Below are 72089 nucleotides of genomic sequence, written 5' to 3' on the forward strand. Positions count from 1 at the left end.
GTAATACTGTCGACAAATAGGCCTCCTCGAGTCTGAGTGAGACAATAAAAGGAAGTTGTATTGCCCAATGAATCAACTATCTACACACGACATAAGACATAAGGACAAAGATGGATCTAGAAAGTACAGGACACCGTTCTGCTCCAACAAAGAGCAGAACTAATACATGAATATATGTTGACCGTATGTCTTTTTTGTGTCTTTGTAATCTTTAACCCATTGACTGTAATGGATAATTGCCATTACAGGTTCAGATTGTTAGACAAAAAAAGGGTGACAAGGATGAGATTTATCTGTTTAATGCAAGTTCACTCTTGTTGTCTATCTCCTTGGTATTTCTCTATATCTCATCTGGAAATCATATTTGTTGAGTATAATTTGCTTTGCTCTTGAGAACTTATATCTTCTCATTATAGATGCTATGACTGACTGTATTTTTTTTTTATTTGGGAAATAACATTTTTTGAGGCCAGTTTTTTATTTAAATAACACATACATAACCATGTTTTATTTTATTTCATAAATAAATATATCAGCAACAAGATTAATACAATGTAACAAAATATCTCACATAACAAAGGTCAATGATTAATTTTTAATACCTTATTTTAAAAATAACACAAAAAGTGTAAAAGCAAATGTTTATTACTGGTATACTTTTCCATCCAAGGAGATAAAAGAGTTTCGTCTTATTCAGCATTGTCTCCAAAACAATACTGACGTTTCTAAATTCATACTGCCAATTAGAAAAATTATTTCGTATGCCTTTAGAGCAAATTTATAAAAATAAATATCTCATTTTTAAAGGAAAGATGTAAACATTAAAATTTTAAAATCTTGATGTATGATGTTTATAATTTCTGCACCAAAAATTTTCTTTTACTTTAAACTATTAAACACCAAATGTAAAACAATATGGTAGTTAAAGCATAAGCATTAGTACTGTGGATTCATAATTATTCGCTGGATACCAATTTTAATGGATTTCAGGTGAACTACAAAATTAAATGTTCAACAAAAAACTATTTTTTATAGGCTTGTATGCAGAATTTAGGAAAAAAACAAAAATAAACATAAACATCCATAAACATTTAAGTTTTCCTTAATACACAAAAGAGAATACACAGTATGCAAAGTTGAGGCCTGCTTAAAGGCACATGTATAAACAATGGTAAAAAACTGGCCCCTTTTATACAATGAGCATGCCATTATCATCTGGGCTATTTATTCAGCATTTTTCGTATGTAATGAATACTGTTTAGAACACTTTCTGTCTTTCTCTGTAATCAAACGGAAAGCACAAGCATATGACAAGCTTTTCTTCTATGTAGTTTTGTTTTTCATGACTTTACAAATTGATAGCAGGTCAATATCAGTATCAATGTTGTTCAGAATCACAATTTCATGCCTTGTAGATTGTTCTGAAGATTTAACACTTCTTTCTCTTGTCTTTTCATCTCTGATTTAAACATTTCTTTATTCTGCTTCTTTTCCTGTCTTCTTTCCTGAAATATAATCATTTGTTGAATAATTTTTGCATTAAAAATAGCAAGATTTTCAATTTAAAAGACCTCCTTGTATCCTTATATATTGATTTATAAGAGTACCTTTTTCACTTCTATATATTTATAATTGTTAATGTCTTTCAAAACTCTTGATCAGTTAGTGTATTTTTCCCTCTACTACCAACAAATATTATGACTAGAAAGAGTCAAAGACACATATTTATTTACACTCTACAGACAGTTAACTAGTATTTGATGAAAGTTTTAGCCCATCAGAAAAGTTGTAGATTTTTTTCACCAGGTGCAGATGAGTGTTTAAAAAAAAAGTATAACAGGACATTGTACTTGTACCAATACACTAAAAGATAAGAAAACCTTAATAATCTTGTAATAACCATAGGCACATCAGTGCAAAGAATGTTAATCTAAGTACTGTTTATCAGAGGTTCCTTAGAATGTTAATCTAAGTACTGTTTATCAGAGGTTCCTTAGAATGTTAATCTAAGTACTGTTTATCAGAGGTTTCTTAGAATGTTAATCTAAGTACTGTTTATCAGAGGTTCCTTAGAATGTTAATCTAAGTACTGTTTATCAGAGGTTCCTTAGAATGTTAATCTAAGTACTGTTTATCAGAGGTTCCTTAGAATGTTAATCTAAGTACTGTTTATCAGAGGTTCCTTAGAATGTTAATCTAAGTACTGTTTATCAGAGGTTTCTTAGAATGTTAATCTAAGTACTGTTTATCAGAGGTTCCTTAGAATGTTAATCTAAGTACTGTTTATCAGAGGTTTCTTAGAATGTTAATCTAAGTACTGTTTATCAGAGGTTCCTTAGAATGTTAATCTAAGTACTGTTTATCAGAGGTTCCTTAGAATGTTAATCTAAGTACTGTTTATCAGAGGTTCCTTAGAATGTTAATCTAAGTACTGTTTATCAGAGGTTCCTTAGAATGTTAATCTAAGTACTGTTTATCAGAGGTTCCTTAGAATGTTAATCTAAGTACTGTTTATCAGAGGTTCCTTAGAATGTTAATCTAAGTACTGTTTATCAGAGGTTTCTTAGAATGTTAATCTAAGTACTGTTTATCAGAGGTTCCTTAGAATGTTAATCTAAGTACTGTTTATCAGAGGTTCCTTAGAATGTTAATCTAAGTACTGTTTATCAGAGGTTCCTTAGAATGTTAATCTAAGTACTGTTTATCAGAGGTTCCTTAGAATGTTAATCTAAGTACTGTTTATCAGAGGTTCCTTAGAATGTTAATCTAAGTACTGTTTATCAGAGGTTTCTTAGAATGTTAATCTAAGTACTGTTTATCAGAGGTTCCTTAGAATGTTAATCTAAGTACTGTTTATCAGAGGTTCCTTAGAATGTTAATCTAAGTACTGTTTATCAGAGGTTCCTTAGAATGTTAATCTAAGTACTGTTTATCAGAGGTTCCTTAGAATGTTCAGAAATCTTCATTAAACTAATCTGAGAACACAGGATTCATCATTTATACAATACATGCTTAGATTCTTATAAAATGTGCATAGTATTGATACCTTAGATCATATGTCCAAGTTTATTGCAGTGAAGTTCTCAATGATTTTGTATTGGAGCTTATTATAACAACATGAAAAATTTTAAAGCAAAAAGAACATGTCAAAACTTGTAAAATTTCAGAATATTTACTGTGTAAACATGTGAATTTTTGCAAGGGGTAATTTCACTTATCTTAGTATCACTAAAAATTAGCAAAACATCTTGTTCAAGATTAGTTTGCAGAAAGCAATAATGAAGTGAAGGCTTAACTTATAATTCAATGCATATATTTAATCTTACACAAAATGTTTATTTATTAAAATCATGAACCCAAGAAATATAAATGTTTTCAGCACATAGTATACAATTAATAAATAATTCCATAAATCTGTTTATTTACTGTCAGACTTAAAATTGACCGAGTGTTTATCTAATACATAGGCATGTGCATGTTTTGGTCTGCTATAGTGTATATCAGAGGTTCCTTAGAATGTTCATAAATCTTCACTGAACTAATCAGAGAACATAAGATTCATCATATATACACAATAGAATGAACATTGTTTGAGGTGACATGTGTTTTTGTATATAAATTAATTTGCCACCATCTGCGAGTATGGTCTTGAGGAAACTATGATAGTCCGTCAGAAGGGGACGATAAATGGCTGACCTGTGTTAAGAGAGAGTCATATCTCTTGCACGTTAAAGACACCCTTGTAGATTTCGAAAAAGAGTAGGCTAATGCCGCTACAAGGCAGGACTCGCACCCGCAAAGTGGAAAGGGATTAATATAAGTTGCAAAACTTGTTTCCCAATCCACTATAAATAAATATGTTTAAACTATTTACCCATTCACATTTAGATATAAACAGTAAAGAGATATCTTAACTGTCAAGTTTTTGAATCGTAGCTGATAAACTGATCATTAACCAGCAAAGGGATTGTACCTTGCTATTTTAGAATTTGAAGGAGAGGTACTAAAGACTTCAGAGGGTTTTCAACACCTAACCATATTTTTGTTGTAAAGCTACAACCTTTTACAGTAGAATCTTCATGTGAAAGTAAGTTAAACTTGTATAAATTAAATCTGCACTGAGAAATCAATACACAATATAAGAACTTGGTGAAATGATTGCTGTGAAATTACACTTGTTCACATCATACAATTACGTACGAAGTGTTTCATGATATTCAATCAGGAAAACTGCAAATATTGTCAAAATGCTTTCTGTATATCAGAGGTTCCTTAGAATGTTCAGAAATCTTCATTATACTAATCTGAGAACACAGGATTCATCATTTATACAATTTTTTGAAAGATCTAATTTAGGGTCAAATAGGAAATAAGACCAAATGTATTCTGAATGCAGGGCTTCCAAAAATTTTCTGAGCCAGCCGGACATTTTATATCCAATCCGAATTTTAATCCCTAAGACAAAGTCACAAAAGGCAATTATGGTAATCAGATGGCCATCCCAATGATTGACATTAAATTAAAATCGATATTAAACTTTACTTTGATATGAATTTGATGTTCTGACATAAACTGTTAAAATTGGCATTGCATCATTTACAGTGTGCACATTAGCGTGCTCATATCTGTATTAGACTAATTATTTGTGCAAAATGAAGTTGTCTAGAACTTTATTTTCGTTTTTAAAAGTCACATTTTTCAAAACCGGATGTTGACTTGACAATGGTAAAACATGGACCATAAACGGATACGTAAAATCCGTGAACGTTAACATAGAACTACTGAGCGAAGAAGCTCTTTCCACGTTATTTCTTCAACAAAATACTTGAAATGAACGTTAGATACAGGTATTAATGATAGTTTTAGCATTTTTGAAGAAATGTAGGATGCATAATTGAATTTCCCACCTGTGCACATGCGCACACGTGTTCTTGTTCATACCACGTAGTTCTGACGATTTTTCATTTAAAACCTTTTTAAATGATTTATCAAATCATGTTTATAAATGTATTTATTATATATTTTAAATCAATTAGATACATGTACAAGCTGCAGAAATGTATGAAAATAAATTAGAATGGACCGATTAATTAAAACGATGTCCGGTACTGAAAATAGTTTACCTGTCACCTGAACAGGTAGTTTTCAGCTGTCCAACAACTAATTAGCCTTGATTAAAATTAGAAAGAATTGAAGTAGGGGTTGTTTTGATAGTAATTAATCATCCTGTCACTTTTATGACCGGAAATTTATGGCTGTTAAAGGCAAAATGTTGGGTCAAAAAGATCGTGAATTTATATGTTAAAATGACCGAAAAAGCCTTTGAAACTAAAAAGTAGATGACCGTTTCATGCTTTGCCCAGCCGGTCTTTTACCGGACATTATACAAATGACCGGAATATATGACCGTTTTGGAAGCCTTGTCTGAATGTACTTTTTAAAAATTCTATTGGTTATACAGCCATACAATTTGAAGATACATAATTTGGATTTATTTTTAGTGTCTGTGACCTCCACTTTTAACATGTTAAGCTTATTTCTATAGGGGTATTACTTTCCTTATTTGTGATCATATATCAAAGTTTGATTACAATCCCACATAAATGGTCTCAACTTATCATCTTTAAAACAAAATTAAAGAGCAGATAAATGCATAAGCAAAACTCCCCCCCCCCCCCCACCCCACCCTAACAACATATGTTTGTCTAAAAATGCAACATTACAACATATGTTTGTCTAAAAATGCAACATTACAAAATAACATATGTTTGTCTAATAATGCAACATTGCAAAGTAAAATATATGGAGTTAAAAACACCAAAAATTAAATGCATAAAATTACAAAGAACTTAAGAACATTGAATTAGATAGAAAACTCTGCAACTCTTGTCTAAATGCTTTCTGTATATCAGAGGTTTCTTAGAATGTTCAGAAATCTTCATTTTACCTAATCTGAGAACACAGGATTCATCATTTATACAATTGTGGAAAGATTTAATTTAGGGTCAAATAGGCTTAAAAGTCAAATGTATTCCTCGTGCACTTTTAAAAAATTGTAATTGTTATGGCCATAAAAATAAAAGAAACATAATTCAGATTTATTTTTAGTGTCTGTGACCTTCACCTTTAAAGGGGCACTAGCTACGAGATATATAAAAAATCAAAAGTATGATTTTTTTGTTCAGTCATTAATGAAAGTGAAAAAGTGAAATAATAATTTGCTTTTATCAGCTAAAATGGTTCAATTTTGTCAAATTAAGCTATTAAACATTGATAATGAAATATTCACTTGCAAGTGAATAATTTCGACCTCATTAAATCTATATTCATTTGAACTCCGATTTAACCCCTTAGAAAGTGATAGAATAACGCATGCATTGTCCATGTACGTGTATTTAAAGGCACAGAATGTCAACATTGAAAGTGAAACAAAGGTAAATTATTTGATCAACTGATTCAATCCACACAAAATCATTCTTATAAAGGTAAAAACGACAATAAACATACATTTTTAATCTATTATACAAAATTTAACAGACCTATAAAAATCCAATTGCACGAGTTGCTTAATCTATTTATATCTGTGTTTATGTTTACATTGCTTATATAGTCATAGAAGGTCAACTCGATAGTCAATTAGATGGCTTCTTAGCTAAATTTCACACGAAACGAAGCAACATCTTATTGAGACCATGTCCTGTAAATTGTTTATTTGATATTTTTGACAGTTTGGAAAATTTTACATTGTTAGAAATAAAATATGAGAATTTGAGTCAAATTGGTGAACATGAATTTGGCAGCTATTGTCCCTTTAACATGGTAAGCATATTTTTTGGGGGGGTATTACTTTCCCTATTTTTGATCATATATCAAGGTTCGATTACAATCACAAATAATTTTCTCAATTCATTATCTTTGAACCAATATTTAAGAACATCGCAATGCATTAGTAAAACTTTTTTTACCCCACACAACAAAAACATGTAAAATACATTTATGTTTGTCTCATAAAACAACATTGCAAAAGTGAAAATAGATGTGGTAAAAACAACCAAAAATTTAGTGCACAAGATTACAAAGTACTTTGGAACATTGTATTATAAAGAAAAATCTACAAATCTTGTCTAAATGCTTTCTGTATATCAGAGGTTCCTTAGAATGTTCAGAAATCTTCATTATACTAATCTGAGAACACAGGATTCATCATTTATACAATTGTAATCACCTTCGAATAATAGGCTCTAAAATCAAATGTATTCCTAATGCAATAAAATAAGTTCTGAAGTTTTGGTTCAAATGTTCCCATATCATGGGTTATTCAGCCAAAAAATTAAAGAAATGTAACTTGGGTCTAATTTTAATGTCTGTAACCTTGAGCTTGAAAATGTTGACCTCGAGTCATATTAAAAGGAATGATTTCTTCTCATTTTTTGTGAAAGTATAACAATGTGTTATTACAACCCTAATAAATGTTGTATCATTTAAAACAAAGGAGTAGGTCCGATAAGGGCTGATTTTGGCCTCAAATTTCAGGTTCATCTAATGAAAGTTTTTGACACTTTTTAAACACTTAAATGTCTATTTCAATAGATTCAGTTAGTTTATGTGAAAGATTTTAAGTGATTTAGTCATTAAAAACGCTCTGATTCAAGCTTAAATATGAAAAATCTATCAAATATGCAAAAAAAACGTTACTTTTCAGATGTTTTTTGTCAAAAATGAAAGTGGCCGCATCCGTGTTCATCCTCAACCTTTATATATGTTTTGCATTATCATCAAATACATCTTACATTTCAATATTATGAATGAACACGAATGCGGCCACTTGCATTTTAAACGGAAACCGTCTAAAAATTAACCAAAATGCTAAAATTTTGATGATTTCAGTAATTTAGCACGACTTCATGATGCTAGAACGCGATATTTGTGCATTGTATTGTCAAAAACAGCTCATATTTATGTAGCAGAAGCATTTTACTTTCCAAAATGTAGCTTAAAGATTACATTTTCACAATTTTCTAAAACTGCTATATTTTGGGGCCAAAAAGGGGTCTTACTGAACCTACTCCTTTGGCAACAAAATTAGGTTTTAAATGTATTTAATATTGTAATAGGATGTTGTCAATTTCAGAACATATATTTAGCACAAATATGATTTCTTATTTCATAAATTTTTCATTAAATGCCTTAAAACTGGCCAAGTTTCAACTAATGAACAAGCATATGTGTGTTATGGTCTGCTATAATGTATATCAGAGGTTCCTTAGAATGTTCATAAATCTTCACTGTACTAATCAGAGAACATATAATTCATCATATATAAACTATAGTCTAGAATAAATTTTCATATGTCTGAGTCACATGTGTTTCTGTAAATGTATTCAGAGAAGTCTGAACCACTGTTTGTTTACATATTCCTACATTTCATAGCAGTCTTATTTACTGGTATCAGGAGTGCTATTATTAAGACTAAACAGCAGAGGAATTGTACCTTGTAATATTTTTATTATTGTAAGGAGAAAGGGCAAAAAGACTTCAGAGGGTTTTCAGCACTAGCCAATATATATGTAATCTGTTGTAATACACAGACCCTTTTCCCTAGAATGCTTATTTAAGTTTAACTGATATATGAATCAAGTACACACTGAGAAATAAGATAACTTTTCAGTGAAATATTTGGTATGGAATTGCATTTGCTAACTTCATACCAACAAAGAACTATTAAGGGGAGGTAAATAAAATAAACAAATAGAAATCCCCAAACAGAAGTGCATGCTATTATTTAACGATATTCAATCTAAAAAAGAAAACTCTGCAAATCTTGTCAAAATTCTTTCTGTATATCAGAGGTTCCTTAGAATGTTCAGAAATCTTCATTAAACTAATCTGAGAACACAGGATTCATCATTTATACAATTGTGAACAGATTTTATTTAGGGTCAAATAGGCTCTAAAATCAAATGCATTCCTCAAGTACTTTTTATAATTCTGAAGTTTTGGTTGAAAATATGTCCATTTCAAGGGATGTAAAGCCATAATATTAAGGTAACATTATTTCATTCTTATACCTTGACCTTAAACATGGTGTATATAGGGATCATCTTTACATTATTTGTGATCAAATATCTGTAACAGTATGGTTAATAATATTGTAACAAAAGGCTGTCAAAATGACATGAATTGTTCTTACATTTAAAAGTCCTATTAAAGCAATTAAGGTGGTAAACATTTTGAACCAATTATGCCTATGGGGGATGCACATATCAATTTTATCATATCTCTGTACATGTTATCTGGTCCTTATCAATTATATTATTAATGACTATTGTAAAGAAAAGGACACAAATTTTAAAATCACCCTTTTAAAAGTTAATTTCAAAAGATCATTTCAAGGCAAGTCAAAAGACCAATCATTTTTTATGTCAAGTCTTCCACTACAAATAGTTAATTGATATTAAAAAACAACTGTTTAGTGTAATTGAGTGTAAATCAGAGGTTCCTTAGATGTTCAAACTTCTTCAATGAAAATCAGAGAACAAAATTCATCAATTATACACTGTTTTGTAGTTAACACTTTTAAATTTTATTAGCATACAAATGTGTTGCCTCAAATATTAGATAAGCATACAACTGTGTTGCCTTAGATATTAGATTAGCATACAACTGTGTTGCCTTAGATATTAGGTAAGCCTACAATTATTGTCAATAGACAATACCTTTCTTTCTTGTTTGACTGCTTGTTTTCTGGATCGTTTTTCTTCAAGTGATTCATCTTTAGGTCTATATGTACTTGCACAATCAGCTTTCAAATTCTCATGAATTTCTTTTTCAAGCTGTTTTCTTGTCATTCCTGGCTTTTCAAACGAATCTTTGGGAATCTGTAATTTTGATGTTAATTGTATCTTCTTTTTCTGTAATAAAATCAGATACTTTCTTTTGTAAAATTTTCTTCAAAGCATATCATGTTTGCAGTAACTAAGGGAGAGAAAAAACTTACAAACTATTTTCCCCCCTGTAAAGGTGTGTGAAAGATTGCAAGAAAAATTAAAAAAATTAAAGTTTTGATAAGATTTACACCACCTTGAACCATTGTTCTAAACAATGTCAGTGAATGAAAAGTGAAAGAACAACAAATATTTTGTGTGCAGTTTTCTAACCTTGATAATACTTACTGTGTGTGGTTCTGTAATTATCTTTGGATGATTATATAAATTAGAATATGTACCTGAAAGTGTAAAACATTTGTTATAAAGCATAACAATACATTGATACCAGTTTAATATCAGGCCATTCAATAAGAAGAGACCCTTACAATCTATTTTATGCATTCTCTATATGAAAAGATAGTATTAAGGTAAGGATACACATATTATTAACCTATTTATTTGCTCAGTTTGCACAAAATTTTAAAGAGATTTGTTTTTTTGTCATCTCTTTATATGAAATGAATATCTTTGGTACAAAATACATTTGTATAAATATTTTAAATAACCCTCCAAACATTTAAATCTGTATCATGCGTATATTTCAATCGTACGCCAATCAGACTTAATTAATCTACAATGATACTATTGGATGCTAAAGTAACCTTTGCAGTTCTTTCACAGTTTCTGTTTCATTTATCAAAAAAGGGGGAAAAGAATGTAAATGTAAGACCATTCTATTCTGGGCACTCAAGAAAGAGTCAAGACACCAAAGTTTTTTTTAATAACACATCAATATTAAAGTTAAACCCCATTTCTTTTAATTCTTTGTTTTTTTTATAGGACAAATACAAGAGTGAGCAAGTACTAAATAATTCTGAAACATAGATATACCAATTCCTTTCTAAAACCTACTTAAAATTGATTCACAATCCCATTTTTCTTTAGGTGCTTGGATGATCATTTCTACGATATCACAGTCATCTCCTGATTCTACATCAACATCACTATTACAATTCTTAATCTCCGTGAATTTTCTGTAATAAAAAAATATAATAGATATACTAAACGTCATAGTTAACAATATCACTGTTAAAAAATGTGGTCAAATGTATTTTTGGTGTACCTGTGTACTGTGTAGAATGGTTGCAACTTCCATTCAAAACATTAGTGTTTCAATGAGGTTTTTAGTGAGACTTTTTAGTTTGTAAATTCCATCTACCAATGTAATTCACTAACATTTTTAATATATAAAGCTTTTTTTGATCACTTATCAAAAGGCAGAGGGTTACAATTTGTTCAGAAAAAAATTAATAATGTGTATTGTGAACATTAAGTCACATTACCACTGGTGGACTGAACATTCTTAAATTACATGACCACCTATATTCTCACTACACGGACTTAAACTGTGTAATTATAACTCTCTGAACTCCATAACAGCAAGTCAGAAATAAATTCTGACATACAAAAAAGGATGTCCAAAGAAAGAATATGTGACATTTTTAGAGATTATTTTTTGTAGGGATTTAAAAGTCATAAGTATTATGGGATGAATTACTTTTCCTCCTGCTCTTTTTCAAACTCTTCTAGGATGGAATCTAAAACTTTACTGTCTTTACAACCATCAATGTCTTCATGATCTAAAGCGCCGATCTCTGTATCTTCATACTGCTCATATAACTAAAATGATAAATAATTAATTAAAGTTCATAGTAACTATCTGAGATTTAATTTCCCCGATATAATCTGTAAAAGGTTCTTTGATCAACACAAACTATGGTTGTTTGAATCATAATAATATGTTATATTGGCATATTTAAATTAAATAAAGTTTAAAAAAAAGTATAAAGATAACTCTATTGTATTCCCTTATATCTATTTTCAAAGAGATCACAATATTACTTCTAGTAACTAAAATAATTAACATGAAGTACATGATTTTCAGGTATATACTTTTCTCTACAAGTGCATGTTTCAACAACCAAGAAACATAACAAACACAAACACTCACAATAATGGACATTAGAGAGATAGAAATTATTTGTGTTTTTTAACAACGTAAATGTTGACTGAATAACACTTAAAGAATCTTTCCACATCTGAAAAGTACACCCCTGACCAGCTGACTTAAAATTCTTGTTTTTTTGTTTTAAAAAAAAATTTGAGAGAGGTAAAATAATTCTTTAATGCTTTTCCTGGTAAATAGTCTTGAGAACCAGAAATTAATATCACAAATTTCCTTTTTTTGCTGAGAGATACTCATATTGTATAGGGAGTAATTGGAATACATGATTAATGATCTATGTTTGTTTAGAATTACTTATCATCAATTAAAACTGAAAAGTGTCATGCAATAGACATTTCTAAGTTGCATACATGTATTATCCCACCAAAACCTTAAAGACAGAATAGCATACAGACCTTTTAAAATCGATCATCCAGAAGGGTAAGGCCTTCATTTCTTCTCATAACAGAGGATTACTATACTGACCTTTTCAAATCGATCATCCAGAAGGGTAAGGCCTTCATTTCTTCTCATGACAGAGGATTACTATACTGACCTTTTCAAATCGATCATCCAGAAGGGTAAGGCCTTCATTTCTTCTCATGACAGAGGATTACTATACTGACCTTTTCAAATTGATCATCCAGAAGGGTAAGGCCTTCATTTCTTCTCATGACAGAGGATTACTATACTGACCTTTTCAAATCGATCATCCAGAAGGGTAAGGCCTTCATTTCTTCTCATGACAGAGGATTACTATACTGACCTTTTCAAATCGATCATTCAGAAGGGTAAGGCCTTCATTTCTTCTCATGACAGAGGATTACTATACTGACCTTTTCAAATCGATCATCCAGAAGGGTAAGGCCTTCATTTCTTCTCATGACAGAGGAGGATATCGAATAATTAGTAAACTGTGTCTTTGTTTCTTCATCCATAAACATGTGTCCATCTTCGTTATCTGAGAAATCATCTGAACCAAAATCAGATCCAAATTCTTCATCTTCTCCAGAGTCCTGGCTGTAAAATATAAATTAAAATTCATAATTTGACATTGCATGTTCACATATATATAGTAGGAATAACTCATTTACTTATTACTTATATTAGTTTATGTATTAGCATTCAACTGTCCGGAGGAAAAAATTATCATATATAACTATATGTGTACAAATTTTATATAGTGACTACCAACTCCTTTGAAAACTAAATTATTGAATCATGACACTTCAGTGGCATTAAATACTATCTATTGTCAATTGTTTGACATTGACAATACTGGAGAACACTGGGAAAACAATACTTCATATATCATCTTCAAAGATGTAGGAAAATCTTATTAAGTCTCTTCATTTTATTAGTGCTAGCAGTTGCATACTAGCAGGCAAAGTGCAGGTTAATGTTAAAATAAGATCTAAGAAAATTATTCTTACTCATTAAACTGTGTACCATCATCAGGAGCATTAGCTTTCAACATAAAGTCATCATCTAAAATATTGTCTGGATCCTTCATATCAAAATCATCATCCAATGCCTCAACAATATCTGGATCCCAATTAGGCTGTGGACCTTTAATACAAGAAATATACCAATATTAAAGTACATGTACAGGTTTTAATAAACTTTTATGAAAAATGCCCAGCAAATGTGATAATTTCATGTTGACCAATGAAGAACTTTTGTTACACAATTCAAACCACACATTGATTATAACAAGAGTGCACACACTGAAATGTCTCGCCTTCTTTACTAATCATTGATAGTATGTTGATAGTCCTAAATATAAAACTTTATTACAACTGTCACATAAACTTCACATTAACCAAGAAAGCCAAACATTGACTAATAAACCATGAAATTAAGGTCAAGGTCAGATGAACCATTTCAGAAAGACATGTACAGCTAACAATTCTTTCATACAACAAATATAGTTGACCTACTGCTTATAGTTTAAGAAAAACAGACCAAGACATTAAAACTTAACACTGAGCAATGAACCGTGAAAATGTGGTCAAGGTCAAATAAAACCTGCACAACTAATATATAGATCATAAAATATTTCCATACACCAAATATAGTTAACATATTGCATATAGTATTAGAAAAAAGACCAAAACTCAAAAATTTAACTTTGACCACTGAACCATGAAAATGAGGTCAGATGACACCTGCCAGCTAGACATGTACACCTTACAATCCTTCCATACACCAAATATAGAAGACCTATTGCATATAGTATAAGAAAAACAGACCAAAACACAAAAACTTAACAATAACCACTGAACCATGAAAATGAGGTCAAGGTCAAATGACACCTGCCAGCTAGACATGTACACCTTACAATCCTTCCATACACCAAACATAGAAGACCTATTGCATATAGTATAAGAAAAACAGACCAAAACACAAAAACTTAACAATAACCACTGAACCATGAAAATGAGGTCAAGGTCAGATGACACCTGCCGGTTGGACATGTACACCTTACAGTCCTTCCATACAGCGAATATACAAGACCTATAGCTTATAGTATCTGAGATACGGACTTGACCACCAAAACTTAACCTTGTTCACTGATCCATGAAATGAGGTCGAGGTCAAGTGAAAACTGTCTGACGGGCATGAGGACCTTGCAACGTACGCACATACCAAATATAGTTATCCTATTACTTATAATAAGAGAGAATTTAACATTACAAAAAATTTTAACTTTTTTTTCAAGTAGTCACTGAACCATGAAAATGAGGTCAAGGACATTGGACATGTGACTGACAGAAACTTCGTAACATGACGCATCTATATACAAAGTATGAAGCATCCAGGACTTCCACCTTCTAAAATATAACGTTTTTAAGAAGTTAGCTAACACTGCCGCCGCCGGATCACTATCCCTATGTCAAGTTTTCTGCAACAAAAGTTGCAGGCTCGACAATAAAAATCATCAACCTGTCATGATATAAATCATTTCATTTAAAATAAAAATTCACTTCTTTTTGTTAAAATAGTCTAACTAAATTAGGGTTAACTGCAGTTTATTTCTGAATTTCCTTTCATATTAAACTCACCTGTTATAGTTACTGCCTTGTTTAATAATCCTACTTCAGTTTCTACTTCTGTTGGGAATACAGAAGATGGCAGCTGTATTCTTGCTTTCTGCTGAAACCAAAACTTTTCACAATTAGTAAATTATTTATTTTACCTTGCCTTTCTAAGATGAAAAGATCAAATCATCTGCAATGAACACTAAATAAATTAATTTTTAGAAACAGAAGTTTGAAGTTTTTATTTAAAATATTCAGTTGTCATCGAAAAAAAAAAACCAATGTGTCTGGTGTCTTGCATTGGTGACTCAGTGACTGCTAATCTTATTTTCCATGACTTTGACAACATGCAAACTTATACACACATTATAGTTATAAATATTATTTGCCTTGATTTAAGCAACATTCAAACTTATAAACACATTATAGTTATAAATAGTGTTCGCCTTGATTTAAACAACATATATACTAGCTGACAACGCAATATGGGCTTTGCTCATTGTTGAAGGCCATACTGTGACCTGTAGTTGTTAATTTCTGTGTCATTTTGGTCTTTTGTGGAGAGTTGTCTCATTGGCAATCATACCACATCTTCTTTTTTTTATATTTATCAACACATTATAATTACAATCACTTCTGTCTGAACCTACCTCTGTAACTTTTGATGAGAGTCTGAATTTATCAACGACAGGTTCAAGTTCATATCCTTCGTTGGTATCCTTCAAATGTTGTAAGTAATTATACTCATCTTCAAAAAATATACCATACTTCACCTGGTCTTCTTTCTGTTTCTCTTTCTTAACCTGGATTTTGTAAAAAAAAAAAAAAAAGTATAGAGAATTTGATTTTATAGAAAATTTAAAAAAAACTAATATATTCCTTTGACTACATCAAAGTCGAGAGAGACACAAGTACCTTTCACAACTTATTGAAATCAAAGAGCTGAAAGCTAAGAGGAAAAATGACGCCACTGTCTCTAATATTGGGATATTTTTTATGCAAGTCTTGATTTTCACATACCGTAATATTATTTAGTTTAACATTGCAACATGTCTCGTAAGCATATAATTGATATTCATACATGTGTGTGTGTGAAGTGAAGATGACAACTAGCTGTTTTTTTTAGTACAAATGAATAGGTCAAGACTACCTGAATGATCTACAGTATCCATTGACTACTGGCTGTTTTTTAGTACAAAAAAAATAGTAGAAAGGCTTGTATAGTTTGCACTGGTACATTGTCCGAACCGTCTTCTCCCCACGAAATTTTAGGTAAAAAAACTTTTTGTTACTGTTAGAAAAGGTCTAACAGGTCAGGAATAACCACCAATTGGTGGATTATACCTCAATTGACATATAATCCACCAATTGAGGTATATTGGTAATAGACCAATTGACGTATAATGCAAGTTTTTTTGTAATAAAATGCTAGTATGAGATAGGAGCATCATTTTGCAACTTACAACCTGTTTTATGACCATTGTTGAGTCCTAAAGTTTCAGTTTTGTCAAAGCCTGCTGCATCTCTTGAGAATGCATGTGTAGAACAATTCTTTTAATGAAACACCGGTACTATTAACCATAATTGACTCTTAATAATGAAAGTCAGGTATTAACAGAGAGCTCCATTCACCTGTGGAGTTGGACTCAAAATCACATAAGTCGATGACTGCAGAATATGGTTTTGCGAAAACAATGCTCCATTTTGGTTGAATAATTTGATTTGAAAAACAAAGAATTATACATCAATTGGTCTTTACCATTATATGGGGACGAAGTTTCTTATTACAGTAGAAAAATCAATAAAAAATTATTTTTTTAAAATCGGGAAATTTTCATTGTACCAATGAACTCAAAATCGTTCAAATTTGTTTGTGTCGCTTTTTTTAATTCCCGCATTTGCGCAGAACGCAGAAATCTACTTCCTTCTTCCAGTCTCGTTGTCGTGAGTAGTCTAGTAAAATATAGGAACTCATTGAACACAATACAAATATTTCATTTTTAACAATTCTTTGTCTTTGATATGAATTACAGCTTTTACATTAATGCTAGCAAGACAAATCTTTGTTTGGCTTGCTTGCTTTGCTTGTATCAATGTTTGCTCAAGCATGACAATTAAGATAGGCGGGGCTTCAGCTGTATACATCATACTTAAATTTTATTGGCCGTTATGTTTGAGGTTAAGGACACTAAATTTTGTCACATTACAGGATGAAAAATATAAAGCGCAATTGTAGAAATGGAAGCCAAAAAATTGTTTTTTTCTCTCGAAGATATGCATTTTCATCATCCAACTTAAAAGACTGGCGTCAAGTACTTTTAGTAAAACAACATAGCTATCCGAACACACCTACTCTGATTTTGTGATTCATAACATAGGTATTTTATTTGGCCCATATATTTCATCTTTTAGTACTGTGATTTGTTTATGTTATAAAGTCAACCTGTAGCTTTGCTATATAAAAATGATAGAATCTGAAGCGAGATGATGTATCAAATATTGCTTTGTACGTTTTCAAGACAAAATATTCATCTCAAACACACCCCAACATAAGAAGGTGCACTCGATTTTTTAATAAAAGGGATAAATTAAGTAGGGGAGAAGAACGACTTAATTCATCCATTTTATTTATTATGTCTATTGTTATTGAATATTGAGCACTTTGGATTAATGTTTGCTTGTAAACCTTCAAACTGATTATTCTTTGTTTATAGAGAAGGCGATAAATGCTTTCTGTAATCAGTGTTTACTATAGTAACAAAATTTTTAAAAGTTAATAGAAACAAATAAAATAACAATTTTCTTCTTAGATATCAAGTCGACGACATGGTTATCTATCAAGTTGGATGAAGAAAATGCATAACCTCGATTTTTTTTTTAAATTACCACGGACGGAGAACATGTCAATCTATAAGTTCGGTTATTTCTGTGTCTGTCATTTGTCATCCTGTGATGTTTTAAAATTTAGTGTCCTTAACCTCAAACATAACGGCCAATAAAATTTAAGTATGATGTAAACAAGCTGAAACCCGCCTATCTTAATTGCCATGCTTGAGCAAACATTGATACAAGCAAAGCAAGCAAGCCAAACAAAGATTTGTCTTGCTAGCATTAATGTAAAAGCTGTAACGTTACCTGATGCATTGCGTTTCTTTGTTTACATTGAACATGACTTCATAACTTAAATAATGTCACAAGTAAAATCCCTCACAACAGAACCAAAATTGGAAACATTACAGTATTTCCGTTTCTTTTTTTAACAAATATGTAAGTAACAAAAAAAAATAATCATACAGACTTCATCCCCATTCACAGGTAATGCCTGCCTCATATTATGTCAATTGGTGGATTATTCCTGACCTGTCTAATGAAACTCCGGTAATTTCAAATCCTGTGCTATCATTTGCGGTATTTTCTTGGGGAACCCTGTTTTCCATCATCAAACAGAAGCTGAAACTGCTTGTAAATGATTCTAGAACACTTCATGATTGTTAAAATAAATTTAATTCACTTAAAAAACAATTTAGAAACTTGTGTATGTTTAAACAGGAAGTATAAAAAACATGTGTAAAAGAAGAAATTAACCGGTGAGAGTCGAAATCCGTACACGACAGATATCACTATAATACGACTTTGAAAGTAAAACAGTCTTTAATATACCTATCACATTAATGTTTGAAGGGTCTTAAGCTTATACAAACAATATTAGTCAGTATGAAACACCAAAACGGAATGAACAATAACCAATTACGTTTTGTAGTTCTAAGCTGGTTTACAGTGGTCTTTTTGACTATGTTTATATCGTTTCAATCAAGCAGATAGGCCTACCAGTTTATTTCAACCGATGCATTGAATAAACTGGAATCTGCTCAAACTATGAACAAAGTGTAGTAGTCAGCCGAGAACCAGCTTATGCATTGAAAAGAAACGAGAAATTTGTAATGAAAGGTTTATTTTTTATATTTATCAGTATTAATTTGATATTGAATAGAAATAACTTATCAATATGGATGAGTTAAAACTATTAGTTTGAAAAATGATGAGAGTGCCATCTACAATATCAATAACAAAGATGGCGGAATGTAAACAAACCACCTTGCCGCGAAAATTGAACTTGTTCTCTTATTTCTTGCTTATTGTACTCTATAGTCCGCACCCCCTCTGGAAGGTCCAATTTTGGAGAATAAAACTGCGGACTATACAAGTCTTTCTATGGACAGGTCAAGATCTTTTGTTTATTAATAAAATAAAGTATGTAAACTGGTTCCCATCCAACTACAACACTTTGTTCGAGTGTAGCGTATTACAAGCAGATTCCAGTTAGTATGTAAAATAGTAAATATGGAACCGAGTGCGGTAGGTGGAAATATAATCAACTTCCGGTTCTGGTCAATGGTATCGGAAACATGACGCGGATGCATCATTTTCAAAAAAGGAAGTAGATGTCTTACATATCTGAAAAGTACTAATATGTTACAACTCACAATTGTCCAGCTGCTTAACAAGTACATGTATAAAGTCATGCTATTTTGTAGTACTGGGAAGATGTACATGTATGAGCAATTTGCTGGTTGCTTGTTTTGGTAAAAAAATTAATAAAAAGTAATAAAAACTTACTTTATCATTGGTCGATAACAGGACTCCCAAAGAGGCATCTTCACTTGCTTGCAATGGATCTCTCTGACTTCTGTGGACAAGGTGAAAGGTAACAGCATTTTTCTTATCTATGAATTTCTTCTTTTTATTAGGCTGAAATGAACAGATGTAAGTTTTTTTGCTAGTACATTGTTTTCTTTTTTGCTATCTTGTTAAATATAGGAGAAAAAAGATGCAGAGAACAGACATAGTTAATCTATTTACAGAAGATGAAGCTATTTAAATGAGTGGAGAGAATAGCAAGCATGTATGTAAGCTGCTCTCTGAAAGAGTTGACTGTCTGTGTATAAACAACTGTAATTGGTAATAGATTCCATTGCATTATTGTGTATGGGAAAAATCAAATGAAAATCTCTGCGAGTCGTTAGATGTATAAACATGTCTGAAGGTGTGAAAATGATGTTTTCTTGTTCTAGAGTCTGATGGGATGAGAATTGTGCTAGCTGGAATAGAAACAAGATGATGTGTGCTCTTGTATATCACACGGCATGCACATAATCTGTGGTGTTAATTTTGGCCAGTTGAGTGTATTGAGCATGTTTGATAAAATTGAGAATGGAAATGGGGAATGTGTCAAAGAGACAACAACCCGACCAAATAAAAAACAACAGCAAAGGGTCACCAACAGGTCTCCAATGTAGCAAGAAATTCCCGCACCCGGAGGCGTCCTTCAGCTGGCCCCTAAACAAATATATACTAGTCCAGTGATAATGAACGCCATACTAATTTCCAAATTGTACACAAGAAACTAAAATTAAAATAATACAAGACTAACAAAGGCCAGAGGCTCCTGACTTGGGACAGGCTCAAAAATGCGGCGGGGTTAAACATGTTTGTGAGATCTCAACCCTCCCCCCATACCTCTAACCAATGTAGTAAAGTAAACGCATAACAATACGCACATTAAAATTCAGTTCAAGAGAAATCCGAGTCTGATGTCAGAAGATGTAACCAAAGAAAATAAACAAAATGACAATAATACATAAATAACAACAGACTACTAGCAGTTAACTGACATGCCAGCTCCAGACTTCAATTAAACTGACTGAAAGATTATGATTTCATCATATGAACATCAGGCACAATCCTTCCCGTTAGGGGTTTAGTATCATACCATCATAACATATATGAGAAGAACATAACCCGTGTCATGCCAACAACTGTTTTTAAAAAATAATGTGTTTAGTTCCGATGCAAAGACCTTATCAGTGACTCAATATTAACGCCAAAATATGCAATCTTTAATGACTTGACAACAGTATCGTAATTATATCCCTTCTTAATAAGTCTATTCAAAGGTTTTGTAAGTTTCTGAGGTGAATACTGACACTTTTGTGCTTTATAAAGAATATTACCATAAAAAATTGGATGTGAAATACCTGAACGTATTAGAAGTCTGCATGTTGAGCTATATTTACGAATGATGTCTTTATACCGATGATAAAATTTAGTAAATGTTTTGACTAGTTTGTGATATCGAAAACCCTGGTGTAATAATTTTTCAGTAATACATAAATTTCTCTCGTTAAAATCTAAAACATTGTTACATACATGAGCGAATCGTACAAGTTGAGATATATAAACACCGTAAGATGGTGACAAGGGAACGTCACCATCTAAAAACGGATAATTAACGATAGGAAATGAAAAATTACCCCTTTTATCATAAATTTTAGTATTCAGCTTTCCATTAGTGATATAGATATCAAGATCGAGAAAAGGCTAGTGTTTAGTCTAAATTATTATGACGTCTTAAAAGGCTATTATGTTTTTTCTTTGACGACTTACATCGATGTCATAAAGCCAAACTCATATTTGCAGTTGGACTTTGAGAGGGAATTAACTGCTTTATTAAATTGTTTAGCTGATTTCTCCTAATCCTAAGGTGTATATAATATATTTTTGAACCAAACCTGGTAAAATTTGACGGACCTGAATTTCAGGATAATATAAAACAAAGGTTCTGGAAATTTGGGTCTGTCAAATATTGGCCGAGTTTGGTGCAAAAAATTATTTATAATCTCCTTATAACGTTTGAAAAAAAGCAGAAGATGGAATTGTAACTTATTTTATTATTACTTTAGGGATTTATTGGAAGTATTTTGCACAAACACTTAAAAGGTAAGAATTTTTGTATATATATGCATATTTTTTTAGCCTTCAATGAAACTTTTATGGCTAAATTGGGTCTTAAAGTTGAGAACAAAATATGTTTTAAAAGTCAGACCGAAAATGATGGCTTCAGCATTATGATGTCGATGTAAGGTTGTCAAAGAAACAAATATAATAGCCTTTCACGATAATTATTTGGACTATGCTAGTGTTATGATAACTGTTGCAGGCATACTGTTATTATTACTGAGCACCTCTCCTATCGACGTCCTACAGCTGTTTTGCCAGACAAGCTGGGGTCGTGGGACGTCAGAGCCTGTCCGATATAAAAAAGTGGATATTTGCCCACCCAAAATAGATGCGCTGCTTCGTCGCTTCTGGTGCCGACTAACAGCCTTGGATTTAAATAAATCGGGCATCAATCTGTTCATTTTTCATTCATCTTTTCATTTATGTAAGTTTCACCTACCTGCCACCATTTATTTTCTCATATTTAGACAGTTTTCATAGTGACAACTTGATTCAGACATTGTGAATTTGAACAGATTGATGCCCAATTTATATAATTCCAAGGCTGTTAGACGGCACCAGAAGCGACGAAGCAGCGCATCTATTTTGGTTGGGCAAATATCCACTTTTTGATGTGGGACGTCAAAGAGCCCCATCTTGTCTGGCAAAACAGCCCTAGGACGTCAGATTACTTTCTGACTACTATCGACCATCTCCATCTTCGAGATAGATTCTGAAGTGTGGAGGTCCCAAACCTTTTGACCCAATTTTAATACATGTCTTTGTTTAACCTGTCTGCATTCAAGAGGAATTCTTAACAACTACAATGTACTGATTTAACGTCAGACAATGAGGTCTTCAATCTTCAATCTTTTTGACGTGATGACAGAGTAATCTCTCTTGTAAATTATCCTCTCTTGTAAAATTATTAATCACTAATGTAGTTACTCCTTTGTACTTTTATATTGTAGGTGGCGCTTTAAAAATATTAAAGAATCAATGTATGAAGTGAAAAAAATAAAAAAAATTGTTAATTAGGTAATTGAAATGACATGAAAAATTAAAAAATAATAAAAATTAAAAGAAATTTGTATCAAATTATCCACTAAAACGTTTTTTTCTTATATGTACTCCCCTAATAGTTGAGTGATATTTTTTGCATTTGGCAAAGTGATTGTTAATAAATTGTCTAAATCTGTTGGAATTTGTCCTGTTCAGAGATGGGTCTGATTACTTTCAATGTAATTGATTAAACAAGCGTTAGCCTTTCAAAAAGGCTATTCGACTCTTAGCTGATGAAAATGGAAAGTGCTCTCGCTTTGTAGATTAATTCATTTACTAGAATATAGTCATGTGCATCAATCAACAAATTTTACCACACACGTGAGGTCACACGCTATGAAGTAGTATCGTTTAACATATTTGTTTACTCCAGAAGATTCGACTATTTATAGATAAAGGTTACCTGTATAAAATCTAATTGCTAAAATAGAGAGGACAAATCCAATACTCTACAGGATTGAAGGACATTTACTTGGTTTGGATTGTCCTAACCAATCAATAAACTTTGATTATTCACGTCTCGTAATATCTTCCAATCAGGTAGAAAGAAAAATTCACGCACTAACTGTCCATCATTCAATTCTTAATCTCGACTCCTAGGAGTGTCGAGAATTACAATTACTTTGGCATTTGTATGATTAAATTAAATTAACGATTACATCATTTCTGAAAGTATCTGATTAAATTTACAATTACATTGGCAAAGTAATCATGATTACATCTGATTACAATGAACTTTTGAAAAAAACATTTTAACTGATGTGAATGAATGAATAAATGTTTAATATAACAAAATGAGTATTTTTGCAAAAGAATTTTATATGTTATAAAATAATAACATCAAACTTTATATGTTTAATAAACTACAAAAATTTACAGCATATTTACATGTCATTGGTTATGACCCATTACACTTAATCATCATTGATCTCTGAATTATTTTTACTTCAATTAAATAAAGGTTTATAAAGAGTTTGGTGTTTGTCATCAAACCTCTCCATGTATCATGTGTATTTCAAGGTTCAGTTTCAGGAATTTAAAATATGGATGACATAAAATTACCAATTAACAAGAATGTGTCCAAAGTACATGGATGCCCCGCTCCCACTATTTTTTTCCATGTTCAATGGACCATGAAATTGGATAAAAAATATAATTAGGCATTAATATTAGAAAGATAATATCATAGAGAACATGTGTACTAAGTTTCAAGTTGATTGGACTTCAACTTCATCAAAAACTACCTTGACCAAAAACTTTAACCTGAAACATGCACTGTCATTTTCTATGTTCAATGGACAATGAAATTGGGGTCAAAAGTTTAATTTGGCTTTAAAATTAGAAAGATCATATCATAAGGAACATGTGTACTAAGTTTCAAGTTGATTGGACTTCAACTTCATCAAAAACTACCTTGACCAAAAACTTTAACCTGAAGCGGGACAGAGGGACGAACAGACAGACAGACGGACGAACGGACGCACAGACCAGAAAACATAATGCCCCTCTACTATCGTAGGTGGGCCATAAAAACTATGTAAAATGTTACTAATATTGTTTTATCAAATTGTCAACAAAATATAAGTACCAAAAATCATAGCATTTTACATGTCCAGTCCAAATACATACAATTTTTTTTTTAATTTGAACTACATTTTTGTCCTCTATCAATTAGTCTGATTTATCATTTATCATATATATTATCATGATTACACTACAGCTATACACAATTGGTAATTGCAATAGAAACAAACCTTAATTGGTCACCTACCTGTCAATTCAAAGTGGACAAAGATCACAATATTAACAAAAAATTATAATTCAGGGGTTAAAGAAAAGTATTACTTAAAATTAATAGTTATTATCAAATATGTAATAATAATAATTTATTTTATTATCAAGTATATATACATCTTTAAATTGTGAATCTTTTACTTAGGCTAATGATGACTGTTCAATACTGTAACATTTTTTTTACTGAAGTGTACAATTAAATATGAATATAAACAAAAAGGTTAATTTATTGACCATAAACAGTTTTTGATTTTGTTCATTGTAATCAAAATGTAATCAAAAAGTAATCAGGATTACAGGGTATTTTGAAAAGTAATTGATTCAATTAAATTACATGTAATCAAATTTTTTGGCTGATTAATGATTACAATGATTACTTGAAAAATTGTAATCAATTACAGCTGATTAACGATTACAATTACAATTTACCCCATGTCTGGTCCTTAGATTTGATCAGATGAAATAATTTGTCTCTGGCATCTGAATACAGATCACATTCAAAAAGGTAGTGTTGTACATTTTCTTTTTGTTTGCAGTAATCACAGGTTTCCGAGTTGATGTGCTGGTTTATTATAAATTGGTATGCATTTTTATGAGGTCAAAACAACAATCCAACATCAATAAATTAAAGTGTTCACCCTTTTAGTTTTACGGTTTTTAAATTTTTTTTTATGATTTTACTTGTCATTTTTGAAACACAATGTAAATAATTATTGGGATGAATGATAGGAACAGGTCAAAAGTTTGTTACAAACCATTATTTTGGTTGGTTGAAAATGTTGTTGATGTGTTTTACATTTTCTAAACCTCGTGTTTGGAAATGTGCGGAAGTGCTACTCGAAACTTCTCTAGTGTTTATAAGTTTTGTTAAAATCCGAATGGAAACCTAAACCAATTAATAAATGCGGTACATTTGGCCAATCAAATGTCCAAATAGTCAACTCAGCTATCAGAGCCCTCTTTTGGCAAATATTTGTGTGACTGAATCAGACAAAAAATAGTCCGCTCGTCGGTCCTCATTTTCTTCTTCTACTTCTACTATTTTCTATAATTGACCAAACTCTTAATAAATATTAAACAATAAAGTCTCATTTTACTGAATAATTAATGCAAATGATATGTTGGTGTAGATTTAGAAGGGAAGTTCTACGTCATTGATATCGTATTATCGTAACCACGTGGTCTACAATCGCGCACTGCTCAGTCCAGTCGTTCGTCACTTTACGTCACGACACTGGAGAGAGACTTCCCAGATGCCAGTGCGCTATAGATATCCGTACAATTGCAATGTATGGAAGTCCGCCATACTGGACGGACAACATCAGTCGTTCAGCTGGCTGAAATCCTTTAAATTGGGGGCTTTTTGGCGTCCCAATGCAGTGCAGTCCGCACGAATTAAAGGAGAAGTTGCTGAAGGGCCTTGATGAGGAAAATAATGTAAGAAATTAACAGGGAAAATTGAAATATAAAATTGTCCCATGGTGAAGTTGTGCATGGCTCCCATGTTGTGTTCGATCAGCTATTTAAACAAACTATTTACCGATGATAGGCGAAACATACATGCGTGAATTTTCATAAGTAAAAATAAAAATTGTTTATGGTTTATATAACGGAATCCTCCATATGAAAATATTTTTATTTAAAAATTACATATCAAGCAAATTAATTAATTTGATCTGTGCATATATTGATTATAGTTCACTCGTATCTCATTCCTGTTGTGAAATAAGTTTACTGAAAGTAGATGTATACTGTACAAGGACTTATTTTTTTTCACATTTAAATGTTTTATAAGATTTTTTTTGCTGAAACTAGTGTGATCCATTCATTTATAAATGACATTTAATCAAACAAAGAACTTTTAGTATGTTACCTGTGCATGGCGTTCATAATTCATCAACCAAGTTAACCTTTTGTTTCTGATTGCTATTTTGGTAGATGAGATTTACATTACAAGTAAAACTTAAAATTCATTATACAAAGATATTTAAGATGTCTGATTGCTGATTAGATAACTCTCCTGATGACTTGATGTTCCCATCATCAATATTGATCACTGTCTTTGACATGAGCAAAACCCACACTTCATAGAAAGCTAAAAATGTTGTGAATCAACAAAAGATCTTTTTTTTTATATTAAAAACAGCAAACAACATCCAGTGAATTGCAGGATCTGGATTGGGTACACATGGGTGGAATTAATAATGATTGATGTCCCCCGACACTCCCCATACCCATAGTCTGAGGGGGTTCACTTGAAAACAAATAAGCACTGTTAAGGGAGCTACCATTTGATTTTTATGAGGGGGGGGGGACTCCTGTCCTGCCTATTTTTTTCAAATTTCATCCTAGCCCCCCCCCCCCCCATAAAAATCAAATGGTAGCTCCCTAAAGTCAACATTCTGTTTGAATTGTGACTGTTAAAGTTGAGTTCATGAGTCCAAATAACACCCCTTTGGAAACTCCTGGCTACAGGTCTGCTCCCCAACCTAGCCCAGTAGGGCAGTGGTGTACAAAATATAATTAAAAACAAACCCTAAATTAAACTGATTAAATTCATGGTCAATGGAAAGCAAAAACAATCAACAAAAAAGACAAAGTTTGCTATAGGTTTTGCAGCTTAGATACATGAATCTTAAAAAGAGATGATACACTGTACCAAGTGGGGCTATTCAAAAGAAGATTAAGAAAGAAAATGACAAGTCTTTACATTTATAACTTAAAGAAGAACGATAATAATAAACCTCTCTTAAAAAAAATATCTGTTGAATTTTTCTTTTGGTTTCTTCACACTAGCTCAATGAGCAGAGATATAAAATCATGAACAGATTGAATTTTATGTACATGTAAGAATGAAGTACAATTATTGAGAGCAACTAAAATAAATGAAATTAAAAAAAAAGTATCATCCACAGTCTGCACGTTTAGCTACTAGTCCGATGTCCTTGACTAGTAAAATTTCAATCGGACTAGTAAGTTTTTGCCAAACTTTGTGGGAATGTCAACTAGGGTGAAGATTAATACTTTTATATAGGAATACCCAGTTCTAGCTAAGATAGTGATACACATGATAGATATCGTCATTACTCAAGTACTTGTTGATATTAACCCCAATTATCATATTGAAAAGACACCAAATGAAATCTTCATTACCTGGAAAGAAATGATCTCATTTTTCATAACCCTGTAGAAAAATCCAGAACACAGAAAAGGAAAGAAAAACTTCGACAATCCAATATTTAAAAAAAACAAAAAATTGAAAATTAAAGCAATTCCCTTTTAATTTCTTAATAAAAGTTAACTCCTTTAAAGAGGGACGAAAGATATCAAAGGGACAGTCAAACTCATAAATCTAAAACAAACTGACAACGCCATGGTTAAAAATGAAAAAGACAAACAGAAAAACAATAGTACACATGACACAACATAGAAAACTAAAGAATAAACAACATGAACCCCACCAAAAACTAATATACATCAATCACTTTATTATTAATATTATTAACCCTTTCAACGCTACACAAAAAAATAGAAAAATGGCTGCTGCTGCTGCATTTTTTTTGTGTTCATTCATTAGAACAGTATATTCCTTTTCAGACTGCTGTATCTTTTTTATTGTAAGAGATACAGAAAAAGTTATTGCATGAAAAATGCTCAGGAGAGTATGAACTGTAATGTTAGGCAATTATTTCAGTAAAATCTTTATCAGGTTACCTGCATTTTCAGGTAATTAACAGGTAAAAGGTGTAATTTGTTACATTTGTGTTGAATTTTGAATAAAAACTACTTTTCGTCTTCATCTATTTTGGGTTTTTTTATCTGCCATATAATAAAGAAGACACCCATTGCTCGATTCCGTAGCGTATTGCACCATACACAACGTATTATGTAATCATGGCACAAATCAGTGGCTCCGTCCTCAAAATTTTCAGTCAACCTCCGTTTTCCCCCCTTTTTCTACGTCTCGTAATGATCGATCAAATCATATTTCCCACACGAATTGAATGTAATAAACACATTGAGATAACAAGAAACCTTTTAACTAATCCTCGTCATCAGTTTCGCCATAGAAATGCTGAAATATTTCCATATTTACAGCTTCGTTTCCGATTTCCGCCATTTGCATTTGTCAAAATATTTGTTTTTATTTTCCTTCAATTTTTCCTTCTACTGCATGATTTTACAATAAAAATTGCCGGGATTTCAAGCGCAAATGAGACCTTGCATATCCTCGATTCATACAAGGAAAAATTAGAGAGGACCCGAATGAAAACCGAATGGTTTAAGAGTCCTTATGAAAAATCCGTTGTCATCGCTGCATATGCCGCGAATAGCAGTGGCGGACGGCGTATGTCATCGCGGCATATGCCGTGTATAGCGTTGAAAGGGTTAAGACTTGGGTGATTTTTTAAAAAGAATATTACCATATTAAAGAACAAATTAAATCCATGCTTGTGATATTAGATCCATTAAGTACTGTATACGAAAAGTTCAATAGGCATCATAATTGAGTAGAGACAGAAAATGAAGATATTTGTTGTTTCTGCTTAGCAACACCTTCTCGGCTTCGGGCATTGCTGCAAACACGTCTTCGAGACGACTTGTGATTTCATAATCAAACCCTCCAAGTGTATTACAAGAAAATAGTAACAGAATCCTTCTAAATATAAAGAAGGCTGAATGCGTTCGATATTTGCTCATTTTTATGTATCATTTGTTCATAGTCCTCGAGCTCCTATTGTCTAGTTGTGGCTTGAATAAAACAGAATTCGGTTAAGGTCAAATCCCAACCAGGAGCAAGTACACCAGATATTTTGAATGTGGATGCATGTATTGATATAAAAATATGCTGTATACTTACTTTTGAGACAACTTTGCACAAAAGACAAAATGGCCTTTGATAATTAGCAAAACCCATACTGCAGTCTGCTACAAAAATCACCAAAATGACAAAAGAAAAATAATTCCAACAAGAAAGTTGACGGCCATCAATATTTTTATAGGCCTGTTTGGTGGACGTATAATGTAAATGGTATATCTTTGTCCGTCCGTCATCAACATGTCAGACATAAACTCCAAAATGCTTTAACTAATTTGCATAAAACTTTAGTGAATTGTTTATATATATCTAACGATGTGAGCTCCTAGTGTTTCCTGCAGCTTTTAAAAAGGGCAGGGTAATTGTTAGCTCAGAGGGCACATTAAGCGCGATGGACAACAATTTTAGGGCACTTACTTAATATAAACAGGCAATTTCTATAAAATGGATTCATTTAAAACATACTAGTTTAATGCTATAAAAAGGACATATACATCTGTAATCAAATTTTATCAATCATTAAAACAAATTGTTAAACAAGAAAAAGTGTTTAAAACATATATATGAAATATTTAAAACAATAAACACAATTAAAAACAAAATCAGTTCTTTAAAAATGTTTAAAAACAAGAAAGAACTATGTCATATATATAAAAATATTGCTTTGGTCATATTAATTGTCATTGACAAATCCTCCTTTTTTTCCCTAAAAACAGGTTGACACATTCCCTGATATCCAAATCATCTATTGATTTGGTATTTGCTAACACTAGAACAAGATTGTTTACAGTTGACATATTCTGTCTATTTCTGCGTTGTGTCACAAACATTCCGTGCCTCTTTGGTGCTGAAAATAAATAAATAACACATAAAACAAGAATATCTTAAATAATCTGGAAGTTTTTTCATAAATTGTTCCTTTCTTAGATTAATTCAAATTAAAAACTGAAGAAGTAAATTTAAAAAAAATAATTTGATGAAAAAATGAATTAATTGAAAGTAATTAATATGCAAGTGATTTGATGAGATCCTTGGCCTAACTCAACTTTAACCTTAAATTACCCCTTTGACAAAAGTTTATTTTTAACCCCCGAACCAACACCGTTGCAAGTGCGTAACCATTTTGTAATAAAAATCTACAAACCTTTGAAAAAATGATAAAAGCTTTCTCCATTTTGAAGCCTGTTTCTCATTTTCTTCCTCACGTTTTCGCTTCATCCGATTTGTTGATGGCATGATTAGTATCTGTATTCACTATTCAATCTATTGCAGTTTGCTAATCAGCTGATTACGAAATCTATTACAACATGGCGTCCTAGTGAACTTTTGTTTACGTTTGAAGGGAAATAACTCGAGCGGTATTCATAAAATATGTCTTTCAGTACAGGTTGTTAATTACGACGGTAAAGGCATGGCGTCAGGAATTTCGACAAAATTAGGGCAGGGCGCCAAATTTTTTTCCCAAAAAGGACAGGGCGCCATTACACGCCAAAACCACCTGTAGGAAACACTAGCTCCCTTTTGTTTTTTATAAATTTTTGATTTAATGTTTCCGAGTTATGGGGTTTTATCATTAAAAAAGAGGATTTTCCAGTTTTCCTACAATAACTCTAAAATGCTTTCAGCAGTTCTCATGAAACTTTGAATTATTAATATCAAAAGGGGCCAAAACAAGCATTTTCCTACTTTCAGGATAATAACTTGTGTATAAGTATTTCAATTGCTCTTAAATTATACCGCCAAAAAGTTGCCCAAAAAAAGCATTTTTGTTGTTTCTGGACAATAACTTGTGTGTATGTTTATGGATCTCTCTGATATTGTACCACATGGTTCTATATCACAAAATGAAGGCGGCTAGGATTGAGTTTGGGGGTAATTGCTCAATTCATGCAGTATTTAGGGGCCAAAATCAAGTTTTTTTCTAGTTTAGAGACGATAACTTGTATTTAAGAGTATTGATCTCTCTGACATTGTACCACAAGGTTCCATATAACGAAGGGAAGGCTTGGAATCAATTTTGGGTTAATATCTCTGAACATTAAGAAAAAAGGGCCAAAAAGAAGCATTTTTCTAGTTTACAGACAATAACTTGTGTTTAAGTGTATGGATCTCTCTGAAATTATACTACAAGGTTTCATACTAAATAGGAAAGGCTGGAATTTAGCTTTTGTGTTCTTGCTTCAGGGGGTCGGGGGGGGGGGGGGGTTTCAATAAGTGAGGGGCCTAAATAAGCATTTTTGTAGTTATCAGTCAATTACTTGTTTTTAAATCTCTCTGAAATAATACCACAAGTTTCCATACTACAAAGGGATGGTTATGGCTCAAATCATTAATTAATTAGGGGCAAAAAAGGGGGAAAACAAGGGTTTTTCTGGTTAATTCAGACAATTTAAAAGCAGTGAAGGGGAGGTAAACCAATTAAAATTTTAAGAAACACTGTTACATATACAAAATGTATGTTTGATTACTTGTTTAGCTCCCTTACACTGCTTGAAAATTATGTATTAAGAAATGATTGTATTGAGATGTGTATTAGTAAATTTATTGTTAGAAGTTACTGTTAATTAATATTAATTTTAACCATGACTGTATGTCATTTTTATGCCCCACCTACGATAGTAGAGGGGCATTATGTTTTCTGGTCTGTCCGTCCGTCCGTCTGTCCCGCTTCAGGTTAAAGTTTTTGGTCAAGGTAGTTTTTGATGAAGTTTAAGTCCAATCGACTTCAAACTTAGTACACATGTCCCCTATGATATGATCTTTCTAATTTTAATGCCAAATTAGAGTTTTTACCCCAATTTCACGGTCCATTGAACATGGAAAATGATAGTGCGAGTGGGGCATTCATGTACTGAGGACACATTCTTGTTTATTTTAATATTTTATGATGCATTTACATGAGAAGTTATTATTGCCAACTCAATTAGAAACTTGAATTGAGATATTTTTTGGAATATGAAAAAGGGGGAGGGGAAAAATAATTGGGTGGGGGTAAAATTTTTCTCATTTCAGATTAAAAAGAATTTTTCTTCTAATATTTTTTTGAGGGGATTTATATTCAACAGCAAGTGTATTTCTCAAAAGGAATAAAACATTTTTTTAAGTTCATTAGACCACATTCATTCTGTGTGAGAAACCTTTGCCGTGTCAACTATTTAATCACTATTCTAAATCAGAGCTGTATCAAGCTTGAATGTTTTGTCCATAATTGCCCCAACTGTTCAGGGTTTGAACTCTGCAGTCTTATAAAGCTGTGCCCTGCGGAGCATCTGGTTTCTTTTTGTTATTGTTTTATTTACGTCTTATTTTGTACTATACTCCTTGGAGGGCCCATTTAATTGAAAATAAGCTTCTTCTATGGATATGCGAAGGGCGTACATGAACTCATGGCGCAGCTGTTTATTGTGCATGTACAAATATTAAATGAAAAACATACTTGTAAAACAGCAACAAACAACAACTGAGTTACAGGTTTCTGACTTGGGACAGACACATACAAAAAGTGTCGGGGATAAACTATTTCAAAGGTGCCAACCCTCCCCGTAACCTAGGACAGACTCAATAAAGTTAAAATGTTATAGGCCATATGTTTTCAAAGTGGATTATATCTCTGTATAAAAAAGTTTCCTTTGTTTCCTCAGGTTGTTGACATGGCAGCAGTGGTGGCTGTTATCTCCTTATTGGAGAAATATCCTATGTCTAGAGAAGCATTGGAGGTAAGAGTCGTTTACAAACATTCACTTCCTCTCATTATATGAACACAAATCAAGATTGTCCGATTGATTGGCTGATGTCCATCTGCAGATATTAATTTTTGATTTTAAAGTGGCATAGTGCTACGCAGACACATCTTACCAATTTTATTTTGAGTTAATTTGCTTTTTTTTTCTTCAAGAAATGTGTTTAACATGTAGGGCACAGCATACTGACTGAGCTGACACTTATTTGCTTTTACACAAGATCACCATGACATACTATACACTAAAAATGTGTAAAGATGTTCAATCTTAGGGAGCTACCATTTGATTTTTATGGGGGGGCTAGGATGAAAAATTGTGTCCTGCCTCATAACTTGGCGTCCGGCGTCCGTAAACTTTTACAAAAATCTTCTCCTCTGAAACTACTGGGCCAAATTTAACCAAACTTGGCCACAAACTTCCTTGGGGTATCTAGTTTAAAAAATGTGTCCGATGACCTGGCCATCCAATCAAGATGGCTGTCATGGCTAAAAATAGAACACGGGTAAAATGTATATTTTGGCTTGTATCTTTGAAACCAAAGCATTTAGAGCAAATCTGACGGGGTAAAATTGTTGATCAGGTCAAAATCTATCTGCCCTGAAATTTTCAGACGAATCGGACAACCTGTTGTTGGGTTGCTGCCCCTGAATTTGTTATTATAAGGAAATTTTGCAGTTTTTGGTTATTATCTTGAATACTATTATAGATAGAGATAAACTGTTTACAGCAATAATGTTCAGTAAAGTAAGACCTACAAATAAGTCAACATGACTAAAATTGTCAGTCAACCCCTTTAAGAGTTATTGCCCTTTATAGTCAATTTTTAACAACTTTTCGTCATTTTTTGTAACTTGTACAAAAATCTTCTTCTCTGAAACTACTTGGCCAAATTTAACCAAACTTGGCCACAATTATCATTGTGGTATATAGTTTAAAAAATGTGTCCGATGACCCCGCCTACAAAACAAAATGGCCGACATGGCTAAAATTAGAACAGTGGTGAAATGCAGTTTTTGCTTTATATCTTTGAAACTAAGATATTTAGGGCAAATCTTTCAAGATTTAAATGCCCATCAGAATAAGATGTTTCTGCTCTCAAAATTTCAGATGAATCTGACAACCTGTTGTTGGGTTGCTGCCCTAAAATTGGTAATTTTAAGGAAATTTTGCAGTATTTGGTTATTATCTTGAATACTATTATACATAGAGATAAACTGTAAACAGCAATAATGTTCAGCAAAGTAAGATCTACAAATAAGTCAACATGATCAAAATTATTAGAGGACCCCTTAAGGAGTTATTGCCCTTTATAGTCAATATTGAACAAATTTTCGTCATTTTTGTAACTTGTACAAAAATCTTCTTTTCTATAACTATGGGGCAAATTTAACCAAACTTGGCCACAATCATTACTAATGTATCTATTTAAAAAAGTGTCTAATGACCCCACCTACCACCCAAGATGGCCAACATCAGTAAATACAGTAACAGGTGAGCGACACAGGCACTTGAGGGCCTCTAGTTTTTAGTTGTAATCTCTGTCCTGCCTTTTTATTTTTCAGTCTATTCGGTCCTGCCTTTTTTTTTTCCTTAGCTTATCCTGACTTTTTTACAACAATTGTCATGCTGCCTTTTTTTCAAATTTCATCCTATCCCCCCCCCCCCCCCCCCATAAAAATCAAATGGTAACCCCCTTAATGTATTTGGAAAAGGAAAAAAGTTGAACTTGTATAACCTGAATATGAATTGAAGACCTGAATTGTACAAATAGTACAATTAAAACTATTGAAAAACCAATTAATAACCATTGTTAGAACAAAAAATGTGAATACAAAATACATTATTTAAGTCAAAACCTCTATAAATACTAGTTTGAGAAAGGTTCATATCCCAGATGCCAAATCAAAATTATGATTGCTGAAGATTTTTGAACACAGGAACTAGGAACATTTAGATCTCTACAATGAAAGAAAAAAGAGATTGACCACTTCATTATTTATATTAAAGTAGTCATGAATTTCTTGAGTTTAAATGCAAGTAAAATTATTCCACATTAACTTAAGAATGGAGGTGATATTTTAATACATCTTTATTACTTTATTTTATTTTTTTCCATTTCAGCAAACACGAATTGGGAGATACGTAAATGAATTGAGGAAGAAAACAAAAAATGAACAATTAGCTAAAAGAGCTAAAAAGTTAGTGAAAAATTGGCAACATTTGATCAATTCTGACAATCCCATTGTAAATGGGGATAATGGTGAACGCCTTGTTCATCCAAATGTTGCCAGTTTACAAAGTCCTTCATTGGGATCATTATCACCAGCCTATGTAAAGTCTAGTCAGGTTAAAAGACTGCCAGGAAGCAAACCAAACACACCATCACTTCCTTCGTCAAAGCCAAATACACCAACGCTGCAACAAAAAGTCAAACCAAATACTCCAGCCATTAAGAGCAAACCAAACACTCCAAGTATGCCTCAATATTTTAAACAAACTCTCTCTCCAAGTTTGAGATCCACACCAACATCTTCACCAAGATTACATAGTACACCAAAGTTCGCAATTTCTCCAAAAATGACATTTTCAACTGATTCAAGATCACCAGCCGTGTCTCCTGTGTCTTCTTGCAGTAGGCCATCAACTCCAGTAGATACTCCTCTCCGCCCACCGAGTTCAACTCGAATTGAAAACTCATGTAGATTGACTAGAAATATGTCTCAAGAAAGTTTATCAAGTGCTTGTAGTGAAAAACTTCCACGTCGTTCTAAACATTCCCCAGAACTCAACGGAAAAGCAAAAAACAGAAATATTGATGAAAAATTGTCTAGAACAAATATTGCAAACAGGAAACGTGCACGAAAGGAATATGCAGATGAGTCACTGAACAAAACAGCAAAAATTGACAATTGTGTGGATTATTCAAAAATGAATGGTGCTGTAAAATCCAGTTCAAATAGCAATACGCAAAAAACAAATGGCTCATTATCACGAAGTCCATCGGAAGCTAGTTTAAATAAAAGTTTTCCTTCAAGGAAAAATGTAAGTCTGTCTGTAAATACTGACTTTTCAATGGACAAGTCTAACAAAACTCCAAAAGTGAAAACAACTGCACAAATAATTGCTGAACTTCAAGCCAGAAGTGGGAGTGCATCTGTTGGCAGTGATATAATAAAACAAATAGAAACTAATCAAATTGTGAAGGAAAGTGACGTCCCAGAATCAGCACTGCCACCTGGTGCAAGACCAAAACGTAATAAAAAGAGGCTTTTAGAACAGTCTTTACTTGATATGTCCACACCAAGTAGAACCCATGCAAATTTAAGTCAGGCAAAGTCCGACCTTGTCCAAAAATTTCTACAAACATCTGTAACACCAAGTTCAGCGGTGGACATGACTCCTTTTAGATGTGATGACCATAGTGAATCTCTGGAGAGTGGAAAAGGTGAATCTAGTGTTGATGTTATAGATAGTTCAGGTGGAGATATTGTGTATCGGTCAGATGAAGTCCGATCACGTGAACAAACTGATCAAGAATCTAAATGCATTAAACCTCCTTCATTAGAAGAAATTCAAAGTAATCTCCCACCGGTTGATTATGATAATGTGTTACACGAAGACAGTGATTATGATATTCCAGATCGAGGCATTGTTTCTGAGGACATAATTGATAAACTGCATAATGAACAATGGACTAGTGTGAATGGAAATCTTGATTCAAATGGCGAGTGGTATGACTGGACACAATTATTTACAAATTTATCATATTCAGATGAACCATTACATATTTTGCCATATGTTCTCTTAGATGATTGAAATCCCAGGATGGGCAAATCCCAAAAGAGGAATCATTTAGTTCAAAACAATTAGTCATTTTTCAGTGCTTTCATATGCAGTTGTTCTAGATTTAATTTTATGTATGTATTTTTGTGTAATTACGTACAAGAAAAAGTTTTGTCTGATTTATTAAATAAATCACTGTGGTTCTTACATATTATATAAAATATTTGTGATAACTAATTTATGTATATTGTGTATTTAATTGCCATTTTAATATGACTTGCTTCGCCAGGGCCTTAAAGCAAGACATGGATATGCTGTTTCCGGCTTCAGTAGTGTATTATTTTATGATTAGATCTAGTTTATGGTGAACCACTAGTGGTAGGTCAATGATGTTTGGTATGCAGTTATATAAGTATTGGCACTTCTCATTACCATGGAGATTGTTTGGCCCCTCCTCTTTAGTCATGGTCTATTGACTTAGAAACTTGGCTTTATATTTTACATGTACAAAATGTAATATTTTACATGTAATAGTTTAATTGGGAACCATGAGTGGTAAGTGCAAGATATTTGAAATGCAGTTGTATTAGCATTGGCATATATCTCATTTCCATTGAGATTATTTGGCCTTGCCCCCTTAATCGTGTTCTATTGACTCTGAAACTTTTGCTTAATTTTCATGTATTAGTTTGTGATTGGGTCAGTTTATGGGGAACCACTAATGTTAGGTCAATGATATTTGGTAAGTTGCCAGTTTTATTTCCATGAAGATTATATAAACCTACACCCTCATTATAATTCATTAACTTTGAAACTTTAACATAGTTTACAAGTAAATGTTTGTGTTTAGGTTTATTTAATAGGTCTAAGGGAACGACTCATAGGCAGATCCAGGGGGGGGATTTGGTTGAAAATATAAGGAATCATTAGGAATCATTGAAGCATGACTGGAGCGGATCCCCCCCTTAGGAAAAGTTCTGGATCTGCTACTGCGACTTGTGAGATTTCAGTGGTATTTGGTGTTCAGTTAATTGTTTTATTAGATTGGCACATCTCTTTTAAAAGGAGATAGTAAAGCCCTACACCGTCATGGTTCATTGACTTGAATATTTGCAGAACTTGCATATTAAAGTATTGCTATTTTAATTTCAACATTTACATCCTCAAAATAACAAACAGTTTATTCTAGTTTACAGACAATAATTTGTGTTAGAGTATGGCTCTCTCTGAAATTGAGCTACAAGCTTCCATATCACATAGAGGCTGGGATTGATTTTTATTAGGGTATTAAAATACTAAAAAAAGGGGGGGGGTGGGTTTCTCCAATATTGTTTTGTCTTGCATTTATAAAAGGGAGCTACCATTTGATTTTTATGGGAGGGGGGCTAGGATTAAATTTTGTTCTGCATTTTTTTTTGCTCACCTGGCTCCAAGGTCCAAGTTATCTTTTCTCCTCACTTTGCGACCATCATCATTAACTTTTTATACGACCGCGTATATTGCTATCACGTTGGCGTCGTCGTCGTCCGAATACTTTAAGTTTTCGCACTCTAACTTTAGTAAAAGTGAATGGAAATCTATGAAATTTTAACACAAGGTTTATGACCACAAAAGGAAGGTTGGTATTGATTTTGGGAGTTTTGGTCCCAACATTTTAGGAATTAGGGGCCAAAAAGGGCCCAAATAAGCATTTTCTTGGTTTTTGCACTATAACTTTAGTTTAAGTTAATAGAAATCTATGAAATTTTGACACAAGGTTTATGACCACAAAAGAACGGTTGGGATTGATTTTGGGAGTTTTGGTTTCAACAGTTTAGGAATTAGGGGCCAAAAAAGGGCCCAAATAAGCATTATTCTTGGTTTTCGCACAATAACTTTAGTATAAGTAAATAGAAATCAATGAAATTTAAACACAATGTTAATGACTACAAAAGGAAGGTTGGTATTGATTTTGGGAGTTAAGGTCCCAACAGTTTAGGAATTAGGGGCCAAAAAGGGACCCAAATAAGCATTTTTCTTGGTTTTCGCACCATAACGTTAGTATAAGTAAATAGAAATCTATGAAATTTAAACACAAGGTTTATGACCATAAAAGGAAGGTTGGTATTGATTTTTGGAGTTTTGGTCCCAACAGAATAAGGGGCCCAAAGGGTCCAAAATTAAACTTTGTTTGATTTCATCAAAATTGAATAATTGGGGTTCTTTGATATGCTGAATCTAACTGTCATGACTGTGTATGTAGATTCTTAACTTTTGGTTCTGTTTTCAAATTGGTCTACATTAAGGTCCAAAGGGTCCAAAATTAAACTTAGTTTGATTTTGACAAAAAATGAATCAGTTAGGTTCTTTGATATGCTGAATCTAAAAATGTACTTAGATTCTTGATTATTGGCCCAGTTTTCAAGTTGGTCCAAATCGGGGTCCAAAATTAAACTTTGTTTGATTTCATCAAAAATTGAATAAATGGGGTTCTTTGATATACCAAATCTAACTGTGTATGTAGATTCTTCATTTTTTGGTCCTGTTTTCAAATTGGTCTACACTAAAGTCCAAAGGGTCCAAAATTAAACTTGGTCTGATTTTAACAAAAATTGAAATCTTGGGGTTCTTTGATATGCTGAATCCAAAAATGTACTTAGATTTTTTATTATGGGCCCAGTTTTCAAGTTGGTCCAAATCAGGATCTAAAATTATTATATTAAGTATTTTGCAATAGCAAGTCTTTTCAATTGCACAGTATTGCGCAATGGCAAGAAATATCTAATTGCACAATATTGTGAAATAGCAAATTATTTTTTAATTAGAGTTATCTTTCTTTGTCCAGAATAGTAAGCAAGAAATATCTAATTGCAAAATATTGTGCAATAGCAAGATTTTTTTTAATTGGAGTTATCTTTCTTTGTCCAGAATCAACTTAAATCTTTGTTATATACAATATACAATGTATATTCACTTTTTACTACCAACTGATAAATTAAAATAATCTTTACCATTCAGTGATAACAAGCAGTTTTTTTACATCTTAATATTTTATGATGTATTTAAATGAGTAGTTATTGTTGCAAACTCCATTAGAAATTTTAATTGAGATTAGTTTTGGAATAAGGGAAAGGGGGATGTGATTAAAAAAATTGGGTTCAATTTTTCTCATTTGAAATTTCATAAATAAAAAAGAAAATTTCTTCAAACATTTTTTTGAGAGGATTAATATTCAACAGCATAGTGAATTGCTCTAAGAGAAAACAAAAATTTTAAGTTCATTAGAACACATTCATTCTGTGTCAGAAACCTATGCTGTGTCAACTATTTAATCACAATCCAAATTTAGAGCTGAATCCAGCTTGAATGTTGTGTCCATACTTGCCCCAACCGTTCAGGGTTCAACCTCTGCGGTCGTATAAAGCTACGCCCTGCGGAGCATCTGGTTCTCATTTGAAATTTCATAAATAAAAAAGAAAATTTCTTCAAACATTTTTTTGAGAGGATTAATATTCAACAGTATAGTGAATTGCTCTAAGAGAAAACAAAAATTTTAAGTTCATTAGAACACATTCATTCTGTGTTAGAAACCTATGCTGTGTCAACTATTTAATCACAATCCAATTTAGAGCTGAATCCAGCTTGAATGTTGTGTCCATACTTGCCCCAACCGTTCAGGGTTCAACCTCTGCGGTCGTATAAAGCTACGCCCTGCGGAGCATCTGGTTACATTTTGAACTTCCTTCTAGAAAAACTACTGAATGAAATGTAACCAAACATGGCAAGGATGTTCCTTATGAGATGCTGACAAAGTGTTGTTACTTTGAAGTGGATTCTTATGCCAAGATGGCCGCCAGGGAGGGGGCAATGTTTTACAAAGGACCCTTTGGATAATACATTCAAATGTCTTTTTTTAGAGACCCACAGAATGGAATGTAACCAAACATTGCATGAATATTTCTTATGAAATGAAATGTTGACCAAGTGTTATCACTTTAAAGCCGATCCATCATCCAAGAAGGCCGCCAGGGGGACGATATTTAACAAAGGACCCTATAGAGAGTACAAACAAATGTCGTCTTTTAGAGAAGAACTGAATGGATTGAAACCAAACATAGCATGAATGTTCCTTATCTGATTCTGACTTAGTATTGTTACTTTGATCCATCATCCACAATTGCAGCCAGCGGAAGGACTTCCTTTAACATATAATCCTATGGGGAATACATTCAAACATCTTCTAAAGGTGTACTGAATGGAATGAAACCAAACATGACATGAATGTTTCTTATCGGGTTCTGATTAAGTATTGTAAATTTGTTTTTGGTTTACTGTTCAATATGGCCACCAGGATAATTTTGTTAAATAACAGGGCCAATGATTAAATCATATTTTGTTAGTCCACTGATTTGATTAAAAAGAGAAAGACCTGTAATTTCCACAAGTTAATGTCCTCAACTAGAGTTGGTAACCTTGTTAGTTTTCTTGTCATATTTTAAGGTTAATGTTATATTGAGAATTTGATGTTGATGGCATATCGTTGAGATTTTCTGTTTAATGTGTATTTAGAATTTTTTTTAACGGGTAGGTTTAGAGCTTGATATGTCGTTAATACCCTGCCCTGTCTATAAATTGAAGAATATGTTAATCTTCAGGTGCTGTGTCATTGATGTTTACCTTCAATCTTAAATTTTTAATTGATGTTGCTAGTGCTCTAGCATTTCCATTTCTCATTGAAATCTACTACAAGAGTGCACACGCTGAAATGTTGCGGCTTTACTAAGCATTGATATTCAGTTGATTGTTATAAATATAAAGCTTTACTACAACTGTTACACAAACTTAACATGATCCAAGAAAATGAGGTCAAGGTCATATTCATTAAACAGAAATACATGCACACTTTACAATCATTCAATACACAAAAATAGTTGACCTATTGCTTTTAGTTTTTTAGAAACAAGATTAAACCAAATACTATACAGTAACACTGACCAATGAACCATGAAAATGAGGTCGAGGTCTAGTGAACCAAGAGAGGCAGACATCTACAGCTTACAATCCTTCCATCCAACAAATAGTTAACCTATTGCCTACAGTTTAAGAAAAACAAGACCGAAACATTAACTTATCACTGAGCAATGAACCGTGAAAATGAGGTCAAGGTCAAATAAAACCTGAGAGACTTGACAAGTACATCATAAAATATTTCCATACACAAGATATAGTTCATCCATTGCATATAGAACTAGAATAAAATACCAAAACTTAACTTTGACCACTGAACAAGGAAAATGAGGTCAAGGTCAGATGCCAGTTGGACATTTACATCTTGCAATCCTTCTATTCACCAATTGTACTAGATCTATTGCTTATAATATATGAGATATGGACATGACCACGAAAACTTAAGCTTGTTCACTGATCAATGAAATGAGGTCAAGTGAAAACTGACGTGCATGTGCAAGGTACAGTTAACAAATATAGTTATCCTATTACTCATTACTCATAATAAGAAAATTTAGATTACAAAAAACTTGTTTCAAGTAGTGCCTGAACCATGAAAATGAGGTCAAGGACAAAGGTCATGTGTCAGACAGAAACTTTGTAACATAAGGCATCTATATACAAAGTATGAAGCATCAAGGTCTTCAATCTTCTTAAATAAGATGTTGACTAATGCTGCCGCCAGATCACTACCTATGTCGAGCTTTCTGAGACAACAGTTTACGTCAGAAATATGTATGGTGAGCTTGAAAATCACCAGCAATTGATTATTTTTTCCAGGAGTTGTTGCTTTGAAATGTCAATAATTTTGAAAATCCACTGTGTAAGTGCTTCCACACCTATATTTCCTGTCAAATAAGTTTCTGTTTGATTGTCAATATATTGCTTTAGTAATATACACCAATAAATCAAATACGGATATAAAAATATAAAATGGAAACAGAGGATGTGTTTGAGACAACCTGACCAAAGCGCAGAAAACAACTAAGGACACCAATGGTTCTTTAACACAGTGTGAAAACCTAAAACACTTGGGCGAGCTTCAGCTGACACCTTAAAAATTATGTATACTACATTGTATGTAGTTCAGCTTATGGAAGCCACACTAAACTCTTTAACATACAAATGAACCGACAATTAAAAAATGCACAAGAATGACAGGCTAGAGTTTTTACTTACTAAAGAAGCTGATAAATGTTTAAAAATGTTGCCCTCTTGGTAGCTTTCAACCTTTATAAATGTGCATTCTTATTTTGCACAATAAATTATATGAGTTTCATGCTGATACATGGCTAGACTTTCTTGGTCTTACTAATTCCTGTATTTCTTCTTCCAAAATCTCCTTTTTCTGTGCTTATACATAGGCTTAGTCCTTTCTCCATGCCATTAGGCTCATATTTTTCCAGTTTGTATGAAGCAAGTACAGTGTAATACATTATATTTTAACCATCCAGTCCCAGTGATTCTATTTACTGCTTCATGAGACAGTTGAACAATTGAACACCTAGTTTTAAGAAACACTAGTTTAGACTAAAGTTACTCACAAAATGATGTCTCTATTACAAGTCATCTGTCTTTACAAATGATAATATTGCATTAACAGTTTACTTGCCAGAAACTGTATTGTTTACCCTAACATCACTATAAAATTATCTCCCTTTGATATTTGTGATACCAGAGAAAAAGTATTTTAATAACAAAACCAGCATACCAGCATTTTGTTACCAAACAAAGTGATTATACATTGTTCAATAAAACAATGGTTACAACTACCCTATATAAATTGTAATTATGTTGGAAGTTTTCATCTTCCAATTCAAACTTTTTATAAATTGACAATTATGAAAAACTGGGTGTTCAAGTGTATCACTGCTCTTATAAAACATGAAAAAATAAATCAATTTACTGTATTGGAAGTTATGAATATTTTGTATCAACTGCTTTTAACAACATTACATTTAAATTAAAGCAATGTGCTAATATTTTTCACCAATACCAAGTTTAAAGAGATGCATTCAAACTACAACTTTGGGAAAAACTTTCTGCCAAAAGACATTGTGAATCGATAAAAACCAATCGAATCGGCACAGTAAATAAATCTGAACATACTGTAGAACTACAATAACCAACATTATAATATTGATAAATTGTACATGTTGTATAGACTTGTCTATTGCTGACCATGGATGTATGATTTTTTGTGCGTTGTTTGGTTGCTGTCTAGTTTACACCACATCTACCATTCATGAATAACATAATTTATATGTCATGAATATTCATTAAAAGTACTATAAATAGTTTAAATTTTATTCTGCTTTATATTTCTAAAATAAATAAAATGCATTATATAACAATATGACATATAATAAGATTATCAGTTTTCTAACATACAGCCATGTAAAACATCAACTTTCTCTAATTTTCTATCATACGTCAGGTTAAAAGACTACAAAACATACAGCCATGTAAAACATCAACTTTCTGAGTTCTCTAACTTTCTATCATACGGCAGGTTAAAGTACATATAATAAAGGTAGATTCTATCTTAAACAGGTGGTAAAAAATATAGAGAGGTAACAGCTGTAAACTGATCAATAAAACAAATGTACTTGTTCACTTATTAAAAGTCTTTGTTTCTCAAATATTGATTTGTACCTTTTTAATAAAATAGCAAGTAGGAGTAGAATTTGTGACATTAATATCCAACAATTCAATTATGCCATTCAAAAACTAAAGAAATACTCAAATATACCAAACACAAAACAAATAAATTCTTTCTAGACATACCAATGGGAAAACTACAACCTGAAAAGGTCACATTCAATTTGTTGTTGTTCTGATTTATGGTAGACAGAGAAGTTTTAGTCGATGAGTAAAATAATGCCCTTAAATCTCAAATGCGAGAAAAATTAGTACAGCATTTGTTCCTGCTTTAACAATATTTTTTAAATTTCATTTTGTATGTGCTCAAAAGATTATTTTTAGTTTTGTTTTGTTTTCAAATGCAATCTGATGAAACTTATTATTTGTCACTAAAAATTGCAAAAAAACAAATCTAAAAAAAAATAATTATGTAACCAAGTTTAAAACAGCAAACATACCCTGACACCTACATTCAATCACACAAAATTATAATGATATGTGTATGCCCTTTGTGCTTCAACTTTAAATTAATCAAAAAGACTGAATAAATTACACTTAGATATTATTTCAAGAAAATTATTTTTTTCATAAATTTCAATACCAGTATTTGAGGAGTAATGTTTCCAATTTGAAAGATTTTCCTGCTGTGAAAAACATTCTGTAAACATCAGTTTGTTTTGACAATACAGTAACCACTAGTCTTATGATATGCTATTATCCTACTTTCCAAGGGTTGGGGCAAGCAAACATGATTCACCAGCCTCATCCTGTCATGTTAGGCCATTTAATACTAGCGGATTTTTTTATGGGTTGCTCATTGTTAGAATGGCTGTATGGTTGCTACTTCCTATGTAATTAAGTCTCTTGTGGATAGTTGTATCATTGAAAATCATACCACATCTTCTTATTCTAATGTTTACTATAAAGTCATATATAAATTATGAGGAGAAAATGCATAGTATGTTTAAAGGATCATTATTGAGGATGGTTTATAGGCTAATGATTATAAAAAATTTCATTGAAAATAAACTAATTTATATATGAACTAAATGTTTTTTTATAATTCTTAATTAGCATAAAACTAAACTATAAGACTGAACTACCAAACTAGTGGTTTACCTGTATTAAACTATAAATAAATAATGTCAACATAAAGTGGCAAACAGGTTTTTTTTTGGGGGGGGGGGGGGGGGGGGAGGGTCAAGTTTAACAGTTGTAAAAAAAAAGAGGCTAACAATTGGGATCAGTAAATTTGTTGCAATTTTTATATTCTGTATCTTTTCTTTAAATTTAAAGAACTAAAATTTACAAAATTTTAAGATGACCCGAAGGAAACAGTTAATGTGTGTTTTTGGCTATCAAATAAGATTACTTTATAATGCTATTTTACTTTGATACATTTGTACTAGTAAAATAAATAAAAACAATTAAAACACATGATACATAAACAAGATTAAATCTCAATACTATCACAGTTCCATGGTAAGTCATATGATACAAGGCTTTTTAAAAACCCATCAAAGTGCAATTTCTGTACAGAACAAGTGTTTGTCACAAATTTACAAGTTCTAATATCAGAACTAATATCACAGATAAAATAAAAGATATTTTTACATCTAAATAAAACAATAAAATAAATAAATAAATATGCCCTTTTACTAATACAAAATCTAAATAAAACCTTTTGCTGTTTTTCCTAATTAAATTTTTGCTATAATAATTTTGGTAACATTCTTAATCTTGTAATATCTAATATTTTATCATCATCATCTGTATACAAATGTTTATATTGGTTTTCCTGTCTATGGTGGTCCATTTGGTTTTCAGCTAGACCTCTATGATCAAATACATCTTGTCTGTCTTCCAACATATTTGGTCTTTCTTTGGTCATGTGAGGGGAACCTTGCATCCCTGGTGATGGAGTAAAATGATAGTTCATTCTTCCAAGTTTTTCTGAAGTCTTTTGATGACTGTTATTATAAGGACTTTGACTGTTCATAAAGGGACTATTTGTTTGACTGTTCGGAACAGAATATTTTGCTTGACTATTACCAAATGGACTATTTGTTTTACTGTTAACAAAAGGACTATTAGTTTTATTAGTTATATTTCCACTATTTACAGAAGCAGTCCTGTTGCGATTACCTGAAGGAGTGTTTGTGACATTTTGACTATCTATTAAAGGACTACCCACAAGTCGACTGCTGACAGTTTGTCGTGTGGGTGTTTTATAGCTGTCATTGCCTGTGTTGTGTATAACATCTTGTGTCAGCTGTACCGGAGATTCAGATCTACCAGTTATTGTACTAAAATTTAATTGTAGTTGGTAACTATCATTTTCAGTACTATCTGCAGTTGTATTCCTTGAATCACCGTTTATCAGTCCATGTTTCTCCATGTATTTTCTTGTTGCAAATGTCATGTCATTTGGGGACATTCCCATGGTAGTAACATTTGGCGTAGCTTCTTTGTCGTCTGATAAAATATGGCGTAACATGGCTACACGTTGATGGCTGTTGTTACCACCTAATTTTGCTTTAGTTTGTAATTTTGTCATCTGAGTGAGTTGTTCGTCCTTCAAGTATTTCATGGCCATAGCATTTATTTCCATAGAACAGTCGGAGTCTGAATCAAACATCATGGACATATAATTGATTTTTGGTATAAATGTTGTCTCAAGCGGTGTTCGACTTGCATTTCCAGACCTATAAGATAAAAAATTTAAAAATTATTATTATGATTTTTTTCCCCTGTTGATGCTTTCATTAACTTTATACAGCAACACAGGTGTAACAGATCAATTAAATTCCTGATTACCGAATAAAGGCTTGTATAAACAACAAAACGTAATCTGTAATTTATTCAGTTCCCACTCATGTTTTATGGTTTTAAAAAAATATTTAAAATGCAATTATTTTCAAATTCATCCAGAAATTTCTGATGTTAATCTTTCATATGAGTTTCATTTAAATTCAATAAAAACTGTTAGCAGGAGAATACCTGCAATGACAATTTTTTTTTTATATTATTTTCATTTTCAAGAACCATAAGCATGACTAAACCAGATGCTCTGCAGGGCGCAGCTTTATATGACTGTAGAGTTCGAACCCTGAACAGTTGGGGCAAGTATGGACACAACATTTAAGCTTGATACAGCTCTGAATTTGGATTGTGATTAAATAGTTGACACAACATAGGTTTCTGACACAGAATGAATGTGGTCTAAGAACTTAAACTTATAGCGAACCCTATGATAGTTTTCCATAGATTCACCTGCAAGTTACCTGTCGATTTAAACTTTTGGCAGTTCTATTGTCCCATCTAACAAATACAACAGGTATTGTTCTCTGTATAGTTTATTCACCAGGACCTTTAAATTTCTTCTAGGAGAAATATATCACTCATTGATTAATTTACCTGACCAAAAAATTATCTGTTTTATCATTTTTGTCACAAAAATCTGGTTAAAAATTAAGAATCTGAATACACGGTTAGATTTGGCATATCAAAGAACCCCAATAATTCATTTTTTGATGAAATCAAACAAAGTTAAATTTTGGACCCTTTTGGCCCCTAATTTGTTGGGACCAAAACTCCCAAAATCAATCCAAACCTTCCTTTTGTGGTCATAAACCTTGTGTTAAAATTTCATAGATTTCTATTCACTTATACTAAAGTTATTGTGCAAAAACGAAGAAAAATGCTTATTTGGGACCTGTTATTGGCCCCTAATTCCTAAACTGTTGGGACTAAAACTCCCAAAATCAATCCCAACCTTCCTTTTGTGGTCATAAACCTTATGTTAAAATTTCATAGATTTCTAGTTATTGTGCGAAAACCAAGAAAAATGCTTATTTGGGCCCTTTTTGGCCCCCAATTCCTAAACTGTTGGGACCAAAACACCCAAAATCAATCCCAACCTTCCTTTTAAGGTCATAAACCTTGTGTTTAAATTTCATAGATTTTCTATTTACTTTTACTAAAGTTAGAGTGTGAAAACCAAATGTCTTCTGACGACGACGACGCCAACGTGATACCAATATACGACCAAAAAACTTTCAATTTTTGCGGTCGTATAAAAAATAGACTAACAACATGTCTGAAAGGCACCGATTTTAACCTAAGCCGATAAATTATATGCTTGATGTTAACCTTTGACCGAAATTCATTCAACATCCCATTAATATGTTTGCTCAAGAGCACTTACAATATCAATTATGAATATTATGTTCATGTCCAAGGGATATAAATCTATAACAACCACGTGCTTCGCAGGGCGCAGCTTTATACGACCGCAGAGGTCAAACCCTGAACAGATGGGGAAAGTATGGACACAACATTCAAGCTTGATACAGCTCTGAATTTGGATTGTGATCAAATTCTTGACATAATATGAGTTTCTGACACAAAACAAATGTCAAGATCTTACAAATCTATTATGCAATATTGTGCAATTAAAGATTTCTTCTTCAAACTTTTCAAAATTTGGAATTTGAGAAATTTGGAAAAAAAATTGAAAACTACAACCACCCCCCTTTTTTTTGCAATAAGTCCAAAACCTGACATTTCTTTATACATTATTTACAAGTAGGGTAAGGGAGGTAAATCCGAACATAGCAAACATTGTATGTTAACTGTTTTGAAATTACTTCCCTTACACTGCATTTAAATTGTCTTAATTGTCCATTGAGCAGAAAAACCTAGTTTCCCCCCTTTTTTTGCAACTTATTCCCTTTTTTTTCCCCCTAATTCAAAAACATTTAGAGCCATAACCCCCCAAAGTCATTACTAACCATCCCTTAATGGTATGGAAACTTGTTGTATATTTTCAGAGAGATTCATCCATTTAAACACAAGTTATTGTTTGAAAACTACAAAAAAGCTAATTTTGGGCACCCTTTTTGGCCCCTTATTCCTAAACTATTGGAACCATAACCCCAATAATCAATCCCAACCTTCCTTTAGTGGTATTGAACCTTCTGGTAAAAATTTAAAGAGATCCATTTACTAAATCTTTAGATATTGTCCAGAAACTCAATGCCTCTTCGGACCACGCAGACAACGACGACATGATACCATTATACGACACAAAATTTTGTTTGCGGTGGTGGCCCTTACCTGTGTTGTATAGAGTTGATGTATTGGCCTAACATAATACTTTGTTGTAGCGTATCATTTTGTAGTGTGTCTGTTTGGTCTCCTAGTGGTGATTCTGAATCTTGCTGATGCAGCAGTACTTGAATGTTATTCTGGAAAAATATCACAAAATCACAATAAATATAGATCAGGAGTCTAAATTCAAATTAGTAATTTACCAATAATTTGCCAAAAAAGTATATATCAAGTTGTTTTTTTTCAAGAAGGAAATCAAAATTGTGGTTCCTGGAGCTTTTTTGTCTAGGTACAGGTCAGCAAAATTGTCAGATTGCTTAGGACTATACAAAGAAAAACCAATTTTGTGTAATAGAAAGAAAACAAAATAATTGAATTTTAAGATAATTAATGGGAAGATAGCTCTTAGAAATTGCTTTCAGCAATTAAAAATAAAAATTGGTGTCATGTGTTTTTATTTTCTTTTTTTCCCGCTGCAAAACAAAAAGTTTAAATCCTTACACATTCCTTAATAACAGTATTAAGGTTATTTCAGTTATCTCCCCTTATATATCAAAGTTGAAAAAAAACGAATCATGCATAAAATGTTTTGTATTAAATAAAAACCAGTCATATAAATAAGATTTCTACACAATTTTCTTTATTTATATGAACTTTATTGCAAATTATTACATTTCTCTCTCAAAATGTGTATATTATATTAAAGATCTAGACTAATTGTGTTATGTTGTGGAATAGATAAGATGGCCTAAGACATGTACATGTATTTTCTTGTGCATTTATATTCAACATACATTGTATAACACAGGCTTTGGTTCCTTCATTGCTTTGGTAGACAAAATGTTATTTACAATATTTGAAGATTAGTAAAAATTTTAAAAAACTACATAAAAGTAACAATGAAATTCATGTAATAATGAAAGGTATTACCACAAAAACAAGTAAATACACACAGAATACACTATTCTAACTAACTTACTTTTTATGACCTTTATAAAGCCCTTGCACAGTTGACATTAATAACAAAATAACTATTCATTGTTTTTTGGTTTTTTTTTTATACCAAATTAGTTATGGTCTGTTTCATAAAGGTTATGCTAAAATGCTCATATGTCACTAACAGTTTAATTCCTTCCCCCTTATTTTGTATATTTACCATTAATCTATCATAATATTCCTTATCGTTTGTGTCCACAGGGTCCTGTTCATCCCCTGAATCTTCTTCGTCCTGTCTACCACACATACTTGCACTCGTAGGACTTTTATCAATAGAATTAGAAAGGGTATCCTGCGAATTACATAATGTATCTCCAGATTTCTCAGACCTGAAAAAAACCCACAAATATCCAATATCTACATGATCTACAATTATAAACTCATCATAAAATGACAATATAACTATATTTAAACATATATTATCAACTGATATTTAAGGTGGTACCCAACACTTTCACTAAAATTAATTTGGCTCGTTTAATCTTCATAAAATTTTGTCAAAGTATTTACTATGACCCTTTAACAAAACTATAAAAATTTCAAATATTTTGAACCAACCGTTTTATCAGAAAAATAACACTGGTTATATAGCAGTTTGACAAACACCAATTTTATCATTGAGAACTTAATATTCCTTTTACAACACAACGTAATTAAAACGTTTAGCTGACTTTACAGAGTTATCTCCCTGTAGTGAGTGTAGTTTATAGTGAATTCAGTAGATTTGCGGATATTCAATGTATTCTCTAGATATTATTGGTAGTCAAACCTACATGTCTTGATATGGACAACACTTATTTTAATTTGTAGAACACTTAAATTCATGGATAACGTCATTCACGAAAACCATGAAAATAGGTTCACCACGAATAAAAGAACTATCACAGTAAGTGTAAAATATATGTAGGTGCGATCAAGTTTTTGTAGGATCTACTTACAGTTACCCTTGATTACAATCTGTTCTCTTGTGATACACCCAAAAAATAATATCCTCTACATTATTGCTTTATCTTGTTTAGTGCCTTACCTGGTAGGAGAAGAATGATAGCTGGGCATATCAACTATCATATCCGACTGTATACTATCTATAGTCTTGTCATGGAGTGCCATGTTGTTAACTACACTTGACAGATCTTGTGAAGCATCTAAATCAAACTCGTCCTTGTGGGTACTATTGAATGGAAGTATCCCACGATGCCGTATCTCTGCTGGAGTACGACCATCATCCCCACTACACTGTGATCCTTGTCTTGGTGTATGGTTACCTGATGATTCACTCGACCTTGATGACATTGGTTTCTGGGGACTTGTCTGTAGAGAGACAGACTGACAGCTTGCAACTTTGTCAGGAGAGAATGCTGTAGTATTGACAGCAACAGAACACATTTCAGCTTTGCTGTTATTATGTGTGGAGTTAGTTTTATTGACAGAAGTCACTTGAGTGTCTAGTTCCGTTGTTGTGGTGTTCTGAGAGGAATTACTCTGATTTGTTATTAACATTTGTATCTGAGACTGTAACTTTTTAAGCTGAGCATCCTGTTGAATTAAAAGCTGATAAACTTCTGGAGGCACCTGATTCCAATTGATGTTTTTACTCTGTAATACAGAATCTGGCTCTTCCTCTATGGTAGCACTATTTTTACTACTTGGTCTTGGTGGAGGAATCTGCTTCTCCGGTGTGACACTCAAACCACTGTCATCACTAGACTTACTGCTGTCAGCATGAGGTGAAGGTCGCTGATCTTGATGGACATTTCTCTGCACACTATTTCCTACATCAATTTGCTGATTTTGTGATGTGATAGGTACAAACTTATGTTGTGTATTTGGTGCTGTTTGGTATACATTAGTGTTCATTCCTTGCTGATTATTGACATACTGTTGACCAATTGGTCTATATACTTGTGGTACACCTTGTTGAGAAGGATAAGGCATTTGATGTTGTGTAGGAATTTGTTGTGGTGGAGGTGGTCCCATCATTCCTTGTGTAGGTACATACCCATGTGATGGCTGTCCATATGGTACAGAGGGATAGTTTGGGGTAACATATTGTGGATAGGGTTGAAACACTTGTCCTGGCACAGTTTGAGGTAGCATTCTTTGCATTGAGTTCATTTCTGTTCTATTGTGTGTATTGTTTTGTTGAGAAGACATGTTCTGATACACGAAATTTGGATTCTGAAATCTTGGATCCATATTAGAATTCCTATTTTGAAACATAGGATCCACATTTTGATTGAAAGGGTTTGAATTTGAAGTTCTTTTTTCAGTTAAAGAATCCAAATGAGAAGTTCTACTTTGAATCCCATGACCTTGATTAGAAGTTTGGACTGAATTATCAGGCTTTGGAACAGAATTCATATAATGTTTAGCAAGACGTCCACTATGGAAATTAGTCTGTTGATGAACATTTTGTTGAGCATTAAATCCAGAAGCACTATTAGAATGTTGAACAGTTGGTTGTTCATGTAGCACTGGCAAGTTAGGAGCTAATTTACTCCGTGTAAAGTCTGTCATGTGAGCAACACCATTCGCTTTTCCCTGAGTTATTGTTGGTTTCTTTGGATTAACACATATTCCTGAGTCCTCCCCAAATAATAAACTGACTTCAGGAACCATTGATGTCATCACAGGAAGCTGGATAAAAGAGGGGAAAAATAATACAATTTTATAGATGAAACTGGCATTTTTATTTTAGTAATGCTCCAACAGTTGTTTTTTTTTTAACAAGTTTGCAAAAAAACATCATTGTTTAAATAATGCATTCAAGAGTTTTATTTTCTGAATACATAAAACATTGTTTCCTATAATAATAAAAAAAAAAAAAAAAGAACTCACAAATTATTTTAGGCTTTAATACAGTAAAACTTACATCGCGGTATCTGATTTTATGATTACAGCAGATATTCTAATTAGATGAATTGAAAACTATTAACATTAAAAACTAAATAAATAATTGAAAAAGTTCTATTTAGTTTTTTGCTTGATTGATTGTTGGTGTTGAAATGCCACTTTCAGAACTATGGGCCATATTGTGGCGGTCACTTTTAATTGGTGGAAGAAGTTCTGTGTACTAGGAGAGACCTACCACCCTTCTGGAAAAAGATAACAAATTGGAGTCACTTTTTAAAATTCCTTGGTTAAATAATAAAATCACTATTCATTGAATAGATATAATTTAATTTCAAAAACTACTGAGTGCAATTATTATTGTGATTTTTAAAGAAAAAATAAAAATGCAAGTTTAGTTATTGTGATTATAGTAAAGCTGCATACAATTACATGTAACTGATATCAGAGTATGAGTTCTTTTTATTGGGATGTTCATGGTGTTGCATGATTTGCATTTGATAAAAAAAAAAAACATAATAAACCTGTAAAGTAAAACAAAATCTGTAGTATTTTCATACAGTGCTACATGTATCTATCATAATATTTTTTAATTTCCAGGTAAAAAAGTTTAGTTCTATAAATACCTGTGACTTGTGAGGTGCTGGCATGTTTCTTGGCGTCATTTCATCAGGAACTGACACAGCAGACGACACAGGGACATCTTCTTGTCTGGTGGATCTGTAACAAAGTGTCATTAAATTTATTCTTATTAATTGTTTTAACTCAAATAATCTCTTATAAAATGTAAATATAATAGTATTGAAATGTTAAATATGGTAAATTACATAAATGACAGTGAGTTTGATCTAACAAGAATATGATAAGCCAGGCAATTGTCTCCCCCTGACTTTTATGTAATGTTTTTTAAAAGCCTTTAAATTCCCCCCCCTTTTTTTTTAACTAAAAAAAAATAAATATACCCAAATGTATCACAATGTCAAATTCCCCAGTTGACTTAAAGACTATCAGCAGCTATTCAGAAAATAACATTCTCCACTTATTTTCATACAAATTTTGCTTAATTTTTTGAACATGCCGTTGACTTTGAGCAATTGTACATGTATGTCACAATCACATTTTCCCAAATTACCATCAGTTGTAAGCCAATTAAACTGTAACTCCTGGCATTAAAACAAACTTAACATATTCTCTACACTTACTTCTGACTTTTGAGCAAATGTATAGCACCATCAAATTTTTCTTTCTTCTGTCCACCGTCAACAGCACCAATGTCCATTTCTATCGTCTGATTACCACTTGTCATTGTCTGAAATAAAAAAATGTTTTTTCTTCAGTATAATGTTATGTTTTCACAGTAGGAAAGATAACTATAAGTTTCTGTGTACTATTCATACATGTAAGGTAGTAAATGCCCATCAATCTGAAGGCATCATATTTTCAAGAATTGTATTTCACAAACATTTTAGTATTGTTTTCACAATAAATTGTGTATATTCACATATTCAAATTGTTTCCCCAAATATGTATGTTCACACAGTGTCACTGGGTTTAATGAGCATAAAAGCTTATTTTGGTTAATTGCTAAATACTGGTTTAACCATAACTACCTTCCAAGATTTTAATGCACCCGTATCACTACAGGCTGAAACTGCCAGAATTTAAGATTATTTTAAAAGTTCTCATAATATAACAAAAAAGTTTTTTGTTTTCTTTTTATGTAATTTTCTTTATCTCAATTCAAGATTGTTTTTTCCAATTTAGTTGAACTTGATACATAGACTACATCAGATTGGCTTTTATTTGTGTAAATAAAAGATGGAGATATGACTAAAAGAGACAAAAACCCAATGACAAAAATATTCAAATTACTGCTAACCTTTGGTAAATTGATCACTTCATACCCATTGAAGAGATCAAAGTTCATCTGACCACTGCCAGTAGATGTGACAACCTCATAAAACTCAGGTTTAGAATGCATTGGGTTATATAGCACCAATAAGAAAGACTCTGGAGGAACACACACTCTACAATAATAATGTTTCTATACTTATTATCTTTAATTTAAACATGATGGAAAAGATTCAAAAGGAACATTCTACAATTAAATAACAAAAGAACATAAATGTTATAAGTACATGTTGTACAATTAATTTTGACTATGCTAATGTAACATTACACTACTGTCTCAGGTTAGGGTAAACGTAGACGTCTGTTTTAACCTGCTGCATTTGTATGCACCTGTTCTAAGTCAGAAGCCTGTTGTTCAGTGGTAATTGTTTGTTGAAGTGGTTCATATAAAGTGTTTCTTGTTTCTCAATTTTTATAAAGATTAGAATGTTGGTTTTCCTGTACAAACTGTTTTACACTAGTCATTTTTTGGTTTTTATAGCTTGCTGTTCTGTGTGAGCCATGTTGAAGGCCGTAGTGACCTTTAATAGTTAACTTTTTAAACATTGTGATTTGGATTGAGAGTTGTCTCATTGGCACTCATACCACATCTTTTTTTTAATTTATTTTACCCTCAGTTTAAATGATAAACAAGTTATTTTAATTATAATAATTTTGGTAAAATGGTCACAGGGTTACACAGTATCAAAATGTTTTAAAGACATGTCTATTGTTGAAGACTATATCTGGACCTTTGGATGTCTTACAACTACTCCCCATGTCTTTTTATCATATAAAATATTCATGATATTGCTAAACTCTACAAAAGGAACATAGTTCACTTGTAAAATTTAATAGCTTGGCTTTGACATCTTGCATCTTTTAAAATAATCATTTCTGATGACTAACGTGACGGTACCCAAATTGCACCTATTTTGACAGTTTTTTCACCTACGTTTTTTTATGATAAAGACAATAATGTCCATTCTGTGTTTATTTTGTAGCCGTATCCTTCTTTATTATATAGGTATACCAATTCGATTTTTAATCCATATGGAATCATAGAAAAATTGGGCTAAACTGACCTCCAAACCATCAATGATTCTGAAATGAGGAGTACCCAAATTGCATCTATGCTTAAATTCGCATTGTCAAAAGTCGAATAACAGAGCTTTTGTTTAATTTCTTCAAATATTTTGAACAATTGGATATAAGACCATGCTTACTCTTCATTTTTTTTTAAATGGGTACTTGTAACATATAGTATTTGATCATTTTAAAAAGATGACGTTTTGATGACGTCGCATGGCGACGTTTCAGTACATTTTGCTTTTTCAGTAAACACTTCATCTATTGATAAATACTGTGAGCGTTTTGTGCATATCTAAATATTTTCACCTATGTTGAAAGATGTGCATAGTATCAAATCATAAAAATACAAATTGTGTAGTCTCTAGGAAATCTTGTAAGATGTCCACTGCTATTTTTGCTAAATAGGTGCAATTTGGGTACTCGGTGCAATTTGGGTACCGTTACGTTAACTTCATAGTGATCAATCAGAAAATGAAAGGAGCATTTCTTAATTTCCTTTTAACAATTGACAGTTTAATTCAGTCATTGTAAGTGAATCTTTTTGTTTGTCTGGTTTAAGTTACTTTAGATAGATTTTTAAAAATAGATTTTTTTTAAAGATCAATGGTAGTTTTTGTGTGTTCATTCTTGTATTGCATGATTTACCAATATTGACAAACAGTATTAACTTATCTATCTAACTACTGTATTATGATAAAATAGAACAGTTTTAACAACAGAGGACTTACCTGTCATTAAGACTTGCGTTATGTAGATATCTGAGACAACATGCCCAAATATATGGACTGTATACAAAAGAAACACCACTAACCCATCTGAAACATTAAAAAACACAATGTTTGGATATCTTTCACATGATACTATTGACAAGCTTGCACATTCTTGTTCTAAAAATGAAACTGTTGAAGAATAATAACCATTCCTACATTCATAAGTTGCAATAGCATTTATAATATCTAGAAGTAAGGTTCATTTGTCAATTTATTTTTCAAAAAGATCTTCAACATTATTCAATGAGTTGGTTCATCATGTACATAGTTAACTTAAACTGGTTGATACTAAATGAAATTATTAGTAAAAAGGAGCTCATCATTATCCTTCTAGTACATTTTTTGGTCCACTTATACAACATGTGCACTTAGCAGTCAAGTAAATATTATTTACAAACTACAATACATTTTTCCCATGTTTTCAACGTTAAAAGATTTTTGCTACTCTTGGTTTTTACTTTCGCCAGATAATCACAAATCCTCTTAGTTTTATCCATGTAGTTCCATTTAAAATTTTACCCGCTAGCCCCAAATCTCTTTCATTATTTTGTAATATATAGTTAAAAAAGGCATTTTTTCGAAAATCTTATGAAATCCTTATCTTTTCATAGTTTTTGAATGAAAAAAGGTGCTATTGTTAAATATATGAAATATCTAGAGTGAATCTGTTCCCAGCAAATTTTCAATTGCTTATATCTCAAAAGCAAGCACACTGACCGTTATCTTTTTTTACTTCTTAAGTTCTGTTATTCATATACTATCAATTTATAACAGTCTTTTATAAGCTTGATATTTTGAAACAGAGGCACAAGCATTCTTAACAACAATTGACTTACATGCCAACCAACGGTAAATTAGCCACTTTTGGATCAGACTCTAACACTAACAGAACTTTCCTGGTATGATCCATGGTTAAGTAGCTGAAAACAAAACAATTCAAGATTTAGAATCTATGAAAAATGAAAGTACTAAAATTGAGAATGGAAATGGGGAATGTGTCAAAGAGACAACAACCTGACCATAGAGCAGACAACAGCAGAAGGTCACCAACAGGTCTTCAATGCAGTGAGAAATTCCCGCCCCCGGAAGCGTCCTTCAACTGCTTACTACATGAACTATTATAGCTACACTGTATTATCAAGAATTCAATGCATATGTATGAAATCTACAAAAAGCATTCGGCATTCTATTGATATAATTAACATTGAAAAACACCATCCGTATAATACAAAAGCGATACATATACACCTTTCTAAAAACTGAAGATTTTTTTTTTTAAATCATGTATATTCAGTATTTTTCATTGAAAATAATACATGTTTAACAATTTTAATACATACCCTGTTTTTGGTTCTCCTTGTAAATGACTCATGCTCATTGGTCCCGAGAGGTTTTTAGATAAAGCAGTCGGCACAATAGGTACAGCATTTATTTGTATTGCCTTGAACTCAGTTGCCATAGTAACAACATCAAATTGTAAATGATGAACACATTGATCTCCACTTGTATAAATACTACACCAGCCTTTTGTTAGGAGAAAGTTACTCAAGTCTATGGAGTTCTTACTACAGCACCTCTGTTTCAATAGCTGCAAAAATATAACAAGTAAAATACATAATTTCAGCCACTTCATGTTTAAGTATTACAAACAAAAATTTAGTCAACAGAACTAAGGATGGGGAAGGCCCCCAATCTCCACCCTAAGGGACATAATTTTACCAGATAAACCAAAAAACCTGCTCATTATGAATAGGCTTTAAACAACTAAATTTTAACTTGGACTTCAAATGACAGAACAACTAACATGAATTATACCATATGACATGGGATTCAGTTAAAATTTTGGCAGTGTAGCCCACAGCTTAAATTTTGTAGCCAATATATATATATATATATATACAATGCCATTGACCGTCAATGCATATGTAGTTCTATACAATAAAGCAAACATTTTAGAAGTCAGTCAGTTGATTTACAATTTATTTTTTCAAATCTTTCTATTCTATTTAAAGTGAAGAATATATCATGACTATTTGTGGATCAGAAAAACAGATTAGCTTGTGTTACTAATAATGACTCTCAATTTTATGTTTTATATACATGTCTTTCAGATCAAGGTTTTAAAAGTATCATTAAACTTAACAATGAACATTGGTCCAAAAAATTAAACCTCAGGATGTTCCTGGCAGACAGTCTCAGACATGTGCACCTTACAGTCAATCTATAATGACAAGATTCCTGGCAGACAGTCTCAGACATGTGCACCTTACAGTCACTCTATAATGACAAGATTCCTGGCAGACAGTCTCAAACATGTGCACCTTACAGTCACTCTATAATGACAAGATTCCTGGCAGACAGTCTCATACATGTGCACCTTACAGTCACTCTATAATGACAAGATTCCTGGCAGACAGTCTCAGACATGTGCACCTTACAGTCACTCTATAATGACAAGATTCCTGGCAGACAGTCTCAAACATGTGCACCTTACAGTCACTCTATAATGACAAGATTCCTGGCAGACAGTCTCAGACATGTGCACCTTACAGTCACTCTATAATGACAAGATTCCTGGCAGACAGTCTCAGACATGTGTACCTTACAGTCACTCTATAATGACAAGAAAGTCACTCACTGATATTCTTCTAAATCAACAATTCAATAAAACAAGAAAATGAGTGAACAGTTTGGATGTAACAATTAATACTATTCCAATCAGTTACCTGTAAAGCCTGTAGGTAATCATCTGATGAACTTTGACGATCATTTTTAGAATTTAACATCACCTGTTAATAGACAAATCACTAATGAATGTATAATGTAAATAAATTGGCTAAATCAAAATTCACAAATTTTTTTGGTATGTTTTAAAATACAAATTTGTGAAGTGGCAAATATTGTTTGCTTCTTTGAAACTAACATGACTAAAGAATGAACAAGACCACATTTCATATTTTTCAAAGTAGATATCATATTACACAAATAACAAACCTGAAATGGTACTGCCAAATCACCAGGTGTCAGTGAATAACTATTATTCAATGAATCACCCCCAGGATCAAATCTATCCAGTGTAAATGTCAAACCTTCACCATCTACAAAATACAAACAAAATTAATACCATTTATAACAATAAGGATTAGTTTAATGCCATCAAATGGTGGCCACTATGTAGGGGGACAGGAGATTGCATAGGTATCATGGTGTCACATCTGCTATTAATGATTACATCATCTATTAATGTTATTGTATTTCGTTGGTTTTTTTAAAACAAAACTTGGCAAGAAAAGTCCTGTGCGCAGGAATTTGTTATAAAGTTCCCTACTGACTCCAATGGATGCGTAGGGGTCAATAGCAAACACTATAACTTATATAGTACTAGACATCATTGAGATGATATTTATATCTTCACTAAAGGACATGGGGTTGTCAACTGAAACCAAAGTTTTTGACCTTTAACTTTAACCTAGGAAGCTGTACAAACATTGACACACCCTCTGTTGTTGGTCAATATACATGTCATGTATAAAGTATGAAATTATAACGGTTCTCTCGATATAATATCTCATTGATGATGCTGAGTAAGCTTATTAATAGAGCAAAAAGGTTTCAACTCTATGCATTTGTTATCAAAAAAAATTGTCGTGTTTTTTTAAAATTATAATTTTGATGTAAAAAGTCGTTCTAAATAATAATTATTGTCAGAAATATAGGGATAGACAGCAGTTACATGTACCGATTATCAGGTTATCTGCATATTGATATCGTAAAATATCAGCTGCGAGACATAATATGAAGCTTTTTGTCGAGTGAGCGTAGCGAACGAGATCAAAAAGCCTTCATATAATGTCAAGCAGCTGATATTTTACAATATCAATATGTAGATAATCTGATAATCGATTTATCGGGCTATATTTGCGTGTTTCAGAAATGTTTCCTTTGTTTCACAGCACACAAAAGATGACTTGATAAGTTGGGGTCAAAGTTATTAACGTCGGTTCAAACATTATGACGTCGCTGATATGTCCGGGTCAAAGTTATTAAGGCCGGGTCAACGTATTTGACGTCACAAAGACATGATACTGAATAATATTAAGAGCTGAACAGAGTGATATAGATAGTGGGACGACCGATAATGTAGATTATCAGCTGTAAAAAGGAGATCAAATAGATGTCTAGAGTGAATGAATAAAACCCTTCTTTACATAAAATTACTTTTTACATTAATGATTAAAGGATTTGCATGATTTGTGTATAACATCATTTTGCCTACATTTCATATAAACTAACCATCATCTATACTTAGCTGTCCAACAAGAGCACAGCCACAAAATGTCTTTCCTTTACTCTCAATGTGCCGATGAGCAAATCGTAGAACTTTTTCAGATATACATAATCTTGGTTTTCTGAAAGTCAAGATTATATGTTAAAATTCAGGCATATTGGTTAACTTTCACAAGCAATCAAGGATTATTACTCTTCATATTTCAATCATTTGATAATTGTTTTACTATTCCCATAACTGTAGATGAAAATTTAAAACATCGTACCGAAAGGGAACTTTTCCTTCTCATGCATTAGTATGGCGTTCATTATCACTGGACTAGTATATATTTGTTTAGGGGCCAGCTGAAGGACGCCTCCGGGTGTGGGAATTTCTCGCTACATTGAAGACCTGTTGGTGACCCTCTGCTGTTGTTTTTTATTTGGTCGGGTTGTTGTCTCTTTGACACATTCCCCATTTCCATTCTCAATTTTATATATGATAGCTTCGAAAAATGTGCCCTGACAATTGGACTTATCAATCAATTATGCTGTTGGATAGACAAATATTGACATCCCTGGTCACCTGTCCAAATGCCTGGTAAACAAAAACCAGAATTTGCAGTCAAAATGAAGCTCAACTGATTAGGAAAACCAGTATAGAAGTAGAGGAGAAACGGGTCTTATTTGGCTCAAATATTACAGCAAATTTTTAGGTTACCTAACATATTCTCAAACTACATGAACTAGTAATTTTTTTACTAAGAGATAAGTTATTCCAAAAAATTAAATTTCGCATTTAACAAATTTCCCTGGTCATGCTGGTTATAAACCATTATGAAATTTGTAAATTTTGTAAAATTTCTTGATTTTGCTTGTTTTTCATTAAATTTGTGAAATATTTTAGATTGGCAATGTATGTTCGCACCAAAAAAAAAACTTTACATTTGATGAGATTAGGTCATAAGTGTTAACTTAACTTCTCTAAAATCGTTTTGTTGTAAAATTCTTGGCTATGATGTTTCTGGTGCTTGTGTGAGCCAAAATTTGTTCCTGTGAAAAAAGTTCCACTGGAACTTATTTCACAGGAAATATGTTCTGGGAGAACTTTTTTCAAAGACAATTTCTATATACTGAGTGCCAATGAAAACGCAACACTTGGTTTTTCAAAAATAAAATTTATATTAGAAATCATAATCTTTCAAACTGAATTGTTCTTGAAAATTAACAATTCTAACAATAGATCGATATCAAACAAAAATGTTTCATTGTCATCTTTCGGGCGCAATAGATAAACGAAACATCCAATGTCGAATCATCAAATCACAGTCCTAACTAAAAATGTTACAACCCCGTTGTGCAGCGCAATCTCGACAGCGCCGTGGAATTGATCATCCCGGACGTTTAATGTGATCTCGAGGAATGTTATTCCACTTGTCCTGTAAAGCAAACTCAAGCTGACTCAAGCCAAGGCTGGTGCCAAACGTCTATGTAACCACCACTGATGATTTTTGGTACATAATGAATGATTTTTGGTCTACAGAATTCGATGTTTACACCAGACAGCCGTTTAGATGTCGACTGTGGTCCTCTTTAACCGTTGAATTTCTGCGCAAATGGTGCTTTACTGAAATTGCTCCATAGGATCTACCGTGACCACCATTGAACTCACGTGACCTTTGGACATCCATCAGAGTCGATATCGGATATGTTAAAGACCAAATGTATCGGTTTTGCTGAGCGTTTCTTGCTTTTTGAACCCCGGGATGTGGCTTATCATTAACTGATCCATTTTTGTTGAATTTGTGGATGATTTGGGTTATTGTATGCTGTGAAAGGCTTCATTGGATCATGCCCGAAACTGCATGTCGCTGGTTGTCAGAAAGTCCTGGCATTTACTCAGATGTTTATTGCAGTTTCCTTACAATAAGGGCGGGAAAATTCATGACATTAGCCAAGCTTTAAATGACAAAATCGTGAAAATGGTGCGTATGTTGAAAAGCGGTGAACTTGGTTTATGTCCGTTCAAAATAACCCTTACTTTGCATTTGTTCCAAAAATCACCCAACCCTAAAGTTGTCGACAATTGTCTTTAAAGTCATTTTCAACCAACTTTACAAAGTTCTAATATAAAATAAATAAAAATTATCAGACTTTTTTGAAAAACAAAAGTGTTGCGTTTTCATTGGCACTCAGTATATAATTTATTTCATAAAATATTTTGCTGTGCAATATGTTAAAGGTACTTATTTTCTGTGAAATAGGTTCGAGCAGAATATATTCCTTGATTTCTATAAAATACCTTCTTTCAAAACTAATATCACAGGAACTTATTTCACTTTTTTTTTAAATTTCAATATTGGAACAAAACTCATGGAGCTGTCAGGCTGTGTTCCAGAACTTATTTCACATTTGGTTAAAAAATTAGTTCCGGAACAAATTGTATAGCGCTGGAACATATTTTCTGCGATATAAGTTTTTTATGAAATTTGTTCAGGCGGAACAAATGTCAGGCCGGAACAAATTTTTTGTACATACTGGCAAGTGAAATATAAATTATACCTGTAATATGAAATACTAATCAGGGAATCAGCTCCTACACTAGTATGGTCCCAAAGAATGTTTTTGGTGCTAGGAAATTTCAGCATATTTTCATCTGTATTTCTGAAAAGAGGCATCTAAATGCATTAAAAACAACATAAATGAGCAAACCAACTAGCAAAATTCATTTTTTCAATAAACTGTTTATATATAATAAGCAGGTTCAAGAATAGGAAAAACAACAAAAATGCATGCCTTGTTATGCTAAGCATGTCCAACATTCTTAATTCTAAGTATCCTAAACACAGGAATTACATGTAGGTGTCTGACAGATCTGGAAATCCTCACACTTAACAACTCATTAATTGATACAAATATTTAGATGATGCTGTCAGATGGATGGCTGCCTAACATCTTGCAGCAAATAAATATGCATATTCAGGACAAGAACATGTTAAGGCCAAAAAAAATATATGTCTGTTTAAGGTTACATGCTTTAAAAAAATAGGGTTGATAGGTCGGTATTTTCATTTTATTTAATTTTTTCATTTTCTTTTTTGTGACATGATTTTTAGTGTGCAGTTTCGTCTTGTCATGGTCTGAGTTGATCATGGGCCGAGTTTACCCATAATTTTAATGATTGGATTATTTCCCATTTTATTGATTTGAAAAAAATGGCTTAGGGTCGGCGCTCAAGATAGGGTTGGTCGGGTAACCATTTGACATATATTTTTTTTTTGCAATTATAATTAAATGCATGTAATTGCATAACCCTCAGGCTTTTTTTTTATAGTATAATCCAATACAGTTCAAACGGCTGAGGGATATCCGGATTAAGATCGCTAATCACTTGTACCTGAGCTTGTTCAGGTAGATCAACAAACCAGACAGATGAATATTATCTGAAGATAGACGATTCATTTGTCGAATTATTTAACTAAGTTTCCACAAATGCTTATGATAATTCAGATTAAATAAATAAATTAGTAATCCAGTTACAAAGTTTAACAAGTCGACCACATGCTTTTATTTTGACTTACGCAATCAGCATCCCTCTTTTTAAGAAGTGCAAAATAAGACGTAAAACAGTAATTATTATTTCATCGCAAATAACTCGAGTACTGCTGTATTGTAACGATAATATAGAATTACTTTAAAAGTTAAAAAGTAAAAACTTTTAATAATTCCTGTAAAGAAATATCGTATCGTAATTCTGAATTCATTTCGTAGTTTACAATCAAATTGATATATCTGCGTTTCCAGTTTCTATTCAGACTCGAAAGATGTATGTTGCATAGCATCGATTTGCTAGATAAAAATTTAAAAAAGATTATACTATAAATTAAAAACCTTTTCATTTGACAACGTTCGCTTTACAAATCTTTTTAACCTTTTACATAACCCGTACGACTCGTTTTGTCGTTGCTGCAAAACAGCAATACCAGTACTGGGTTCATGACTTCTGAATTTGACAGTGTCCGTGAAAAATAAGCTCCACATGATTTTTAACCCCCATAACAATTACCAAAAATAGCAAGAAAACTACATGGGGACCTTCGTGATAGCTATTGGTCATTCTCAACTAAGGGAAAGGGAGGGGGCATGAGGGCTTGGCCTTTGAAGGGTTACAAACAGCAATTATTGAAAATATATATACTTTTATATAGAGTTTATAATGAAAATTCAAATAAATATTATTTAGATAAGCAATGAATTAGCATGTTCACCTATCCTTATGTGGACGGATGAAATACTTTGAATCGCACTACACTGTACGGCATAGATACCGTTTATGATGGTGAAAGTTCCTCCATCGTTCAATTTTCATCCATGGAGATCCCTGCACTGCCAATACTTTTCAAGATCATACAAAAAGTAATTATAACATTGTTCAAAATATCTATACTTCAAAGTGAACCAAGGTTACCATGTGCATAATTTCCCTGGGAAAAGATATATATACATGTATATCTGAACCAGTGATATGCCACAGTGTTCTAGGATTTTTTTGGCACCTTGACTTACCACGGGTAAGATCAATAAAAAAATTACTTACCCACATCTAAAAGTTAAATCCGCCAACCAATGCGGACGGCGCAAAAAAAAAAACGATTTCTTACTAAATTTGACAAATATGTTATAGTTATTACTATGTCATTTATTAAGAGCTATAATAAATGCAACTGTAAGTTTATTTTCCTCCGATGACAAGAAAAAAAATTGTTTATGTCCCGATTTAAGCACCAGTTATCAATCCGGATTTTCCGATTTTACCGACACCATGACCGACTTTTAGAATGATAGGAGAAGAATGTGGTCTCTTTTGCGCTTGATTACACCTAGTAAACGAGTGCTTGAATAAAAGCGCCGATAGACATCGACAAAATCTTCGATCTTTTATCAAAGTTTTTTCTCGTGATTTAATAAAAATAAAAAGCAGATATGGGAAAATTGAAGAGGACCGGAAAATTTCAAGAGTTTTTCGGCTTCCCCGAACTTGAAAATTGACTTACCACCGGGTGACAAAGGCTAAAAAATGACTTACCCGTTGTCCTAATCCACTTACCCCGGGTAACGGGTAATGGGAATCCTAGAACACTGGATATGCACCTTTCATTTTCTTTTGACTGGGTATTCTTTTGTTAAATGGTCCAGGTAATAGCAGATATTCTCAAATACATACCTATTTTCCTCTGTAAAATTGTTTCCAACAAATCTACATGTTTGCTGACCAGAAATATTTTTCATCTTCATCAAAGCACTCATGGTGGTGGTGACCTACATGTACAAAAAAAATAATATTTGAAAACAAGAGTGCACATGTGGACGCGGAAATGTATCACTTGCTTTACTGATCATGATAAACTTTTTTTTATAAAAGCTGAACACAATTACATGTATCATATAAACTTAACATTTATATCAATGATCCATTAAATAAGGACCTCTTTCTGTTGACCTTATATTTGGATTCCATACACCAAATTGAATATATGCAACATAATGCTAAATACTAATTATAATAATTAGGAATAGCATTAGGTGCATAGGTTGTAACAAATAGATAATAGAATAGTATCTGAGAAATAGACCTGTACATAGGAAACTTGTTTCAAACAGAATAGCGCATCATAATTTTACAGTGATGTTATTAACTCAACCTGGAAATTTAGATATTATCTGGATAAACTTATCAATCCTTTAAATAAACTCATTTCTAAAAGATTACCTATTTAACACTGTAATTGAAATTAAATCTTCTTTAAATACTGTTTTTATTGGTATAAATATTGATCTTGTTAGCAGTAAATTAAAACCAAACTAAATATTATCACTATCACATCGCATTAACCGTATGAGAAATGTGGCTTTTAACAACTGAAAGCAGCTTTATTTTATATTAAATATAAGGAATTTATTTGATAAAAAAACATAATCAAATGACACAATTATTTTCAAGCTGTTTAATTATATAACACAAATGATAATTAAATAATTGGATTAACCAATTACCAAGTAATTAATTAATTACAGACATAATCACACAATTCAAGAGATTCAATTAAAGTCTTGTTATTTAGAATTTCAAGTTAATCTATATTTTTTTTTAATAAAAATTTGCGAAAAACTATCATCAAAGATAGGAAAAAGTATAGTTTTAATGGAGAAAGTTTACAGTGGTAAGAGTTGCATTTCTATAACTATTAGTGTATTTACATTGTATCTTTAAATTTATATAAAATCTTGTTGTGCAATGATAATGATTTTGGAATTGTCATATTTGGAGTATACATGTACATGTATGTTCATTGACAGTCCATGATTAGTAAATGGGTAAAAGCAAGTGGTAATTCCAAATACAGCATCTATTTATTTTCCCAAAATAAATGTTTATTTGTCACAACTCTCTGCAAAGTTAAACAAGTTCTTGCCACTATATTTGTTCAAATCTGAATGCAAATAAGTTGACATTTGAATAAAATTATGTGTTGTCAAACACGCTGGTGCATGTTTGACAACATCCGCGAATGTTTGACGTTTGATAATGAAGCTTAATTTATAGTTCTTACAGTTGTCTTCGTGTGTTTCATATAACTATTCATTGATATAATATGTATGTTACTTCAAAATACTGAAACCCATTTGAAAAAGTAACAAAAATCGTTAGAAACACATTTGTTTACAACCGGAAGTCACCTTTTTGTATAACCATCTACTATCAAAATGAATAAATGTTTCTATTAAGTTTTAGGTCATTGAAACTTTATTCAACGCAATGTTAGACTCATCAAAGTTTGCCTAAACGAAATATATCTTCTGATTTGCAAGCAGTACACAATTTTTTCCATTTCACATAATAAATCTCACCTTTCAAGTCCCCGCATTGGCGCTTCCAGTTGAATTTTAGATGCGCATGCCCTCTCAACTTTGTTCTTTTCTTTTGTCATTTCCGGGTAGCTAACTTGTCACGTTGAAAAAAACTTCAAAATCCATTTGACTGAGTAAGAAAATACAGATATAAGTAACACCATTGTGTTTAAATCATATTTTATACTTGTAGTATCTACAGATGTTATTTAGAATGTGGCAAATCTCCACAAAATATATTTTTTAAAGAAATCTTGAAAGGGGGGTGGTTGTTGTTAATCATCAGTTTAATAAAAAGAAACTACACTGTGTCTAAACCACACCGACAGAATTTGATCGGACTCGATGGTATCTAACATCCGGCACAATGACGGAACATCAATAGACAGAAGAAAGATAGGTTTCTCCTTATTTTCTTATTTTTTTAATGATATCGAAGAATATATATACATATACAACTATTTTCTATTGTGAGATGCAATATTTTCTACAACCGTTCTATATTAACGGAGAAATAAGTCAAAATGCATGTCAAAATGACGAATTGAGTGAACCTTGCCTCGAAATTGTTTAATTTCTCTTTAAATTGTTCACATTGTACGGAAAGAAAGGTACGGGAAGATAGATACTGACACAGAGATTGCAAAACTAGTCATTATGAGCATCTCAATACTTGTATTTATGTGTATGGAACGAAAGAAATGGGTCATGTCAAATAAAAATACACCGGTTTCGTCATTGTTGTTTACTACACAACACCCGGTTTCGTCTATATATATCACCCGGTTTTTTTATATTTTTTTAAAACCAACAATTTATGAAAAGCAACGTTAACACGGATCGGAACATTGTCTTTCGAAAGAATTTAAATATATATGTATTATAAAGTAAACTTGGCGTGTTTACATTTATTTACATACATTGTAGGTAATTATAGTACTACACATTTTCCTAATGAAAGTCGTATCCGTTATTTCACTGATCTTCAAACTAATTTTAAATGGAATATAAATACTCAATAGCAAACACTGATATCTAATTATTTTTTTAACATTAACATTATGATATTTTTTTTATATAGGTTTTGAGATACATCGCAGTATGTGACCCCCTTTTTTTTTTTTTTTACAAAGAAAACCTAATTAACGCTTAAAAAACAAAATTTAAAACATCACCTTAAAGTATGCAGAAGTTAAGATTTATATTACTAAGAAGTGTGTAAAGTTTGATGCAATAATGATAAATCATTTTGAGATATGGCGCGACATGTTAAAAAAAAACACACTCCTGTTTTACTTACAAAGTTCTGTAACTCAAAAAAGATTTAATTTGATTTTCACTAAAAGGTTTAAAAATCGTTTGACCATTTCAAGAAATAACTTTGTTAAGTTTCATGAAAACTAGATAAGCTGTTCTCAAGTTACAGTGCGACATGTTTACGCTGGACAGAAAGATAGACGGATAGCTAGACGGACGGACGGACGGACGGACGGACGGACGGACGGACGGACGGACGGACGGACGGACCGAATGACTGATAGATGGAGGAACGGACAGATGGAAGGACGGACGGACAGACGGGTGTATACAATAATACGTCCTGTCAAAATTGGGTCGGGCGTGTAAAAACGCAAAGAAATGAAAAAAAAAATCGTAATTAAAGGTCAATAAGTTTTATTAGGATATCGGCCAAGTCGAGTTATTTGTATATTTGTCTGCCTTATCATTTTCCTATTTAACTTTTATATATATTTGAGAAAAATGTATAGAAATCGATAAAAAGAACTTGATATTCGGCATTTATTATAATAAACATAATCCAACTCACATAATCCGATTTCCCGGGTGTCCATGTTTTCTCATTTATTACAATATTTTAATTCGGTATACACTTTATAAGATAAGTGGCGAATCTAGATGACGTATAGGTTGCACGCCCCGACCCCACCTTCGGTTGCCAAAACTATATTGATTCCTGTATTTAACGATTTTGTAAAGCAAAAAATAATCAAAATATTGTTCGACTCGCTACGCTCGGCGGTATGTAAAAGTTGTTCGAAATACGCCCACTTTGAAATAAACTGAATCCGTCTGTCCGTATATATTGTCAAAAAATATTGACCAACCTCAGTGTACGATCATCATAACACAATGGCGACAGTACAGACTCGGTTTTTTTTAATAATGTTAACAAAATAATTATTATTGAATTTTATCGATGACCTGAGACTATTATACTAATTTGTACATAGCAGTATAGTTACAACTAGTGATAAATAAATTTTATTTTAATGCATGGTAGTTGTAATCCTACATTCATTTTCTATGTCGATTATGCATGCATATACATTTGTCTTATTATCAACGTTTATCCTTAAGAAGATTTATTTTTAACGATGGTAGAAAAGATTACATACATGCAATGATTAGATTACTTATAAAGGTGTCCATTCTTTTGTGCGAGAAAATCACATATCAATTGTGTGTTTCGATTTTTAAGACCGTAAACTTCAATTTCAAGTTTAAACATGTTCAACATATTTTCCCATAACTCATATAGAAAACTCATATTTAGAGAGCTTTAATCTCAATATGCTGTTAAAAAAGTTCGGAATGCAAAGTAAAATTAAAATATTTGTGTTCTATAAGAGTAGGAATTTGCTTATTATTTATTTGAATCTGAGACTCATATAAATAATAAGCCGCTGTCCGGTGAACGAACTTGTTTTCGAACGACCCACAAAACTCCTTTTGAACGCTGAAGTTAAATAATCAATTATAATGTAATGCGATTGTGATTTTTTTTATTTGACCAAACCGGGTTATGCATTTTGAAATCTATGACGAAACCGGGTTGTATACATTGACGAAACCGGCCAGTTCCATTTTGACATGACCCATTTCTTTCGTTCCATACACAGAGTTACAATTATTGAGATGCTCATATTAACTAAATTTGCAATCTCCGTGTCAATATCTATCTTCCCGTACCTTTCTTTCCGTACAATGTGAACAATTTAAAGAGAAATTAAACAATTTCGAGGTAAGGTTCACTCAATTCGTCATTTTGACGTGCATTTTTACTTATTTCTCCATTAATATAGAACGGTTGTAAAAAATATTGCATATCACAATAGAAAATAGTTGTATGTGTATTTATATTCTTCGATATCATAAAAAAAATAAGAAAATAAGGAGAAACCTAGCTTTCTTCTGTCTATTAATGTTCCGTCATTGTGCCGGATGTTAGATACCATCGAGTCCGAACAAATTTTGCCGGTGCGGTTTAGACACAGTGAACTATACATGTATATATATGATAATTCTCAAATTTATATTCATTTTTTTTTTTTTTTTTTTTTTTGTATAAAGATGTATATTAACAAATGTAATTCAACTGGAATTTGAATAAAACAATTTTAAAAATAAAAATTGGGTGCGAACGTGTATACACCTTAATTTGCTCTTTGTCCGCCGTTACTGGACATCACACAGGTTCCCGTTAAATTTGTATGTCATAATACAGAATGTCCTAAGCCACAATGGAAAAGAAATTGTTGTATGACGTCAAAAGTTCAAGCGGAACAGAATCTCGGGTCAGCCAGGAATAGTTTATTTTAATAGTCAA

General features: G+C 32.2%; 4 protein-coding genes across 7 annotated transcripts in view; 2 read left to right on the plus strand and 2 right to left on the minus strand.

Moving 5' to 3' along the window:
* Positions 1 to 493: 493 nt before the first annotated feature.
* Positions 494 to 25489, minus strand: LOC139503118 (protein LTV1 homolog). Of its 4 annotated transcripts, none has more exons than XM_071292852.1 (11): positions 25361 to 25489; positions 19590 to 19721; positions 15623 to 15775; positions 14997 to 15084; positions 13365 to 13500; positions 12768 to 12951; positions 11485 to 11606; positions 10839 to 10960; positions 10173 to 10225; positions 9717 to 9911; positions 494 to 1505 (listed from the first exon to the last, which is right to left on the minus strand). In XM_071292852.1, the coding sequence occupies exons 1-11, from the start codon at positions 25361 to 25363 to the stop codon at positions 1395 to 1397; spliced, it is 1299 nt and encodes a 432-aa protein (XP_071148953.1). In that variant the 5' UTR covers positions 25364 to 25489; the 3' UTR covers positions 494 to 1394. The 4 variants fall into 4 exon arrangements, with proteins under 4 accessions (XP_071148953.1, XP_071148966.1, XP_071148947.1 ...); XM_071292865.1 differs by having other exon boundaries at positions 494 to 1618; positions 9695 to 9911; XM_071292846.1 differs by having other exon boundaries at positions 14997 to 15087.
* Positions 25490 to 25781: 292 nt separating this feature from the next.
* LOC139503117 (mediator of RNA polymerase II transcription subunit 26-like) lies at positions 25782 to 37184 on the plus strand. The gene is made up of 3 exons (XM_071292830.1): positions 25782 to 26042; positions 33066 to 33140; positions 35286 to 37184. Exons 1-3 carry the CDS (start codon positions 25980 to 25982, stop codon positions 36978 to 36980), a joined length of 1833 nt encoding a protein of 610 aa, XP_071148931.1. The 5' UTR covers positions 25782 to 25979; the 3' UTR covers positions 36981 to 37184.
* Positions 37185 to 44226: 7042 nt separating this feature from the next.
* Positions 44227 to 68591, minus strand: LOC139503142 (SCL-interrupting locus protein homolog). Its single transcript, XM_071292875.1, has 16 exons — positions 68462 to 68591; positions 66777 to 66871; positions 64115 to 64216; positions 61580 to 61695; positions 60281 to 60384; positions 60013 to 60075; positions 58627 to 58874; positions 58123 to 58206; positions 57245 to 57331; positions 55414 to 55561; positions 54737 to 54843; positions 54161 to 54254; positions 51712 to 53321; positions 50845 to 51013; positions 49695 to 49825; positions 44227 to 47281 (listed from the first exon to the last, which is right to left on the minus strand). The coding sequence occupies exons 2-16, from the start codon at positions 66857 to 66859 to the stop codon at positions 46288 to 46290; spliced, it is 4140 nt and encodes a 1379-aa protein (XP_071148976.1). The 5' UTR covers positions 66860 to 66871; positions 68462 to 68591; the 3' UTR covers positions 44227 to 46287.
* LOC139503150 (UMP-CMP kinase-like) overlaps positions 68492 to 72089 on the plus strand; it is a 13578-nt gene continuing 9980 nt past the window's right edge. The window contains exon 1 of the mRNA XM_071292887.1: positions 68492 to 68595. The gene's annotated coding sequence lies outside the window, so the exon portion shown is untranslated. The remainder of the gene's footprint in view (positions 68596 to 72089) is intronic.

The sequence above is a fragment of the Mytilus edulis genome, chromosome 1, assembly GCF_963676685.1.
Source record: "Mytilus edulis chromosome 1, xbMytEdul2.2, whole genome shotgun sequence".
NCBI classification, from domain to species: Eukaryota; Metazoa; Mollusca; class Bivalvia; order Mytilida; family Mytilidae; genus Mytilus; species Mytilus edulis.

Coding starts and splice junctions, on each gene's coding strand:
- LOC139503118 (XM_071292846.1), bottom strand. Junction 15,088..15,622: donor TCTCATCAAAAGTTACAGAG/GTAGGTTCAGAC, acceptor TTTTGGTTTCAG/CAGAAAGCAAGAATACAGCT. Junction 10,961..11,484: donor GAAAAAGAGCAGGAGGAAAA/GTAATTCATCCC, acceptor TTTTTATTACAG/AAAATTCACGGAGATTAAGA.
- LOC139503117 (XM_071292830.1), top strand. CDS start 25,980: ATGCAGTGCAGTCCGCACGAATTAAAGGAGAAGTTGCTGAAGGGCCTT. Junction 26,043..33,065: donor GCCTTGATGAGGAAAATAAT/GTAAGAAATTAA, acceptor TTGTTTCCTCAG/GTTGTTGACATGGCAGCAGT. Junction 33,141..35,285: donor TGTCTAGAGAAGCATTGGAG/GTAAGAGTCGTT, acceptor TTTCCATTTCAG/CAAACACGAATTGGGAGATA.
- LOC139503142 (XM_071292875.1), bottom strand. CDS start 66,859: ATGAGTGCTTTGATGAAGATGAAAAATATTTCTGGTCAGCAAACATGT. Junction 54,255..54,736: donor CATTTGCTCAAAAGTCAGAA/GTAAGTGTAGAG, acceptor ACTTTGTTACAG/ATCCACCAGACAAGAAGATG. Junction 47,282..49,694: donor ATCAACTCTATACAACACAG/GTAAGGGCCACC, acceptor TTTATCTTATAG/GTCTGGAAATGCAAGTCGAA.